The following is a 72,089-nucleotide window of genomic DNA, read 5'->3' on the forward strand; positions in this document are numbered from 1 at the left end:
AGTCCTTTGGAATTATGGTTGGTCATTATACTGCTTAGAGTTCCTAAATCTTTCTAAGATATTTGTCTTTATAATTTCATCATTGTGTAAAGTGTTTTCCTGATTGGTTCATTTCACTCTATATTAGTCTACTTAGATTTTCCAAGGTTTGTCTGAAACTATTCCCTTTACAATTTCTTACAGATAAATAGTATTCAATCACATTTATATTGTTCAATCATTTCAGTCATGTCTGACTATGAATCCATTTGGTTGTGTTTTTTGTTTGTTTGGCAAGGATACTGAAGTGGTTTGCTGTTTCCTTTTCCAGCTCATTTTACATTTGAGTAAAATGAGGCAAATTGGGTCAAGTGACAACTAGTAAGTGTCTGAGGTCAAATTTGAACTCAGGAGGAGGATTCTTCCTGACTCCTGAACCCATACTCTATGCTAATGAACAAAATAATTAATATAAATATTTTGTATACCCTTGAAGTTTATTTTGCTTAATATTGATGTCTCCCTTAATTTATCTTCTTTTGATTTTTCTCTCTCCTTTCTACCTTTTTGCTATTGCTTCTCTGTTTAATGAAATGTATTTCTCTATCCAACTGTGTGTGTAGATGGATGTGTATCTATTCTTCCCTTCTTTAACAATTCAGATGAGAGAGATTTCTACTTGTACACCTTGATTATGTGAAATAATTTTCCACATGCTTAAAGTTCTTTCCCACATTGTTGGTATCTTCTTTCTTTTCTTATTTTAAGATCACCATGATATAATAGAACTACTTCCAGTTAGTTGGGCTCCCTCTATAACTTCTGATGATAATGGAGTTCTGAGGAGACACCTGTATCATCTTCCCATATTAGAATATAAATAGTTTATCCTTGTTTAGTCCCTTCCAATTGGTCATATGCTTACATTGTTTACATGGTTACGTGCTTGCATGACTTGTATCTTCAGGAATGTTTGGAAATCTGCTATTTCATTAAAGGAACATTTCCTCCCTGTAGGATTGTGCTTAGTTTTGCTAAGTAAGTTATTCTTGATTGTAAATATATATTCTTTGCCTTCTAGAATATCATGTTTCAAGATTTCTATTCCTTTATGGTGGTGGATGCTAAATTGGGTGTGATCCTGACTGTGGTTCAATGATATCTTTCTCTCTGTTTACTTAAAATTTTTTTTTCTTTGACCTGGAAATGGATTTTTGGCCATGGTGTTTCTGAGAATTTTCATTTTGGGTTTTCTTCCAGGATGTGATTAATGGATTCTTTTTATTTCCTCTTTGCTCTCTGGTCCTAAGAGAGCTGAATAGTTTTCTTTTGTGATTTCTTGAAATATGATGTCTAGATTCTTTTTTGGTCAAACTTTGCAGGTTGTCCAATATGTCTTAAATTCTCTCTCCTTGATCCGTTTGCTATTATTTTATCTTACATTTACATAAAATATACTTACATATCTTATATTTTCTTCTATTCTTTTTTTTTTTTTTTTCTTTTCTGAGGCTGGGATTAAGTGACTTGCCCAGGGTCACACAGCTAGGAAGTGTTAAGTGTCTAAGAGCACATTTGAACTCGGGTCCTCCTGAATTCAAGGCTGATGCTCTACTGCGCCACCTAGCTGCCCCTTTTTTCTTCTATATTTATAATCTTTTGTCTATTTTAACCTTTCTTGGTGTCTCATGAAGCTATAAGATTGTATTTGGTTGATTCTAATTTTCAAGGAGTATATTGATTGGGTAAGATTTGCACTTCTTTTGCCAACCTGTTAATTTCTTTTCCAATTTTTTCTTCCATAGTTTTCATTTCTTTCCCATTTTCCCCTTCAGTTATTTCATCTACAAAAAAAAAAAAAAATTCTAAAGCTGAAAAAACAAAACAAAACCCAAAACTCTTGCTTCATATCTTCCAGGAATTCTAGTTGAACTTGTGCTCAAACTATATTTTTCTTTGAGGCTTTGCTTACAGATATTTTGGAGTCATTCTCTTATTCTGTGTTTATGCCTTAAGCATCCTTTTCACCATAAAAGCTTTTTAATGATAGGATTCTTTCAACCCACTTCTAATTTTGAATTTGGTGTTAAAGCTGAGTTTTGTGCATTTCTATATGGAATGTCTGGGCTGGTCCTGTTGCTTCTTTCTTGAGGGTATTGTTATGTTATTTCATGACATCAAGAAAACTCAGACTGGGGACCTGCAAGCTTTCAGTGCTCCTAAAATGGTCTGATCCAGGACAAAATCTTATTTTTGCCCTTGCTCTGAGCTGCATAAGTTCCTGATATGAATTTGGGTAAAAGCCATACATCTGTGGACTGCTATGATTGGAGTTCCAGAAGATTATTTCTGGACTCAGTCACTATCAATTGGTTGGTTCAAAGTGGCAGATCTGCAGGCTTCCTCTTGGTTTGAGATCCCTTCCCTGATTATTCCTCTGCAGACTTCAGATTAATCTGGAAACAAAGTGCTATCCTGCTTTCTGTTGCTGGAATCTGAGCCACACAGCTGCTGCTTGCTTTTGAATTTTATCTTTGGTTAGCACATAGTCTAGGGCCTGCAATTGCTCTTTACTCTGGAATGCCAATCTTAGCTCAACGTCTTTTCCTTAGTTCATTCTCGATCTGTGTTCTGAAATAGGTAGTAATCAAAGAAGCTTTAAGTTTGCTTCTATCCTCAATTATCCTTGCAGAAGTTTAGCCTCTTTATGCTAAACCAGGAACTATCCTCTGTTATGATATATTAGAATACTCTACCTAGCACGCTCCTGAACAGACCTTGTCCCTAAAGTTCACACATGTCTCTGTTATTTTCCCTAGGCTGGGAAAATGACTCACTCAGATTTTTTTTTTAGGTTTTCCAATCAGAATTCAATATGGTGTGTTTTCCATATATGTTTCAAGGAATTATCTAATTTTTTTATTATTTCTTTAAGCAGATAAAACATTTAGTGCTTACTATTTACCAGGTACTGTGCTAATCACTAGATATTGCAAATATAAAAATAATTAGACTGTCCCTACTTTCAAGGAGCTTATTTTTTGTAAATGGGAGGAGAAAACACATGAAGAGGAGATGGAAAAGTGGGGGAGAAATCCATAGACTAGATCAAGCTGAAAGTGAAGGGGGCATAGTTAGAAACCCTTAAGAAATGGTGGTCTGGGCTAAGTAGCCACTAATCAGGACAGTGAGTCTCAGAGCAGAGGAAGTCAGTTGGTGAGAAAGCAGAAGTGTCCTGAGATGCAAGAGAAGTCTTGCACAGGGATGAGCCTATAGTAGATGCTCAATAAATACCGTGGGCAAATTACTTCACTTCTCTGGACCTCAAATTCCTGACATCTGTCCTGCTGACTTCACAAGCTGTTGTGAGGATCAGGTGAGATCATAAATGAGAAATTGTTTTGAATGTTCAGTATAAAACTCTACATACATATGAAAGACTATTATTAGCTGTCAGTCTGAAGAGCACATTTCATTCCTCTAGGATGTTAACGTCAACAAATGGTTCTGCATAAATAGAATTTCAGCTTGCAAAATGTTTTGCCAACGCTCCTAGCTTCACCTTTGCAGAGCTCCCACAGCTCTATTCACCAATACTACATGGACTGAACCTGTGGTCATAATGTTTACAACTTGGGATGGGGGTCTTTCAGCCATTGACATCCATTCTAACTACATAGGTCCAGTCTCTCTAATGAGATCATAAACAAGCTGAAGACAAAAACACCCCCCTCCTTATCTACTGATGAATCTCAGAAACTCAGCAGGGTCAACATTTACTATTCTCTTCGTATCCTCTGGAGTCCTTCAGATCAACTTGGTTATTGTTGAAGAATCTTGAACAGTTAGTTTGTTGATGTTGAAGAAAATATGGAATTTATTTTATGCAAACAGAAATAATATTTAGAAAATGTTTTTAGAGGTTTTTACATGTCAATATATCCTCATACTCTATGAGGTACCTGATACAGGTGTTTTTCTTCCCATTTTATAGAAGAGAAAACTGAGTCAAGTTTACTAAGCCAAAAGTAAAACCTAAATTTCCTAACTCAAATCAATTTTTCCATTACTTTCCTGGATTTTCTCTTTTGGTTGTAAGATATGGGGAATTGGGTTTGGTTGGAGATGTGTCTATGATTGGACATTTACGAGGATTTGATATTTCAGGCTTCCTTAGCCCCATGCTACTTTTTCCCTCCCTCTAGGATCCAGCCCTCAGTTCTAGTTTCAGTATTGTGTCAACTGAGCTCAAAAGTATAGTGCTGAACTGTATGGTACTTAAAATATAATTGAACTTCTGGCCCCAAGGCAGGCTAACTTCTCTCCACTGAGTTTCAAAACACAGCTTGGCTTTCTTTGTAGAAGAAAAAGTAAAGGCACTTAGAATACCTGACCACTCCTCCAGTTATCTAGAAGGAAGTGCTCCTAAAAACAATAACAACAACAAAAAAACCACTAAATGCCCTCCTCCCTCCCTCCTTCCCCTCAAAAACCCAACTACCCATCCCCGACAGTATAAATCTTCAAGGTAAAAAAGAAGAAAAGGGAAGTTATGGAACAGAGAGTCCTGGTATCAAGAAGTTAGATGGAGACCAAGAAGAATGAAGGGAAAGAAAAGAAGAAGGATCCCTGGAGATATTGAACTGTAATTATAGTAGATTTTTTTTTTCTGAAGAGGAAACATCTATTGCTCTCCTAGGAACAATGAAATGGATCTATAGATGCGAATAGTAAATCATAGTAGGATTAAGGAAGAAGTCACTAGTCATGGTGGCTGGTGACTTTCTGCTGAAGAGTAATTAGACAACTCTTTGAAGATTGATTGGTAGAGAAATCTTCCTGCCTTACTTATTCAAGGTGAGATCCAAAATTCCCAAGCTTGGTCAAATCCTGTGATTTCTACCACATTTGATAATTCACAATTGAGCTGAAGTTAAAAAAAATTAATTTTGGCTTCATAACAAGAGTCATGTTCTAAGAGTTAGAGCTGTCCCATGTGCATGATTTTCAATGCTTCTTCCTACTAGAATGTTGGAATATGAAAGCACTGCTAAAAATTCTGAAATCTAGGGCAAGAGGACAGAGACCTTAGGACCACAGTTCATATTTTCATCCTTGTTGCTGCTATGAGAGTTGTATGCAATCGGATAACCATAATGACTAAAATAGTAAGGAAAAAAAAAACTGAAGCTGAATGCTGTATAATTATAATGACTAAGATGGGTTTCAAGAAATGGAAAAATGTGTTTCTCTTCCATCTTTGCTGATGTGGAGAACTATGGATATAGATATGGGACATTGCAAACAGACTTGGTTGATGGATTGATTAGTTTCATTAAAGTGTTCCTCAAACCCCTTTTTCTTTTATTCTTTTTTTTTTTAATAAGAAATGTTTTTTAGACTAGGGAAGGGAACAGAGTATATTTGGAAATTAAGATGACATAAAAAAGATATTAATATATTTTTAATTTTAAAAAGAAGAGATGACAAAGATTTAGATTTCTGGACCATAAATTAAAAAATAGAAATGAAAACCTGACCAGAGTTTGGATTTACTCAACAAGGGCTTTTGTACATCTAATCAAAAGGATTTTGAACTGCCAAGAAAAGGAGAAGAAATTTCCTGTGAATATCTATCAAGTAAATTGCCACAGAAATTAGCTTCAATGTAGAGAGAAGAATAGAACCTAAAAGTTTCTAAAATACAAATTGTGAAATGTCACAAAATATGGATAACAAACAATTAATTCAAGGAGAAAAACTGAGCTTATAATATCATTGAGACTTGGTAGGATGAAGTTCATGACTAGAATAGAACTAGAAGTTCTATAAGATTCTTTATAAAACAGAGACTGAGATGTGCAGACTGCTGATTGGCTGACTGGAAGAGATGAGAGATTGTAGACTAGCTGACTGACTGAGACTACTGGCACAGACTGGGAGACTGAAGGAGACAATAAAGACTTGGACTTTATTCCTGACTATTCTCGTGGTGATTATTCTGCTGAAACCAAGGCCCAGTTCGGAAGACCCTCCAGAAAGCTAGCCAGAACTTTACCCTCCTCTATTTGAAAAAGAAAAGAAAAATTAGCCCTTTGCAACAAATATGCAAGCATATCAAGCAAAACAATTAGTATTGACCACAACCAAAAATGTATCTCAATCTACATTCTAAGTCAACCACTTTTCTTTTAGGATATAGGCAGCATTTTTCATAATGGGTCTTTTGAAACCCTGAGTAGTTATTGTACTTATCAGATTTATGAGTATTTCTGGTTCTGCTCACTTCACTCTATATTATTAGTTCATAAAATTCTCTCTAGGTTTTTGTAACCCCATCCTTTTGTGTTTTCTTCAAGCACAAAAGTATTCTATTATAATCATATGCTATGATTTGTTCAGCCATTATCTTGTTGGCGGGCATACCTTCAGTTTTTTGTTCTTTTTTTATCATAAAAAGAATAGTTATAATTTTTTTTTTTACATAGAGTCCCTTTTCTTTTATCTTTAGGAGTATAGATCAGCTAGTTCTATTGCTAAATCAAAGGGTATGCACATTTCAAAGGATATGTACAGTTTAATAACTTTGGGGGTATGGTTTTAATTGTTCTCCAGAATAGTAAGACCAAATCATATTTCCATATTAGTGCAGTGGATGTGCCTGTTTTTTCACAGCTCTACTAGTATATCATTTTTTTGGTAGCTTTGCCAATAAGGTGGAATCTCCAGAGTTGTCTTAATTTTCCTTTCTCTAATAATTAATGATTGTGGAATTGTTTTTCATATGGCTATTGATAACTTGGATTTCTTCATTTGAAAAAATTGTTCTTATTCTTTGATCATTTGTTAATTGGGGAATGACTCATTATTATAAATTTGAATCTATTTCTTATACGTTTTTAAATGAAACTCATCAAAGAAACTTGATACAAATATTTCCCTTCTTTCCTTTCAAGTAATTTGTTTTCTTCTAATTTTAGTTGATTTTATTTGTGCAAAATATTGTTTTAAATTTTATGTAATTGAAGTTGTCCATTTTACCTTTTGTGATTTATAGCCTGTGTTTAATCATAGATCTGAAAGATAATTTCTTCTTTCATCTTTAACTTGTTTCTAATGTCTTCCCTTATAACTAAATCATGTATCCATTTGAAGCTTATCTTGGTATAAGGTGTGAGAGATTGATCACTCTAGTTTTTGCTAAGCTTTCTGATTTTTCTAGCAGTTTTTTGTTAAATAGTGGATTTTTACCTCAGTAACTGCAGTCTTTGAATTTATCAAACATGAGGCTACTGTGTTTATTTACTTCTGTATATTATATACCTATTCTGCTCCATTGATTGATTTCTCCATTAATCATTTTAATTACTGAGTTGTAGTATATATTGAGATCTGCTACTCCTAGGCCTCCTTTCTTTTCGTTTTTTTGTCATTATTCTCCTGAAGATTCCTAACCTTTTGCTCCCACAAATGAAGTTTGTTTAGGTTTTTTTTCCTGGATCTACAAAATACATCTTTAGTACTTTGATTGGTATGACTGAATAAGAAAATCAATTTAGGTATTAACATTTCTATTATATTGACTCAGTCTCTCCATGAGTAATTAATATTTCCCAAGTTATTTAAATTTATCTTCACTTGTGTAAAGAGTGTTTTGCAGTTGAATGTACTTAATTTCTTTGTGTATCTTGACAGGTAGCTTCCCAAGGATTTTATACATTTTGTTGTCATTTTTAATGCAATTTCTTTTTTATCTCCTCATCACAGGTTTTGCTGCTAACATACAGAAATATTGATCATTTTTGTGGATTTATTTTACATCCTACAATTGTTGAAATTATTTCATTGAAGTTTTTAGTTGACTTTCTAGGATCCTTTAAGTAAACTAGCAAATAATCTATTAAAAATTTTGTTTCTTTTCTGTCTGTGCTTATTCCCTCAACAATTTTTTTCTAATTGTTATAGCTAACATTTTGAATACTATATTTAAAAAGAAGCAGTGAAGATAATGGCTATCTTTGGTTTAATCCTGATTTTATTGAAAAATCTTCTAGGTTACCTCCGTTGTATAAGTATGCTGGCTCTTGGCTTTGGATATATGCTTCTTATTTAAGAAAAAGTACATTTTTAATCTATGTTTTCTATCATTTAAAAAAGGAATGTTATATCTTGTCAAAGACCTCTTCTGCATTTATTGAAATAATAATTTTATTTTTGTTGTATCTGTTATTAAACATTATATTGATAATTTCCCTAATTTGAACCAAACTTGCATTCCTGGTATAAATCCAATCTGATCATAATGGATAATTTTTGTGAAGTTTTGGGATAGCCTTCTTGCTAATTTTATTTTATTCATATGTATCACTATCCATTAGGAATATTGGTCTGTAGTTTTCTTTCACTATTTTGATCCTCTTTGGTTTAGGCATCAAGATTATATTTGTATTATAGAAGGAATTTGATAGGATATCTTCTTTTGCTATTTTTCAAAAAAATTTATGTAATATTGAAATTACATAATATTGAGATTACATTTTCTTTAAAATTTTGATAAAATTTGCTTGCAAATCCATCTGGTTCTTGGTTTTGTCCTTTGGAGAAAACTCACTTAAAACTTTTTCAGTTTCTTTTTATTTTATTTTTTTTCCTGAGGCTGGGGTTAAGTGACTTGTCCAGGGTCACACAGCTAGGAAGTGTTAAGTGTCTGAGACCAAATTTGAACTCAGGTCCTCCTGAATTCAGGGCTGGTGCTCTATCCACTGCCCCACCTAGCTGCCCCAGTTTCTTTTTTTAGATTGTATTATTTAAGTTCTCTATTTCTTGTTCAGTGAATCTGAACATTTTATACTTTTATAAATATTCATCCATTTTATTTGGGTTTTCAGTTATTGGCAGATAATTGAGCAAAATGTTTTCTAATAATTTCATTTATTACTTAATTTATTGTAAATTTTCCTTTTGTATTTTTGATACAAGTAATTTGGTCTTCCTTTTTCTTAAAAAATCAAATTAGTTAATATTTTGTCTATTTTATTGTTTTTAAACATCTCTTTTTTATTATTTCAATAGCACTTAAAATTTTTTTATCAGTCTCTTCTCTGGTTTCTCAGAATTTCTATTTTAGCATTTAATCAGGGTTTTAAAATTTTTAGATTTTCTAATTTTGTTAGTTGAATCCTCAATTTATTTATCTGCCCTTTCTTTCTTTCTTTTTTGATTGAAATGTAGGGATATAAAATTTCTCCAAAATATTGCTTTAAATATATCCCCCAAATTTTGACATATTGTTAATTGTTACCATTAAGTTGGATGAAATCATATATGGTTTCCACGATTTGTTTTTTGATTCACCCATTCTTTAGAATTAAGTTATTTAGTCTCCAATTAATTTTAATCATTTTTTCAGCAGCCCTTTATTGAATGTAGGTTTGTTTTTTTAATTACATTTGGTCTATGGGATGTTTTTAAACTTTTGCTTTGCTTTTCTTCATTTGTTTGTGACATTTTCATTTTTAATAAGTTTTTTAATGAATTCTGAATAGTCTTGGGAAGCCCTCCCCCACTTTTGCCACAGTCTTTATTGTTTAGTTTATCAGGTTCTGCATACTACCTCCTGACTGGATGTTTACTCCAAACCCCAATCCCTATTCTTACCAGAAATAACCCAGATCCTAGCTCTACCCCAACCTTTGGGACCTCTAATCCTTTCCCCCAACAGTTTGGATGAGCAAAGACTCACCAACTACAATCCACTATCTGATAAGATAGTGGACCACTGTATTCTCTGGATTTCTGTGTTTTGTAGACCACTATGCTACTATACTCTAATGACCAGTGGGTCTTTCTATTTATATATGATATCTAAAACCTCCTATATATGATGTCTTCTCTAATTAGAGATTCTTGAGAGCAGATATGTGCTGCTTTTCTCTTTGTATCTCCAGTGCTTAGCATAGTGCTTGGTATATAAAAAAACAATCATTTTTTCTTTCATTATTTCAAGATATAGTTCATCTGGGCCAAGTGACTTGAATTCACCAAGCATAACTTGATGCTTTCTTATGATTTCTTTACCTGATATCACTTCTCTGCCACCCATTTTTGTGCTATCACTTCCAGTGCAAAGGTAATTGTCCTTTGCAGAAAAACAGAAGCAAGATAAATCAAACAATCCTGCTTTTACTATTGTTAATTAATGATCTTTGTCTCCAAACCAAGCAGTGGTCCTCTCCCTGATTTGATTTTCTACTTTTCTTCAATATAACTGTCAATTTGAGCATACTTTTGTTTCTCTTAGATGTGCATGTCAGGCTCAATTAATTCTTAGTTATTTTTACAGGATGATGCCACATTCTTATTTTCATTTTCTGTTAACCTTCCATTATCCCATCTTCTCTACTAATCTTAAAAAAAAAAAAAACAACAAACAAACTTTTAATTGATGAGTTCCCTGTGTGCCTACACCCATCCCTTCATACAACTCACATTTTTTTTCTCCTTATTAGAGTTGTTTCCTTTTTTTCCCCCCCAAGTTTTATGTTTCAAAGATTCCCAACTATCCCACCTGGGCTGACTTTATCTATAGAATTTTAGACCATGAAATCCACCTTATCTTCCCTCTGTACATTTTAAGATTTGCTTTCCCAAAATCAGGATGCATGCCAGACTATGCTCAGTTTTCTTCTTCTCTATCACAAAATTAAGGGAGTGAATTGCTTTGCTGATAATTTTCCTAATCATCCTAATGGACAGTCATTTTCCCCTCACTCCCTTAATCCAAATCAAATCTAGAATTCAGTTTCCTTTTGTTTTCTCAACATTTTGCCAAATCAAGTAAAGCAATTATTAGCTGCTATTTTTGGGGCAGGACTAAGGTAAGGAGAGGGAGAGGAAACAGAGACACAGAGATAAAGATATACACAGAGACAAACACAAATAGGAGGGAGAGGAGAGATAGAGACAGAGACAGAGAGAAAAGAGAGACAGAGACAGAAAGAAAAGAGAGACAGAGAGAGACAGAGAGACAGAGATAAAGATATACACAGAGACAAACACAAATAGGAGGGAGAGGAGAGATAGAGACAGAGACAGAGAGAAAAGAGAGACAGAGACAGAAAGAAAAGAGAGACAGAGAGACAGAGATAAAGATATACATAGTGACAGACACAAACAGGAGGGAGGAAGGAGAGGAAGAGAGGAGAGAGAGAGAGGAGAGAGAGATGAGAGAGAGGAGAGAGAGAGAGAGAGGAGAGAGAGAGAGAGAGGGAGGAGAGAGAGAGAGAAGAGAGGAAAGAGGAGAGAGACAGAGGAGAGAAGAGAGAAAAAGACAGAGGAGAGAGAAGAGAGAGAGAGAGAGAGAGAGAGAGAGAGAGAGAGAGAGAGAGAGAGAGAGAGAGAGAAGAGAGAGGAAAGAGGAGAGAGAAGACAGAAGAAAGAGGAGAGAGGAGAGAGAAAGAGGAGAGAGAGAGAGGGGAGGAGAAGAGAGAGAGAGAGAGAGAGAGAGAGAGAAGAGAGAGAGAGACAGAGAGAGAGAGAGATAGAAGACACAGAGAAACAGGGGACACACACACAGACAGACAAAGAGAGATAGAGATAATGACAGAGACAAAAAGAAACAGATAGAGATGGAGAGAGAAACAAGCAGAGACAGAGACAGAGAGAGAGACAAAAAGAGACAAAGACAGAGACAATGACAGAGACAAGAGAGACAGAGAGATCCAAAAAAATGTTTGGATAATTGAAGTTTAGCGTTCATATAGCCTGCCTTTGGAACAAACTTTTAATCTGTTCCTGAACTCATTTCTTCTGCCTGTCCCAGTGGTCTATAACATATTTTGATGACAAAAATTGCTTTGTTCTTCTTTTATTGATCTCAATCCCAATATTCTTTACCATATTTTTCTCCTCAGGTTTCTGTATTTTCTCACAAGAATATATTGTTGTTATTGTTGTCCATCCTTGGTTTTTGAAGAGTTCCAATGACATCACAGGTGATGTCCTAATTTACCCTTGAATTGGATTTAAGTGAAGCAAAATTGCAAGAAGTCATTAAAGATGTCGGCCTTACTCTCTCTTCCAAAGTCATTGAAGTCCAGTGACAAGACAAAAGTCAAAATGTTGACTGGTGACTCCTGGGCTTCAGTGGATGCCTTCAATATCTGACCAAATTCTAAGCATTTCATGGTACCTACTTCAACTGCTTTCATGGTTGGAACAGATGATTCTCATTCTACCAGGAGAATGCTTTACATGCTTGTGGTAGACATCTCCCTAACTCACCAGTAGGTTTGAGGTCAGTCAGTTGTTCTCAACCTGATTTAGCTGGTCTGCCGAGGCTTGAGCATATCTTCTTTTTTTCAAAAAAAAAAAAAAAAGTATTTTATTTTTCTTCCAATTACATCAAGACAATTTTAAGCATTCACTCTTTTTTCTTTTTAAAGTTTTTTATTTTCAAAACATATACATAAGATAGTTTTCAATATTCACCCTTGTAAAAATTTGTGTTCCAAATCTTTTTCCTCCCTCCCTTCCCACCCACTCCTTTCCCTAGATAGCAAGTAATCCAATATATGTTAAACATGTACATATTTCCACAATTATGCTGCACAAGAAAAATCAGATCAAAAAGAAAAAAAATGAGAAAAAACGAAATGCAAGCAAACAACAAAAAAGTAAAAATACAATGTTGGGATCCACAATCAATCCTCACAGTCCTCTCTCTGGATACAGATGGCTCTCTCCCTCATGAGACCATTAGAACTGGCTTGAATCACTTCAGTGTTGATAACAGCCATGGCCATCAGAATTGATCATTGTATAATCTTGCTGTTAGCATTCATTTTTTTTTTACAAGATTTTGAGTTCTAAATTTTTTTCTCCCTCTTTTACTCTCTCTTTCCTCTTTCTAAACTGGTAGGCAATGATAACAGGTTGAGCATGTGCTATCATGTAAAACACATTTCCATATTAATCACAGTTGTGAAAAAAGAAACAGATCAAAAGGAAAAAAAAAGAATAAAATAAATTTAAAAAGTATGTTTCAATCTGCACTCAGAGACCATCCATTCTTTATCTGAATGAGGATACTGTGTACAATTTTTTTCCTGGTTCTGCTCATTTTACTTTGCATCAGTTTGAAGAAGAGACCCTGAAACTCTAAAAATCTTTGAAGGAGAAAATCTCCTTCAACTCAGCCTCAGTGAGGGACCCTGCCCAAGGGAAATAAGACAGTTTCATTCTGTTACCTAGGTGGGGTTGGTTCAGTCCTGAAACTCATTGAATTCTATTCAAAGTCGAGCCCAAGCTGAACCCCAGCTTGTAGAACTCCACCCACTAGCTCCTTTTCAACTTGTAGCCAAAACTCCTTTTATAAAAGAGCCAATCTAAAATCCTCTCTTTGCAGAGGTTCCAACATGCCAGCTATGCCAAGGGCCTCTGCCCCCTGGAATATTCTTTTCCAATGCCATCCTCTCTTTACCCTCACCTATTTCCCTAATGAGACTTTATGTTTCTCTGTCAGGATTTCTAACCTTACTTCCCAATCCCTATAATAAACCTCTTTTATCAGTCTAGCTTTTTCAGGTTTGTTAAATTCCTTTACAGAGAATCTTTGTGCCACAAGAAGGGGGTTCCCCAAAACTCCCTACCCTTGTGCCAAATCTCAAGGGGGTGCAGGGGAGCCAAACCTCTCCATTTGGTTCCCTGAACCCTAAACCTGCCACTAAATCTTATCATTTAACTTCCTGACCACCAGAAACCCTAATCTCATTTTAGTTTCCTAAATCTAGACCTTATCATTTGGTTCCCTACTAAAGGGAACCCAAAAACCTAAACCTCATCAACCTAAACCTCATCAAGTTCATACAAGTCTTTCCAGGTTTTTCTAAAATCTAAAAATTAAAAAATTCATCATTTTTATTGCACATTAGTATTCAATTATATTCATATACTACAGCTTCTTAGTCATTTCCCAATTGATGGGTGGTACACACAATTTTCAATATTTTGTCATTTACAAAAAGACTGTTACTAATATTTTTGCACATGTAGGTCTTATCCCCTTTTTATGATCACTTTGGGGGACAGACCAATAGTAGTAAAAGGGTATGCATAGTTTGATTGCTCTTTGGGCATAGTTTCAAATTGTTCTCTAGAATGCCTGGATCAGTTTAGCAACAATGCATTAATGTGTCCCAATTTTCCCACTCCTCCCCAACACTTAGAATTTTCCATTTTTTGTCATATTAGCCAATCAGACAGATATGAAGTGGTATCTTTGAATTGTTTTTTTTTTTCATTTCTCTAATCAAAAATGATTCAGAGTAACTTCTTCATATGTCTATAGTTAGCTTTGATTTCTTCATTTGGAATTTATCTGTTCTTATGCTTTGACTATTTATCCATTGGAGAATATATTCTTATAAATTTGACTTAGTTCTCTCTATATATTTGAAAAATGAAGCCTTCATCAAAAAAAAGTTTGCTTATATACTTTAACATGTTTAACATATATGGGACTGCCTGCCATCTGGGGGAGGGGGTGGAGGTAAGGAGGGGAAAAGTTGAAACAGAAGTGTTTGCAAGGGTCAATGTTGAAAAATTATCCATGTATATGTTCTGTGAATAAAAAGCTATAATAAAAAATTACAAAAAGATGCCAAAAAAAAGTTTGCTCCAAAGATTATTTCCCAGTTTTCTGCTTTGCTTTTAATCTTGGTTACCTTAGTTTGTTTGTGCAAAACCTTTTTAATTTAATATAATCAAAATGATCTATTTTACATTTCACAGGGCTTTCTGAAATTTAGTCATAAACCAGTGACTCACTTGACTGTTCCTTTAAGAATTTTGAATGCTCAAAAAAAATAGCAAAGAATTTGGATGTTTTACTACTTTATATATATATATATATATATATATATATATATATATATGTTTAATATTGATATTACTTCATTGTCTATTTTATCTTTTAGCAAGATGTAGCTTCCCTCCTTATCTCTGATTATTTAGACACAAATAGGGTTGGCATCTATCTGTTGGCCTGGGCTGTGCTGAAGTACCAGGATGTCTGACTCCTGAAGGAGGCCTATTTGCCTGGAGCTTTTGAACATATCTTCATAATACATAATGCTATTCTCTTTCTCTGCTCTCATATAAAATTCTAATTGATTAACCAAATTTCCCCATTATTCACCCCATCATACCAGTTTGCATTACCTTCCCATTCATTTCCCCTATCTTTTCTTTCTTGTCTTTCCAATTACATTTACTTTTTCCTTCTCTTTGAATCCTTAATTCTTCTTTTTGAGTCTTAACTTTAAATCCTTAGTCCTCTTTAATATTCCTTAATTTTGGTTTTTCTCTTTAAACTTTTTCTTGAAGAAATCAGAAATATAATCTGGACCTGAAATTATTCTTCAGTTAAAAACAAATTAATTTCTCCTTAAGTTTCTCCTCAAATTTAATCCTTAGCTTTATTCACAAGTCTGTATAATGTCCTTTTGCTTCTTATTCAGCACACATTCTTCCCGCTGCTGCTCTATCCTTTACAACATTTTTTATCCGGTTAGTTAAAAAAAAAAAAAAAAAAAAAAAAAAAAAAAAAGCTAAAACCCTGATCTCTAGCAACAAATCTCTTAACATTCTCTTTGTACCATAGTTGCCAGAAGCAAAAGCTATCTCAGAATCTCTGACTGGTATCTTCTTTCCCCATAGCTTTTGGGTGGTTTTAGGAGCCTTTGCACCCTGGAGCTGGAGTGGGGAGTGACAGTTTTCCTTTGTTTGAATGGTTATGAGTGGGTTCAGATGGGAAGTTTGGTCTGCATACAAGCAAATTCAATTCCTTCTATGGCATCACTGGTCTCTTCATCATTCCCAGAGAAAGGGGTCAGCATCTTCCTGGGGCCACATTCCCCATCTTTTTCTTCTGATAATTTCTTGGTCCCCATTCTGTGAGTACTGGGTCCTGCATATGGGCACCCCCTGGTGGTTGTTCCCAAAACAGACAGGATCTCCTTATCCATCTGGAGAAGAGAGAAGGAGAAAGGAATGTAGGGAGTAATGGTATGAATAGATAGATTAGAGGAAAGAGGCATTTAAAGGTGTTTGGAGGCTGAAACTTAAGATCCCTGAGCTGTTCAAAATGAATAGGTTCTGTCTTCCTTTTAAATTCTCCAACTATCCATATCTTCCCCATACCTCATCTCTGACCCATCTGGAGCAAGACTCATTGCCCATGACCTTTAGTGCCTGAGATTTTTTTAGAACAGAGGGGACAACACTGAAGTCTTCTGGGTAGAAGTGGCTCTTCACTTATTGTTCATGTGCTTTCTAGCTTTTGCTTTATTTGCAAATTCATTGTGATGAGGTGTGAGAATTGGAGTATGAGAGCCTCTCTGGTTGTTAGAATTCACAAACCCAGAAATCTGCGTGGCAAAAAGGAATTTATTTGATCTAAGACGAAAGCTTTCTTAGTGGGCAAAACTCTTGATTAGGAATTTGGCAAAGGTGGGTTAACAGACCCTTGATTATATCAGGTAAATCTTGGCCTGGGAGCTGGGAAGCAGTTTGAGCCACTCAATAGAAGACTATTGACTATGCCTCAGGCAGAGATCTCCAATTGAATGAGACCACTTAGCTTAAGGGTGTTGTCTGGGAAAGGTGTGCTTTTCCTAGGGTTTGTGAGTCCTCTTTGGGGGGATACAGTTTACATCATTTTTCCCAAAAAGATCTCAGTTTACATCATTCCCTCTCAAGCAGTCTACCCAAATTCATTTGGGGTAACAGATGAAGGTCTCATCTTCAGTAGCTGCTTTAAGCTGACAAGGGTCAAAGAGCTGTCCCTACTTTCACTGGGAGTTCAGCCCAGGAGGGGAAGATCTGAAGACAACAGCAGCAGCATCTAAGGGATGTTGTGTGTCCCAGTCAGTTATCCCATGATTTCCAGGCTGCAGGAGCAGTTGAAAATTCGTAGCTTGAAGCCTGAAGGAAACAAATCTCATGAGAAGATTAAAAATGCAGGGGCCAAATATGAGTAAAAAAAATAATAATTAGAAATGGAATATAACCAGGAACCCCATATAGAGAAAGACTGGATGTACTGACTAGGGGACAGACACCTCCACTTAAGGGAAGGAAATAATCCAAGGCCATTTGGTTATCTAAAACCATGCCCTCCCCCCATTACCTGCAGAGTTCCCTAGTCTGACTAGGAAGTTATCTCCCCACTGGCAAGGGCTCAAAGAGTAACACCAAGAAAGCTGGAGAGAGAGTATTAGGAGTAAAGTTCTCATGGTGAGGAAGGAAGGAAGGAGATTATAGTGAGAGAAAGACAGACAATTTCACTCTTCTTTCTCCAGAGTTTTTCTCAGAGTTCTTTGGAAGAGAAATTTCAGGTCTTCCATGGGTTCACAGGAATATTCTGAAATATCTGAAGGAAAAATAATAGAAGCAGCATTTTTAATCCTAGAAATAAGAATCAAGCTGGGGAACCCTTCCAGTTTGACTTACAATGGAGTAGTCAGAATGACCTTATATGGTCTTTTTCATTTTATACCTGGGGGTAATCACCTTGAAGCTTCTAAGATTTCAAGTACACCATGTCCCCTGGATTTATAGGGAATGCAGTCTGGGTATGAGATTCTGTAGGTTAAAGGAAATGCTCATTTGCATATTCAGAAAGGGCCTTCTGCAGTGCCTCAAGCTGTGGCAAACTGAGTGGCCAGATGCTGTTCTGGATCTACAAGAATGTCAGTGGTTAGGAAAGGCCTCCCAAACAGAAGTTCAAAGGGACTCAGCTTAATATTCTCCCAAGGCGCAATATAGACTCTAAGAAGTCTTAATGGGAGATTCTTCACCCAATCCTCTTGAGTCTCTAAGCACAGTTTAGTAAGCACTCGCTTGAAGGTGTGATTCATTTTCTCCACCTTCTCAGAAGCCTGAGGATGCCAGGCAGAGTGGAGGTGACAGGTGATTTCGAACTCTTTGGCTACATTTTGGATTACTGGGAAGTGAAGACTGGGCTTGGTAGGCCAAAGAAAGGTATGATTTCTTTTAGCAAGGACTTTGATACCTCCTAAGCTTTCTCAGTCCTGCAGGGAAAAGCTTCTGCCCAGTTAGTAAAGTTGTCAACGAAAACCAGAGGCAACTTGAAACCTCTACGGGGGATATATGTATAAAGTCTATTTGCCAATCTTCCCGTGGGTATGTGTCCCTTCTCTGAATAGGCTTCAGGAGAGGAGGAGGTTTAACAGCTCCTTCAGGATTCACTTGGGCACAATTTGGGCAGGCCTGGCAGATCTGCCTGATTGTTTCTCCAAGCCTGTGACCAGTAAAAATGTGTTTCACCAGGGATTGAAGAGCATTTCTTCCTAGGTGTGGCCTGATGAAGACCAAAGATAAGTTTTCACTGACTTGCCTCTGGGATTGATAATTGGTATGAGGGTGTTTGAAACCAACCAGAAGGAGAAAGGATGTATTCCCTTTCTTCTGCAAGGTTTTTTTTCCTGTGAAGTATAGGAAAGGATATAAGAATCAGGGAGCTGGGGGATTAAAGGTGCCATGGTCAGGAGTGAATGGTCATCAGCTTTAGCAGTTGAATCTGCAAACCTATTCCCCTTGTCCTGAAGTGAATCTCCCTTCTGTTATCCTTTAGAAAATATGACTGAAACCTCTCTGGATTCCAGAACAGCTTGCAATAGGTACAGAATTTCTCCTGCATATTTAATAGGAGAATTCTTTGCTGCCAAAAGTCCTCTTTCTTTCCATATAGCCCCACGAGCATACAAAATATGAAAAGCATATTTGGAGTCAGTATAGATGTTCACTCTCATTCCCTTCCCCAGTTCCAAATCTCTGGTTAGGGCAATGAGGTCAGCTTTCTGGGCAGAAGTTCCAGGGGGCAATGTCTTAGCTTCTAGGGTGTCTTTGGGAGTCACCACAGAATATCTTGCCCTTCTTTCTCCATTTTCAAGAAAGCTCGACCCATCTGTAAGCCATTCCCTTAAATCAGGTTGGCTGGAGTAGACAGAATCTAAAGCTTCCTCACAATTTTCTCCTGACTGAGGGTTGTCAGAGAGCAGAGTGGCAGGGTTAAGAGTGACCCAGAGACACTCAGTGTGACAATCAGGTCAGGGGATTTCTAGTAGGAGAGTGTGATATCTAGTAAGCCCCCCACCAGCAAGCCTCCAATGCCCTTTGGCTTCTAAAATGCTCGGAACCTGGTGGGGGTTAAAACCTCTAACGGCTGTCCCAAGTTTTGAGGCCATGGCAGCCACCGCTCTAAGGCAGGAGGGCTATCCTACGGAAACTGAGTCCAGTTTCTTTGAGAAATAGGCCACCAGTCTGGGGTCAGGTCCCAGAGCCTGAATTAAGACCCCCAAAGCCTGACCTTTAATTTCATCTACATACAGAGGGAAAGGCTTCTCTAACTTAGGTAGGGCCAGGGCAGGGGTGGAGGTCAATTTGGCCTTCAGAATTTTAAAAGCCTTGACCTGATCAGGTTCCCATTCAAGGGGAAGATTATCAGAGCCTTGAATAGAATAGTAGAGAGGTTTGGCAATAATCCCAAAATTAGGTATCCAAATTCTGCAGAAACCAGCTATGCCCAGGAAAGTGTGTAGCTGTTTCTTTGAGGCAGGGTCTGGAAGGCCTAAAATGGTCTGTTTCCTCTCCTTCATTAGAGAACGAGAAGTGGGGATGAGATTATGGCCCAAATATTTGACAGACTGGCAGGCAATGTGGGCTTTGGTAAGGAGACCCTGTAGCCCCTCAAGGCTAGAAAATTTAGGGTTTTCATGGCAACATTTAGGAACTCCTCTCTGGTGGGACTGCAGATTAAAATAGCATCCACATTCAGGATGAGACTGCTGTCAAGCAGCTACAATTCCCTTAAATCTTTAGCCAGTGCTATCTGAATAAAAGTGGGGGCTGACTTGGAAGCCTTGGGTCTAAGCTGTTCTAATCTAGTTCAGGAGACGAGGGGGATCTGGTATTGTGGGACCCAAGGCCCTGTTTTTGATAAGGAGGGGTTTTGGAAGGGATTGCAGGCCTTTTGATAAGGACTACAATGGGAAACAGAAATAGGATCTTGTGCCCCTAAAGGAGTGAAAAGGAGGGAGTCATCTAGAAGATCTTCTATCTACCTTCAATTCCCTTGCAGTAAATGTTACCAGCAGCATTCTGCAGTGCTGTCTTAATTCAGGATCTTGAGAGAAGACCATAAAGGCTTGGACATAAGAAACTTCAGTCCACTTGTCTTGCTTTCAGCAAAACAAATCAAACTGCTAGATAGTGCTGTAGTTAACTAAGCCATTAGTGGGCCATTTTTCCTGGTTCTTCAAGATATATTGAGGCCAAGCAGTACTGCAAAAGTAAATGAGTTTCTTGGTCTTGAGATCTTTCAAGTCAAATTTGTCTCTTTTTTAAAGAGACAACCTAAAGGAGAATCTTTAGGAATGGAGATGGACTGCCTCATTTTGCCACAAGCCCCAGATTTCCTGATTCTATAGCTCCTTGTTCTCCTAGGCACCCTAGAGAGAGAGGGAGATGACAAAAACACTCCCTGATTAAGGGAAATTTTTGTCAGGGTGCAGGAATTCCAGTCTGCATGTCCCCAGACAGAGAACTCTGCTGAGCATGAAGCTCCAAACAACCCAATTTTCCTGGGAATTTGGGTTGTCCTAGCTATAGAATAGACAACAAGAAAAGGCCAGATTCTCGGAGATCCTGTAGGGGCCACCAAATGATGAGGTGTGAGAATTAGAGTATGAGATCCCCTCTGGTTGGTGCCTCAGGTCCCTTACAAAAGAATTGAAGAACCCTAAATCTGCTTGGCAAAAGGGAATTTATTTACATTAAGAAGAAAGCTTTCTTAGAGGGCAAAACTCCTGACTAGGAATTTGGCAAAGGTGGGTTAACAGACCCTTGATTACATTGGGTAAATCTTGGCCTGGGGGCTGGGGAGCAGTTTGAGCCACTCAATAGAGGACTATTGACTATGCCTCAGGCTGAGATCTCCAATTGAATGAGACCATTTCACTTAAGGGTGTTGTCTGGGAAAGGAATTTTCTTGACTCCAAACCTGACACTCTATCCACTGTACCATTCTCTTATGTCTTCCATTTTCCCCACTATCCCAACTCCCCTGCCCAATATTTGCTTGAGTGGAATATTTACACTCCTTCGTAGAAGGAGATTTTCCCCACAGTTTGAACCTGGGAAATTTCTACTTCTAGGTACTTGAAAAAATAGTGAACATGACAAGCAGAAGTGTATTCAGAAGAGCTCTAGACTTGAAGAGTCAGGAGATCTGGGTTCCAAATCCTTTTCAGTCTGAGGGAACAGAACTAGAAATGGTGTGTTGGAGTACAGGGAGAGTCTAACAAACAAATTTGGCAATCAATTCATCAATTCACAAGTATTTATTAAGCACTTAGCACAAAAACAAAAAATGAGACATTCCTTGTCTTTAAGGACTCTTGTGTGTGTGTGTACTTGATATATACAAAATAAATAAATGGCATTTTTTTTTTAGTGGGAGAAAGATAGCAGTAATTGAGTAGAAATTTTAGTAGGCAGTAAGGAAAATTTAACTAATATCACCTTGCCTTTCTCTTTGGGGCTTTAATTGTGGGCTAATTTGGAGAGACAAATCAAGGGAGGTCATTGACACATATAGAAAAGACAAGGCTTTAAGTTGGGGTGGAAGTTGGGGACCATGGACTAGGCACCCAAGTAGTGACAGACAATATGGTGGTAATCACTGGGGGAGGTTATTGTTCATATGATTTACTGGGTTGACTGGAACAGATGCCAAATAAACCTGATGTGCAGCATTAAGAAAGTAGCATATGTAGCATGGACAAGTTAAAGTTCTTTGTTCTGCTACTTCAGATGATCCAGTGACTACCAAAATGACTTCAAAAGAATTCTTGCCACCTAGCAAAGATTGCTCCAATCTAGGTTGTATTCAAGTGGCCAGACTGGGCACTGGAATGAGAATGGAGCCCTCTACCATGATGGAAACTTTTTTTAAATCTTCTACATTATAATTTTGGTTTTGGTTGTGGACTTAGGAAGGCTATATGAAAGTCTCTTGTTAATATAGCATAAGGGGATTGTTAGCTGGGATGGAATGACTGAGTTTTTGATACCTCAAAAAGGTTCTGAGCTGCTGGCTGACTGCTTCAGGGAGAAGCTAAAGGTGATTTTCTGGCCTGGGAATCATATCCATTCCTGAGGCTGGGAGAAGATCTCAATTGAGGCAGCAGTAATAGTGAGGAATCAAGATTTTGGGGTTTCTGATCAGGGAACCAAATGATGAGGTATAGTTTTAGGGTGGTCAGGGAACCAAAGAAGAGATTTGGCCTCTCCTAAATCCCCTGGGTAGGGAGTTTTGGGAACCCCCTTCTGGCATCACAGAGATCCTTTGTAAAGGAATTTATGAACCCAAAAAGCTAGACTGATAAAAAGAAGTTTATTATAGGCACTGGGAAGTCAGCCTTTGCTATGCATGGATAGAAAGGCTGAATTCCTTACTGGCAAAATCCCAACAGAAAGAAAGATGTAAAGTAAGGTCCCAACAGAAAGAGATAAAGTCTCATTAGGGAAATAGGTGAACATAAAGAGAGGGTAACGCGGGAATAGAATATCATCCCGGCGGGCAGAGTTTTCTAATATGCCAGGAAGAGAGTTTCCTTGGCATGGCATATTAGCTCCTCTGCGAGAATTGGGTTTAAAATTGCTGTTTTTAAAATAGAAGCCTTTGACTACAAGCCAAGGCCTACTCCTTCTCCCAATAAGGTTGCTGGGTGGAGTTTGAGCTGGAATTGAATAGAAAATCTTAGAATTGAATGGGTGTTTCTCCAAAATTGAGGTTTGATATCTCCAACTCTGGACTCAGCTAGCCCCACCTAGATTACATAATGAAGCTGTTTATTCTCGGGTGGGGTCTTTACAGTGGTAGGATTCAAAGAGAATTTGTCCTTTAAGGAGTTTTAAGAGTTTCAGGGCTCCCTTTGTCAATAGCAGCAGGAGACCAATTACTATTTTTCCTGTGGTGCCTAAAGAGCTGTAGGAATTTTCACCTTGGTCATTAAAACTCAAAGCTAGACAAATGATATGCAAATTATCAGGTTCCTTTTTGAGTTACGAGGATGATTATATTTAGAAATTATACTTATTCCCCATTCCCCTTATTAGCTAAGGGTATATTATAGGATGGGGAAAACTGTTTCTCTTCTCTTCCACATCAGGACTAGAGAAAATGAATGGAAGTGGCCACAGAAAATATTTATTGGGTATCTATCAAACATGGTGCTGGACATGGGGGTTATGTATGTCATTTTACAGAAATGTTTGAAATTCCTTTCTCCTAAGTCTCTCCTCCAAAGATTTTATAACACTTTCCTTTTTTTCAAACTCCATCATCAAAATTTGCCCTAGATACCAAGCAGTACTGGTGTGGATTATTTGTAATAAATAACTTCTTGTTTCTTGTTTTTCTAGATAGAGTCTTATCTCTGTAGCCATTGCTTGAGGGTTGCCTTTTTCCTTTTGTCTTATTTCTCCTACACAATACTGGGCATAGTGAAGATTAAATGGCATTATAGATGTGAAAATGCTTTGGGAAATTAAAGTACTAACCAGAGTGACAAATACCTGCTATGTACAATTAATCTTCACATAAGCTTTATTGTCTTTTAACCCCAGCAATGGGTAAACTCTGTGTCCCTTTAGACTATGAACTCCTTGAGGGCAGGTTCCTTTTCAGGTCCCTTTCAGTCTCTATTTCCCATAAAAAACGCCAACAGTATTTGTTCCCTGAAGGCCAGGGTTAGGTATATTCTTTCTTTAACTGCTTCTTAATGGAGGCAAGTCATTTCATCAGACACTCAGTTTTCTCACTCTTTTATTCTTTCATTCATTTATCTGTGTAATGAAGATAATTTGTGAAACTTAAGTTCAATAGAAATGTAGATTATTGCCTATAGTGAATGCTTAATTTAACAGTCATGGAGTTTCTTGTCAGTCTGGCTAGGAAGTTAGGCTGGAAATTCAGGATCATTAATCAAACAATAAGATTTATTAATCCTAGGTGTCAAGCACTATGTCAAGTGCCAAGGTTACAAAGACAAATATGACCATCCTCTTATTTTTTACCTATTTCCAGGATAGAGGGACTATAAGTATATGGGTGATTTTATTTAATTTTTTTATTAATTTTATAATTATAATTTTTGACAGTACATATGCATGAGTAATTTTTTTTTATAACATTATCCCTTGTATTCATTTTCCCAGATTTTCCCCTCCCTCCCTCCCTCCACTCCCTCCCCCCGATGACAGGCAATCCCATACATTTTACATGTGTTACAATATAACCTAGATACAATATATGTGTGTAAATCCAATTTTCTTGTTGCACGTTAAGTATTGGATTCAGAAGGTATAAGTAAGCTGGGTAGATAGATAGTAGTGCTAATATTTTACATTCACTTCCCAGTGTTCCTTCTCTGGGTGTAGTTGTTTCTGTCCATCATTGATAAGCTAGAAGTGAGTTGGATCTTCTCTATGTCGAAGATTTCCACTTCCATCAGAATACATCCTCATATAGTATTGTTGTTGATAGTGTATAATGATCTCCTGTTTCTGTTCATTTCACTCAGCATCAGTTGATGTAAGTCTCTCCAAGCCTCTCTGTATTCCTCCTGCTGGTCATTTCTTACAGAGCAATACTATTCCATAACATTCATATACCATAATTTACCCAACCATTCTCCAACTGATGGACATCCATTCAACTTCCAGTTTCTAGCTACAACAAAAAGAGCTGCCACAAACATTTTGGCACATACAGGTCTATATGGGTGATTTTAAAAGATAATTAAGGAATTTTATTTTCCCCCAAAGGGGAAACTTAGGAAAGATTGGTCACTGAGCAATATTAATTTTGTATCTGATATGGCTGTTGGCTTATAATGACTATCTGCACTGACACAGAGAGTCTAAAGAAATGAGACTATATAAAAAAAAGTTATGATTTAAAACTTTTAATAAAAACCCAATTCTTCGACATGATCCATAGCTTCTTACCCTTCTATTCCTTTCCTCTTTCTCTGTAATTTATTTCAATCCAACCAATATTTATTAGGCATTTACTGTATGAGAAATATTGTATTCTGCTTTTTTCTGATAGGCCCTCCTCCTAATCCCTGAAATATATTTCTCTTTTTTCATAGTAATTTTCTATTGGTTTCTTCTTTGATTCTCATAAGAATTTGTGTCTAGATGCAGGTGTCAGTATCTGTGGCCTAGAGCTCTGAGTGGTGTGGTTGAGGAGGAGGTGGGGGGACACACAATGCTTGAGGCTGTGGGAGGCACTGTAGTCCCAGAGATATAACTGCAGAGTGGATTCCCAGGCATTGGTCACCAAATGTCAGTCACGAGGTGCCAACTAGACAGGTTTGAGCTCAGCTTTCTGTGGCTCTCACATAACTGTTTGGTATAGGGAACAGAAAATAATGTCTCTGAATTCACCTGGACATTTGCGGGGCTCAGCTCAGGTCATTCTCTGGGAGATACCAAGACTCTCTGTAGAGAGGTGGAATTCTCTTTGTTGATGAGAAGATCTTTTTCACCAAGGCAGACTCTCTAAGGGTAAACTGATTCCTGTTGTTAAAGGACTTACTGTCAAATAGTGAATACTCATCCCAGAAGCTGGGGTCTTTGGGTTTATCAAATACTAGATTACTATAGTCATTGATTATTGTGTCTTGTGAGCCTAACCTATTCCACTGATCCACTGCTCTGTTTCTTATCAAGTAGTTTTGATGACTACTGTTTTATAATATAGCTTTAGGTCTGGTACATCTAGACCACCATCCTTTGCATTTTTTTTTCATATTCCAAAGGCTTATTGTTTAACAAAATAGACAAATTGAGGTGTCGATTGAAATATTGCATAGAATAAAAAAAAATTGAATATAACAGACTTTCCAAAGGGTTGATTGACCACAAAACCCCTTGTTTTTTAGTTTGGGAATAGAGGAAGTTAACTTGAGATCAGCCATTTTCTGGGATAGAAGGTGGGGTGGAAGGAAGAAATTTTCATGAACAGCTATGGTGAAAAATTTCAAGACTTTCAAGGAGAATGCAGAAGATTGGCAGCTAATATCTGAGAGAGGAAGGACAGGCCCTGCCCTGCCTTGCCCTAGCTTTATTTCTGTTTGTGTTTTCTTAAATTTATTTCCTTAATGAATGCATGTGCTGGATTTAATAATTTTTCTTAGAAACACCCCCACCCCCATATGTTGCTGGTTTTCCCTTTGTTTGTGGCATGAGGTCACAATGGGAATCTTTCCTAGCACAGGGTGGAGAATTCAACCTCTAGTCATTGTTAGAGTTGTCTTCTTTTAATTGAGGGCTTAGGTACAAGACATTTTGTAACTACTTATCTAAATGCAGAATCACCATGAATTCAGTATCTATTTTATAAATTTATTTCATAGATGAAAGTCAAGGTGATGAGGTTTGAATCCCCTCAGTTCCTGGTAGTGATGAGGTTAGTGGCAATAAGAGAGTTGTTAAAAATCCTCTTTCAATCAATTGGTGGTAGGTTTAAAGTGAAAGAATTTGGTTATTCCCGAATTATTAATTGCAAAATGAAAATTTATTGTTGAATAGAAACCGGTTTGCTAAGCGACTGACTGCCATAGTGACCAAGTCCTATTAGGGAAATGGAATCTTGTCTTGAGAGAATGCTTTCTCCTAGAAGCTGAGCAAGCTACTTTAGGTCTTCTGTGAGGAATAAGTTTAAGGGAACCTGTTACATGGATCTTGGTGGGGCCTGGGACACCAGGATTTCTCAATTGAATGAGAGCTCAAGAATTAAAAAAAAAATCAATGGGAGTTGATTTACCTCTAAATAATGTTACTTCTCTCATCCTGGGAGGATGGGCCCTCTCTAGACACCTTGGAGCCTGGGAGGTCCTGATCTCTGAGGTCAGAAAAGGGAACACAATCTCAGAGTGATAGTTTTAAAGGAAAAGGGAATAGTTTCCCTCTTGCTTCAAAGGTTTCATAGGAAAAGACAGATCTCTGTAGCTAAGAAACAGGTGACTAAGTGAGTGGTAAGAGTCAGTAAATGTTGTGTGTTCAATAAGAGCTTCCTAGACAGATAAATATAGACCTAGAAGATGACAAAAAGCCTATGGCAAAAAGCAGGGGATTCATACTTCTTTTTACTTGCTCCAAATTGAATGTCTTGTCTTCTCAAGTCATCTCTACTCATATGAGAAGGTGCTCTAAATCACTATTGATCAGATAAATTGAGACAACTCTGAGATATCACTACACACCTTTCAGAGTGGCTAAGTTGACAGGAAAAGATAATAATGAATGTTGGAGAGGATATGAGAAAACTGGGACACTGATACATTGTTGGTGGAATTGTGAACAAATCCAACCATTCTAGAGAGCAATTTGGAACTATACTCAAAAAGCTATCAAACTGTGTCTCAAAACTGAGTTTGTGTCTCAAAGAGATCTTAAAGGACATGTGCAAAAATGTGGCAGCCCTCTTTGTAGGGGCAAGAAACTGGAAACTGAGTGAATAGCTATCAGTTGGAGAATGGCTGAATAAATTATGGTATATGAATGTTATGGAATATTATTGTTCTACAAGAAATAATCACCAGGATGATTTCAGAGAAGCCTGGAGAGATTTACATGAACTATTAATGCTAAGTGAAATGATCAGAATCAGGAGATCATTGTACATGGCAATAACAAGATTATTCTGTGATCAATTCTGATAGACTTGTCTTTTCTCAACAATGAGGTGATTCAGGCCAGTTCTAGTCATCTTGTGATAGGAAGAGTCATCTGCAACCAGAAAGAGGACTGTGGGAACTGAGTGTGAATCATAATATAACATTTTTACTTCTTTTGTTGTTATTTGTTTGAATTTTACTTTCTTATTTTTTTCCTTTTTTGATCTGATTTTTCTTGTGCAGCAAGATAATTGTAAAAATATGTATGCCTAAAAAAAACCAAAACAGGCTTTGTTGTTGTTACTGTGTCATATCACTGTTATTGTTATTGTCATTCTTGCTTCCTTGTTTGTTTTAAAGACCTTTCTGTGATAATTCTTCAAATCTAGTTCATCTCATGATTCCTTGGACTCTTCCTGGCCATTTGTGGGTGAATGTTTCACAGGCAGTTCTCAAATAGAAAGAAATGTACATGATACAGGGTTTTTTAAATTTTATATTAAACAAGCAATACTTCTAAACATATTTCCATATTCATTATACTGTGCAAGAAAATTAATCCCCAGATTAAAAGGGAAAAATGAGAAAGAAAAAACATACATCAAAAAGTGAAAATACTATGCTTTGATACACATTCAGTTTCCATAGTTCTTTCTCTGGATATGGATGATACTTTCCATCTAACGTCTACTGGAATTCCCTTGAATCACCTCCTTATTGAAAAGAGCCAAGTCTATCAGATTGATTTTCACATAATTTTGTTGTTACTATGTTCAGTGTTCTTCTGGTTCTGCTTGCTTCCCTCAGCATGAGTTCATGTAAGTCTTTCTAGGCTTTTCTGGGAAAAAAAAAAAAAAAGCTGCTTATCACTTTAATAGAAAATAATATTTTTTTGGGGGCGGAGCCAAGATGGCGGAGAAGATACACGCCACTGTGTAAGCTCCTTTCTTCCCTCACAACCAACTAGATTTAATCAGCCTCAGAAATAGCGTTGGACTGATAGAATACACAAGGACTGGAAGCACGACTTACCAGTTGAAGAGAATCTGGAGTTTCAGCAGGAAAGGTCAGCTCCCAGGGGAGGAAGAAGAGAGGCCAGCCCAGATGGTGGGGTAGTGGCACACTGCGCTGGTCGCGCTAGTGAGGGCTCTGGGATCAGAGAATCCACTGACATAAAAGAATCTGGCACAGGCTGTTAACTCTTCTCTGCTTATAAAACAGCAGTTCAGAGGAGAAATATAAGCCACTTTAAAATTTAAAACTAGATTGGATCTTCCGGGATCCCGGGGGTGACTCAGCAGATCTCGGCACTTGGGGGTGTGGCCGACATAGGCAATCCAGGCTTTCACCTGGGGGTAGTTAAGAGATTGAAAAGTGGGCGGGGCGGTAACTCATAGTGCCTGGCTCAGCTGGCTGGAGGCTGTGGAACGGAAGTCCCAGAGAAGTGGAACCTTTGAACTAGGGACCGTGGTTTCTGGCAGACACTTCCAGTTTGAGCGCAGGGGCTTTTCACGTCACCTGCTGCAGACATCCACGCCCCACCGGGACGCATAGGCTAGGCTTTGAGTCGCCTTTACTGTTCAGTCTCAACCTCAGGGAAGCCGCTAAAACACAGTGCCCTCAGGGCACAGCAGTGCTGATCACCTCTGAGGCACTTCCAGGGAGGGGGTGGGGAACTCTCTCCCAGAGCTCTCTCTTATCTCAGGCGCAGGAGCCGCTGCATCCATCCAGTCTGGGAGGAAGCTGGTAAATAAATAAATAAATAATTTCCTACCCCAGGGTAGGATTTTTTAAGTATGAGCAAGAAGCCCAAAAAAACCATAGATTCCTTCTACACAGAGAAAGAACGGGTATCCAACCCCAAGGAAGTTAACAGCAGAGAGTCAGCAGATAACAACCTAAAGGGGAACGATTCCTGCCCCCCATCACATAACTCTCTCCTATGAAGAGACTATTAAAAAGTTAAGAGAGTTTGAAGAAAAATGGGGAAAGGAAAGAGAAGCTATGATAGAGAAAAACAACATTCTGAAATTGGAGTTGGAAAAAATAAAGAATTCACAGGAGATGCAGGGAAACAAAATTGGTGAATTAGAAAAGGTAAAAAAATCACAGGAAAGTAGGATTTCTGAATTGGAGAAGATAAAAAAGTCCCAAGAAAATAGGATTTCTGAATTGGAAAAAGAAAATAATTCTCAAAAAAAAAAAAACATTAGGGAAATGGGAAAAAATTCAATAGAGCAAAATAACTCATTTAAAAATGAAATTGGGCATTTACAAAAAGAACTAAAAACTGTGAATGAAGAAAATAACTCCTTAAAAGTCAGGATGGAACAAATAGAAATGAATGATTCATTGAGAACCCAAGAATCAGTCAAACAAAACAAAAAAAATGAAAAGCTGAAGAACAACATCAAATACTTACTGGGAAAATCTATAGACCTGGAAAATAGATCTAGGAGAGATAATCTGCGGATCATTGGACTTCCCGAAAACTATGACCAAAAAAAGAGCCTAGATTCTATTTTACAGGAAATTATCAAAGAGAACTGTCCAGAGATAATAGAAACAGAGGGGAAAGTAGATGTTGAAAGAATTCATCAAACTCCTGCTGAAATAAACCCTAAAAAAAGAACACCACGGAATATTGTGGCTAAGCTGCAGAATTACCACACAAAGGAGAAAATCCTGCAAGCAGCTAGAAAAAAAACAATTTAAATACCAAGGTGCCACAATAAGGGTCACACAAGATCTGGCTGCCTCCACATTAAAAGATAGAAGGACCTGGAACCTGATATTCCGAAAGGCAAAAGATCAAGGATTGCAACCAAGAATAAACTACCCAGCTAAGTTTAGCATCTTTTTCCATGGAAGAAGATGGTCATTCAATGAAATAGAGGAATTCCATATGTTTCTAAGAAAAAAACCAGACTTAAACAAAAAATTTGATCTACATCCACAAGACTGAAGAGAAACAGAAAAAGGTACACAGAACCCTTGAGAACTATATCTCTGTTGTGGGTATATAGAAAGTACGCATGGATAATTTGATTTTACTGATATAAAAGAAAAAAAAAAGGAGGGGGTGTAGTAAAGGGAAGCAGGTAGTATCAGAAAAAGGGGAGGGAGTGATAAAAGAGGGAAACTACATCCCAGGAAGAGGCATAGAAAATACACCATATCTGAGGGAATTTAGAGAGGGGGAGAATCATTGTGTAAATCTTACTCTCATCAGAAGTGGCTCAAAGAGTAAATAATTGTCATATTTGTTTTTCAGAGAATTCTCTTTCACCTCATTAAAAGGGGGGAGAGGAAAAGGGAAAAGGAAAAGGAGAATAAGGGAAGGGACGTGGAGGGAGGGGGAGGGATACTAAAAAAAAAAGGGGGGGGGAGAGGAAAAGGGAAAAGGAAAAGGAGAATAAGGGAAGAGATTTGGAGGGAGGGGGAAGGATACTAAAAAAAGGGGGGCTGCGCGTCACAAGGGGGGTCTATAAATTAAATATTGGGGAAGGGGTTCAGGGGGGTCAAGGGAAAAAGCATAATCTGGGGATAATATGATGGCAGGAAATACAGAATTAGTAATTTTAACTGTAAATGTGAATGGGATGAACGTTCCCATCAAACGGAGACGGATAGCAGACTGGATCAAAAATCAGAACCCTACAATATGTTGTTTACAGGAAACACACTTAAAGCAGGGAGATACATATAGAGTAAAGGTAAAAGGTTGGAGCAGAATCTATTATGCTTCAGGTAAAGCCAAAAAAGCAGGGGTAGCTATCCTTATCTCAGATCAAGCAAAAGCAGAAGTTGATCTAATTAAAAGAGATAAGGAAGGAAACTATATCCTGCTGAAAGGTAGCATAAATAATGAAGCCATATCGATACTAAACATATATGCACCAAGTGGTATAGCATCTAACTTCCTAAAGGAAAAGTTAAGAGATTTGCAAGAAGAAATAGACAGTAAAACTATAATAGTGGGAGATCTCAACCTTGCACTCTCAGATTTAGACAAATCAAACCACAAAACAAACAAGAAAGAAATTAAAAAAGTAAATAGAACATTAGAAAAACTAGGTATGATAGACCTTTGGAGAAAACTGAATGGCAATAGAAAGGAATATACTTTCTTCTCAGCAGTTCATGGATCCTATACAAAAATTGACCATATATTAGGACATAAAGATCTCAAAATTAAATGTAGGAAGGCAGAAATAATAAATGCCTTCTTCTCAGACCACAATGCAATAAAAGCTACATTCAGTAAAAAGTTATGGATAAATAGACCAAAAAGTAATTGGAAACTGAATAATCTCATCTTAAAGAATGACTGGGTGAAAGAGCAAATTATAGAAACAATTAATAATTTCACCCAAGATAATGACAATGATGAGACATCATACCAAAATCTGTGGGATGCAGCTAAAGTAGTAATAAGGGGAAATTTTATATCTTTAGATGCTTATTTGAAGAAAATAGAGAAAGAGAAGATTAACAAATTGGGCTTGCAACTTAAAAGGCTAGAAAAAGACCAAATTAAAAACCCCCAACCAAAAATTAAACTTGAAATACAAAAATTAAAAGGAGAAATCAATAATATTTAAAGTAAAAAAACTATTGAATTAATAAATAAAACCAAGAGTTGGTTTTATGAAAAAGCCAATAAAATAGATAAACCTTTGGTAAATCTGATCAGAAAAAAGAAAGAGGAAAATCAAATTGTTAGTCTTACAAATGAAAAGGGGGATCTTTCCACCAATGAAGAGGAAATTAGAGAAATAATAAGCGAGTTACTTTGCCCAACTTTATGCCAATAAATTTGATAACTTAAGTGAAATGGATGACTTCCTCCAAAAATATAGGCTTCCTAGATTAACAGAGGAGGAAATAAATTGCTTAAATAGTCCCATTTCAGAAAAAGAAATAGAACAAGCTATTAATCAACTCCCCAGGAAAAAATCCCCTGGACCAGATGGATTTACATGTGAATTCTACCAAACATTTAAAGAACAATTATCCCCAATGCTATATAAACTATTTGAAAAAATAGGGAATGAAGGAGTCCTACCAAACTCCTTTTATGACACAGACATGGTACTGATACCTAAACCAGGTCGATCGAAAACTGAGAAAGAAAATTATAGACCAATTTCCTTAATGAATATTGATGCTAAAATCTCAAATAAGATATTAGCAAAAAGACTTCAGAAAATCATCCCCAGGATAATACACTATGATCAAGTAGGATTCATACCAGGAATGCAGGGCTGGTTTAATATTAGGAAAACTATTAGTATAATTGACCATATTAATAATCAAATTAATAAAAACCATATGATCATCTCAATAGATGCAAAAAAAGCATTTGACAAAATCCAACATCCATTCCTACTAAAAACTCTTGAGAGTATAGGAATAAATGGATTATTCCTTAGAATAATCAGGAGCATATATTTAAGACCTTCAGTAAGCATAATATGCAATAGAAATAAACTGCAACCTTTCCCAGTAAGATCAGGAGTGAAACAACGTTGCCCACTATCACCATTACTATTCAATATAGTACTAGAAACGCTAGCCTCGGCAATAAGAGCCGAGAGATTCAAGGAATTAGAGTAGGAAATGAGGAAATCAAACTATCACTCTTTGCAGATGACATGATGGTACACTTAGAGAACCCCAAAGACTCTGCTAAAAAGCTATTAGAAATAATTCAGAATTTTAGCAAAGTGGCAGGATACAAAATAAATCCACATAAATCCTCAGCATTCTTATATATCACCAACAAAATGCAACAGCAAGAGATACAAAGAGAAATTCCATTCCAAACAAATGTTGAGAGTATAAAGTATTTGGGAATCCATCTACCAAAGAATATTCAGGAATTATATGAGAAAAATTACAAAACACTTGCCACAAAAATAAAGTCAGATTTAAATAATTGGAAAGACATTCAGTGCTCTTGGATAGGCCGAGCAAATATAATAAAGATGACAATACTCCCCAAACTAATCTATTTATTTAGTGCTATACCAATCAGACTCCCAAGAAACTATTTTAATGACCTAGAAAAAATAACAACAAAATTCATATGGAAGTATAAAAGGTCGAGAATTGCAAGGGAACTAATGAAAAAAAAGTCAGAGGAAGGTGGTCTAAGTGTACCTGATCTAAAACTATATTATATAGCAGCAGTCACCAAAACCATTTGGTACTGGCTAAGAAATAGAACGGTAGATCAATGGAACAGATTAGATACAAAGGACAAAAAAGGGTACATCTATAGCAATCTAATCTTTGATAAACCCAAAGATACCAACATTAGGGACAAAAATTCATTATTCAGAAGAAACTGTTGGGAAAACTGGAAATTAGTATGGCAGAAATTAGATATGGACCCACACTTAATACCATATACCAAGATAAGATCAAAATGGGTCCATGATTTAGGCATAAAGAATGAGATAATAAATAGATTATAGGAACAGAGAATAGTCTACCTCTCAGACTTGTGGAGGAGGAAGGAATTTATGACCAGAGGAGAACTAGAGATCATTATTGATCACAAAATAGAAGATTTTTATTACATCAAACTAAAAAGTTTCTGTACAAACAATACTAATGCAAACAAGATTAGAAGGGAAGTAACAAATTGGGAAAATATTTTTAAAAGTAAAGGTTCTGACAAAGGTCTCATTTCCAAAATATATAGAGAACTGACCTTAATTTATAGGAAACCAAACCATTCTCCAATTGATAAATGGTCAAGGGATATGAACAGACAATTCTCAGATGATGAAATTGAAATTATTTCCACTCATATGAAAGAGTGTTCCAAATCACTACTGATCAGAGAAATGCAAATTAAGACCACTCTGAGATACCACTACACACCTGTCAGATTGGCTAAGATGACAGGAACAAATAATGATGAATGTTGGAGGGGATGTGGGAAAACTGGGACACTGATACATTGTTGGTGGAGTTGTGAAAGAATCCAGCATTCTGGAGAGCAATTTGGAACTATGCCCAAAAAGTTGTCAAACTGTGCATATCCTTTTGAGCAATTTGGAACTATGCCCAAAAAGTTGTCAAACTGTGCATATCCTTTGACCCAGCATTGCTGTTATTGGGATTATATCCCAAAGAAATACTAAAGAGTGGAAAGTGACCTGCATGTGCCAAAATGTTTGTGGCAGCTCTTTTTGTTGTAGCTAGAAACTGGAAGTTGAATGGATGTCCATCAATTGGAGAATGGTTGGGTAAATTGTGGTATATGAAGGTTATGGAATATTATTGCTCTGTAAGAAATGACCAGCAGGAGGAATACAGAGAGGCTTGGAGAGATGTACATCAACTGATGCTGAGTGAAATGAGCAGAACCAGAAGATCATTATACACTTCAACAACAATACTGTATGAGGATGTATTCTGATGGAAGTGGAAATCTTCAACGTAAAGAAGATCCAACTCACTTCCAGTTGATCAGTGATGGACAGAAATAACTATACCCAGAGAAGGAACACTGGGAAATGAATGTAAATTGTTAGCACTACTGTCTATTTACCCAGGTTACTTATACCTTCGGAAGCTAATAATTAATGTGCAACAAGAAAATGGTATTTACACACATATATTGTATCTAGGTTATATTGTAACACATGTAAAATGTATGGGATTACCTGCCATCGGGGGGAGGGAGTGGAGGGAGGGAGGGGATAATTTGGAAAAATGAATAAAAAAAATTAAAAAAAAAAAGAAAATAATATTCTGTTACATTAATATACCTTAATTTATTCAGCCATTCTCCAACTAGTGGGCATTCACTCCATTTCAATTCCTTGCCATTACAGAAAGCGCTGCTATAAACATTTTTGCACATATGGGTTCTTTCCTCTCTTTTATGATCTCTTTTCAATACAGACCCAGTAGAGACAGTTCTAGATCAAAGGATATTCATAGTTTGATAGCCCTTCATGACATAGTTTTAAGTTAATTATTAATATTTTCTCTATACATTTTGTATGTCTAGACAGTTAACAAAACAATAAATCAAACCTTCATCTTTGCTGATTTTGATTTTCTAAAGTACTGAAATTTTAACAAGTAGTCTGACTTTAGCACTTCTCTGTCTCCCAATCCATCTCACATCTTCATCTACAATCACCTTCTTGTTAAAAGAAAACTTTGTCTGATTTGGGTTTATTGCCACCATTTACTTGAGATTGAAAGTCACATCACTAGTTAGAGCATCTAGAATTTAGCTGAAAAAACAAACTTTAGCCCTAATATCTAACTGGTTAATAATAAGAGAATTTCTGGCTTAGCATTATTACCTCTGTTTACTTAAGATGAACATATCAGTAAATAGTTCTAGTGCTAAAGGTTAGTTTGCAAATTCCAGCTATATCCCCAGTGTTTAATGACCAGTTTATAATTTTATTCAGTGAACATTTTCCTCTTAGGGTCTCTGTTCTATATTGTGTAAAATATTCACCCTCTTTTTTAACCCTCTGTAAAATTGCATTATATTCTTCTTATATAATAAACCTTTATAAACATAGGGTCTTTTTTGAAAGATCCTTCATATCAGAATCTTAAATTGTACTTTATGTAATATGAATACTACTTCTTATTCTAGGAGATTCATTATTGCTAACCTTTTCCTCTGACAGAAATGGCATTATTTCTATAAAGGAGTAGTAGGAAAGCCACAATGTTTTGGGATTTTTTTTCCTTTCTGGGGAGAATGAGGAAAAAGAAATCAAAGAATTAAGAATGATTTTTTCTAATCAGCGGGATGATTTCAGAGAAACCTGGAGAGTATTACATGAATTGATGCTAAGTGAAGTGAGTAGCACCAGGAGAACATTGTACGCAGTAACAGCAAGATTACATGTTGATCAATTCTGATACATGAGGTGATTTTTTTTTTTTTTTAGCAGTGAGGTGATTCAGCCAGTTCCAGTAGTCTAGATAAAGAGAGCCATCTGTACCCAAAGAAAGGATTGAGGGGATAGTGAAAAAACATTTTTTTGCTTTTTTGGTTATCCTTTGCTTGCATTTTGTTTTCTTTATTTTTTGATCTGATTTTTTTGTGTAGCATGATAATTCTGGAGATATGTATAGAAGAATCACACATGTTAACATATATTGGGTTATTTTTCATCCAAGGGAGAGGGTTGAGGGGAAGGAGGGAAAATTTTTGGAACACAGGTTTGCAAGGGTGAGTGTTTAAAATGCATGTTTTGAAAATTAAAAAAAAAAAGCTTTAATAAAAAAAATAAAATAAACCTTTATAAGGCTGCAAAAACTGCCTCTTAGGACTCACTGGTTTTTGTATACTATAGGTCCATACTCTTAGCATATAATAAACTGGCTTTTAAAGTGTTCCTGCATGTTGATAGAGCTGATTGGCAGAGTAACTATCAATGGATCCCTGGATAATATTTAATGGCATTCTGATTAATGAATTCATCCCCAAACCTCCATTTGAGGAAGCACACATGCCAACTGTGCTTTCTCCAAACTAACTTCAACCAATGACTTCTTAGACCTTCCTCCATTGTGGAGGAAGATCTTTGTTTTTTAAGTTCTGTTTTATCTGTTTATTAGAAAGTAAGCTCTTTGCAATTTGGAACTATGCTCAAAGGGCTATCAAACTGTGCATAATCTTTGATCCAACAGTGTCTCTACTGTGCCTGTATTCCAAAGAGATCATATAAAAAGGGGAAAGAACTCACATGTGCAAAAAGGTTTGTAGCAATCCTTTTTTGTAGTGCCAAGGAACAAGAAACTGAGTGGAGTCCTATTAGTTGGAGAATGACTGAATAAGTTATGGTATATGAATGTTATAAAATATTATTGTTTTATAAGAAATGATCAGCAGAATGATTTCAGAAAGACCTGGAGAGACTTACATGAACTGATGCTGTGAAGTGAGTAGAGCCAAGAGACCATTGGACACAGCAACAAGATAATATGATGATCATCTACAATGGACATGGCTCTTTTCAGCAATGAGGTGATTCAAGGAAATTCCAATAGACTTGTGATGGAGATAGACAAAAGACTATGGGGAGTGAATATGGATCATAGCATAGTAATTTTACCTTTGTTGTTGTTGTGTGCTTGCTTGTCTTTTTTCCCCCTCTCATTTTTTCCCTTTTTGATAATGATAAATGTGGAAATATGTATAGAATAATTGCACATGTTTAATCTATATTGGATTACTTGTTGTCTAGGTGGAGAGAGAGGGAGAAAAATATGCAACACAAAGTTTTACAAGAGTGAATGTTGTCAAAGGATATGAACAGACAATTTTCAGATGATGAAATTAAAACTATTTCCACTCATATGAAAGAGTGTTCCAAATCACTATTGATCAGAGAAATGCAAATTAAGACAACTCTGAGGTATCATTACACACCTGTCAGATTGGCTAAGATGACAGGAACAAATAACGATGAATGTTGGAGGGGCTGTGGGAAAACTGGGACACTGATGCATTGTTGGTGGAGTTGTGAAAGAATCCAACCATTCTGGAGAGCAATCTGGAATTATGCCCAAAAAGTTATCAAAATGTGCATACCCTTTGACCCAGCCATACTACTACTGGGCTTATACCCCAAGGAACTACTAGAGAAGGGAAAGGGTCCTGTATGTGCCAAAATGTTTGTGGCAGCCCTTTTCATAGTGGCTAGAAGCTGGAAGATGAATGGATGTCCATCAATTGGAGAATGGTTGGGTAAACTATGGTATATGAATGTTATGGAATATTATTGTTCTATAAGAAATGACCAACAGGAGAAATACAGAGAGGCTTGGAGAGACTTACATCAACTGATGCTGAGTGAAACGAGCAGAACCAGAAGATCATTATACACTTCAACAATGATACTGTACGAGGATGTATGCTGATGGAAGTGGATTTCTTCAACATAGAGAAGAACTAATCCAATTCCAATTGATTAATGATGGACAGAACCAGCTACATCCAGAAAAGGAACACTGGGAAATGAATGTAAACTGTTATTTTTACCTTCTGAATCCAATTCTTCCTGTGCAACAAAAAATTCGGTTCTACACACATATATTGTATCTAAATTATACTGTAATATATTTAACATATATAAGACTGCTTGCCATCTGGGGGAGGGGGTTGGGGGAGGAAGGGAAAAAATCTGAATAGAAGTAAGTGCAAGGGATAATGTTGTAAAAAATTACCCATGCATATGTACTGTCAAAAAATGTTATAATTATAAAATAAAATAAAAAAATAAAAAAATAAAAAATAAAAAAAGAGTGAATGTTGAAAACTATCTTTGCATATATTTTGAAAAATAAAAAGGTGTTATAAAAAAAGAATGTATCAGTACAATTTAATACAGTGCCTGATGAATAATTAATGCCCTCTCTGACTAGTTCAAATAGTGAAAAAAGACCACCTTTTAGGTGTTAACAAGGTGGTGGAAAACATTCAAGAGATCCATTCTTTTTCTTCTCTCAGAGACTCAGATATCCTATTTCAAAGGGAAATACTTGTTTTGGGGGTGACAGTATGGTGTAGCAGAAAGACATTAGACCTATATTTCAATGTCTTGCCCCTATCTCACTGGAGTTCCAGATTGTAGAAAATTAGTTGTGGTGGGTTTAAGTTACTCAGGAAGACTGGTTTATTTTCTTACATCTTTGGGGCAAAAACATAGCTCCTGGCCTCTCTAGACACTTGCTTCTTCTTTGTCTTCTTTCCCACTAGAAAAACATGGGAGGAACAAATACAAAGACTCAAAATTTAAATGTGTGACCAATTGTCTTTTTGAGCTTAGCACATCAAATTATATATATCAATGGTGTGTAGATGCAAAGGCCGTTTGTCTATTATTACTCCCATTTCACAAATGAAAAAATAGGCTGAAAAAACTGGTGTCTTAATTATATACTTAAATGTGAAGAAAGATTTGAACTCAAATCTTCCTGATTCTAAATTCAGCATTCTACATACTATATCCATTTTGTCCATATCAATTTCCCTTGCTAGAAGAGAATACTGGAAAGGTTCTAATCTTGAACAGTATTGTGTGAGGACCTTTGGGAATGAAATTACTCTAAGTTTTGAGGACTTGGGAGAAAATATCTGTACCTATTTAATTTTGGTTTAATGTAATTGAATTTAACAAACACTTTTAAAGTATCAACTAAATCCTAGGGTTGGAGATAAGAAAGAGAAAAATAAAATTCCTTAAGCAATTTACATTCTATAGAAAGGATAAAACAGGCACTGGATTAGTTATACCCATAAATATTTACAACATATTCATTAAAATAAAATACATTAAAAAATAAAAAAACCCAAAATTCACTTAAAAGTGTTATTTAATTTAGTTTTTTCTTATGTAATTTCTCAGTAAATTTTTGATTTACTGAGGAATAAGTGAAATTTTTGATATTGTCAGTCACTAGTGTCTTGACAAATAATTTGATTGGATGTTTAAAGACCCTAAGGAGTTTTATCAAAAATTTCCATTATTACTTTGGATACTTCATTTCTTAAGTCTCATTTTTCTTCTCTGGGAAATGAAGTATAGGACTAGATAATTTTAAAGATTCCTAACAATCTTAAAAGGGATAGTTAGATGGCTCAGTGGATAGAGCAGGAGTCTAGAAAATCTAAGTTCAACTCTTACCTCAGACACTTACTAGCCATGACTCTTAGCCTTTGCTTTGATCCACTGGAAAAGGCAATGACAAACCATTCCAGTATTTTTGTCAAGAAAACTCGATGGACAGTACAATTCATGGATTTGTGAAGAGTTGGACACAACTGAATAATAACAATATGATTCTATGACACATTAACTATAGTTAAGTATATTAATGCATATTAACTATAGTGATTTTATAATCAATATGTAGGGGTTGGAATACCAAAATCTAACCTTTCAAGAAAGTTATTTGATTGGTTGAAAGGAAGCCATGGAAAATAGATTCATGATTGATCCAACTATTCTGGAAAACAATTTGTAAATATGCAAAAAAAAAAGACTAAGATTTCCATGCTCTTTCATTTATTTTTAACATATTTCTACATGATGACATACACAGCCCATTGCTCTTAAGAATATCAAAGATGGAAAGGTTTCACATATACCACAATATTTAATAGCAGCCTTTTTTGTGGTAATAAAGAACTGGAAACAAAGTAGATATCTGTACATTAAGGAGTGGCCAAATAAAGTCTGACATGAATGTAATAGAAATATTGCTGTGCCATAAGACATAACATATAAAAATTTTAAAAAGCATGGGAAAATATGTGAATGGATACAGAGTGAAGCAAGCAGAAATAAGAAATCAATATAGGAAATGATGTAAATGGAAAGAACAATAAACTGGAACTGAATATTATGTAAATATAATAATTAAGTTTGGCCTTGGAGAATAGAAAGGAAAATACCATTTCCTTTACTGCAGAAGTAGTGGTCTATAAGTCTGGAAGACTGCAGTCAGCCACAGTTGTTGTGTGGGTTGGTTTTGCTGAAGAGTTTTTTCTTTTTTAAATCTTTTTCTTTCTTTCTTTCTTTTTAAAGAAGGAAAATCTCTTTGGCATGAAGGGGGGAAAGATATATTTGGAATGTGATGAGTAACAGATAAATAAGTTTAATTCAAGGAGGGAGCTGGCAAGTCTGCAGATCTACCAGAAGTGTTCGAGGGCAGAAATTACCATTCTTGTCTGGAGGTGATGACAAAATCTCCTAGCCTCAAGTCACTAAAGAGAGGCAGATCTCTGAACCCATGAAATGCAGGGGCCAAGATGATTGGAAAGTTCAGTACTTCTTGCTGGAGATCATATATGATAAAAGGCTTAACAAGTAGGGAAGTCATCAGGGGAAGAGATACCCACAAAAAGTTTTGAGTTTGAGTGAGACCTAAGATTCAAGACTGTATCTATTACTTTGTTTTTTAATCATTTCAGTTATGTTCAACTCTTTGTAACCTCACTTTCAGCTCATTTTACAGAAGGAGAAACTAAAATAAACAGAGTTGGGTGACTTGTCCAAGGTCTCACAATTAGTAAGTAGCTGAGCCATAAATGAACTTAGGAGGAGGAGGCTTCCTGACTCCAGGTCTGATACTTTATACTACAACACCTAGCTGCCCTTATATCTACTAAAAAGGCTTAAAAAAACCCTTCACCCCTGACTGAAATCTGACTAAAATCTATATATAACCTGAGAGAGAGCTAGAAAAAGGATATAATGAGGTAGGAAGAGAATACAGAAACAAGACAAACTTTCTGTCTCTCTACTACTCCACAAATTTCCCTCCAGTCCGAGGGGGTTTATTTGCTTTAGACTTTTGCCTGTAAAAGGAGAATCCAATTTTTGCTTTCAAGACATTTGCCAATAACCAAGATGGCAACTTCTTGACCCATGGTATAGGAACATAATCAAAATCTAAATTGTTTTTACAAGAAAAAGAATAACAACAAAAAGAAATTTAAAGTCTCTTTTGGTCTGAACTTATGCACCCATGGCTGCTGTGCACCCCCTTCCCCAATAAGTACACCAAACATATCCTCTCCAGATCCATCCATCTGCCCCAAGCTCGGAGGAGCTGAGGCAACACACAAACAGCCAACAAAGTCCATGCATCTGTTCTGCCTCAAGTATGGAGTTAAGAATGGATTGTCTGGTTGGTTTATAATGAACTGGCTATTTTGATATGCTTGTGCACAACCAGTGGGGAAAAAATGCATCTTTTCCCCTTCATCATCTGAAGATTTATTTGAAAGATTTGTTTTGTGGCTATTCTGGGTAAAACTCCTGATGATCTGACTTAAAAAGTAATTTATTTCTCTTTGCAAGAGTTCAGCTGGTTGCCATAGGAATATATTAGCTGCAGAGCAAGGAATAATTAGCCTGATTGGTTCTTTTGTGTTCCTTAATTTTTTCCATTCTGGGAATTTAACATATAATTATGGGGATTATTTTCCTTTGACTTTTTTTTTAAAATTAATTTCAAAACCAAATTCTGATGGCAAATAATGATCATATTTGTTAATCAATACAACCTGGTTTTTCCTTTCAAATAAAACCAGAGGATTGTTGTCTGAAAGTTGGAAATAGAATGATTGAGCTCTTGGCCATTCTTGTTGATCACAACAATATTAATGGTTCCTTTCAATCAGCACTAATGACAGTTGTTCTTTATTTATTAGGGCTGCAATATGCTGGAGTAACAAATGAGATAAAGCTGTCTGTTGATGGTGAAGTGAATCTATTTCACATTTGGAATGAGGAACACTGCCGCTTGTTTGTCCAAACTATTGGGGTTAGCTTAGAGAAGATTTCACATGGGGTACCTAATCCTTGCTCAAAATAGCATTCAAATCCTTCACAAACAATTCAAAGTGCCATTTTTTTTAATTGTTGTTCAGTTGTTTCAATTGTGTTCAACTCTTCATGACCCTATTTGGGGTTTTCTTGGCAAGGATACTAGAGTGGTTTGCTGTTTCCTTCTCCAACTTACAGAGGAAACTGAGGTAAATAGGGGTAAGTGTTTTGCCCAGGGTCACATAGCTAGTAAGTGTGTCTGAGGTCATATTTGAACTCAGGTCTTCCTGATTCTGGACCAGATGCTCTGGTCCAGATGCTCCCTAAATGCTACCCTATGTATATTTATATAGCATTTTAAATTTTGCAACCTACTTAATATATGTGATGTGATCTGAAGCAGTACAGTGGAAGCAGACCTGGATTTGAAGTTAGAGAATCTGGACTTGAATTTGCCATCTCCTTATGTTACCATGGACAAATCATTTAACTTCTCCAAGATTCAAGAACCTCTTCTGAAAAATGAATTTAGAGTAGATAACTTCGGCAGTCTTTTCCAGCTCTAACTTTGGTTTTAATTTCTCTTTTGAAGAATTAAATAAAACTTTTGAAAATGGTGTTATTAGAGACATGTATGATTGAAAACAGATGACATGTAATGAGAAAGGAGGGAAATCAGAATAGATAGTTTATTTCTATCTATTCAATGTCAAGAGAATGAGGGGAAGGGCTACTGTATGTCTGTGGGAAATTTCTAGAAAGATGGGGACAAAAGTTGCATGTGTAGATGGATGGCAACCATTGTACCATTGGAGTTTCTATACTATTTTTTTATCCAAATTTGTTTTATTTGAACTTCCAGAATAAGAAAAAAGAAAAACAGAAAAGCAATACAAAACAAAATGAAACCTAAAAAAAGAGAACATTATCATGTGTCTGGCAGAACATCAGGGAGGATTCAAAATATATAACAATAAATACCAATTTAAGAAAGTATATATATTAGTGAAAGAAATTATATTCATAAGTGTCTTTTTTTTACTTCCTTATAAATTGCTCTTTTGCTCTCTGCTACACATCTTTTTTACTTTATTTTTTCCCTCACCACCCCAAGCAAGCTATAATTAAAAAAAAGATATATTTAATATACATCTGTAGATATATACAAACACATAAATACATACATATCTCCCTTTCATCCCACCACCATTCTCAAAAAGCTACAGTTAAGAAAAGATATATTTATCTATACATATATACACTTACACATTTACTCCACATATACACATGGCTGTCTTATCCCTGCTGACTCTTTCATTAAATTCTGTTCCATAATTTGGCTTATTATTATTTAAACTCCCTCCACCCAAGAATCCTTCCCTTGTCTTCTCTCACGCTTTGCTTCCCCTTCCACCTACCTTTATTTCTTTGAAGATTTTATACCTTATATAGATACATAGAAAGATAGATAGATGTTATACCTTTCATGGTATGTATGTGGTATTGTCTATTGAACCTATTTGTGATATGAGTAGGTTTTCAGAACTACAAGCCCTCCTTCTCCCTTGTTTCTATTCTTCTGCACCTCATTTGTATAACATGACTACAATTTTTACTTTTACTCTGCCCAGTCTTTGTTTTAAGCTTACCCTATTGTTGATGTAAATCTTAAACATAAAGTATACATTTTCCATGTTAAAAAACATAAACAATTTTGTCCATATTTAAACAGTTTGTTCATGTTGAGTTCCTTAAAATTGCTCTTTGATATTGTCTCTTATATGTTAACTTTTCTGTTAAGTTAGGGTTTGGTTGATAGAAAGCCCTTAAAATCTGCAAGTTATTGAATGTCCATTTTTTTCTCGTTCAAAATTATAGATAATTTTGCTGGGTATGATATTTTTGGCCACAGGCCTAGTTATTTTGCTTATCTATAGATATAATTCCAAGACCTATGGTCTTTTATTGTAGCTGCTGATAAATCATGTACAATTCTAATCATAGCTTTAACATTTTTTAATTTTTTTTTGTTTGTTTCTTGCAAAAATTTCTCTTTGATCTGGGGGTTTTGAAATTTGGCAATAATATTCCTATGTGTTCTCCACAAAGGATCTCTTTGAGATGATCAGTGGATTTTTTTTTCTATTTCTACTTTTCCCTCATGTCCTATCATTCCAGGACAATTTTCTTGGATTATTTCTTGCATTATTGTGTCAAGGTTCTTTTTTTGGTTACAATTTTCTAGTAGTCCAATTATTCTTATATTTTCTCTTCTTGATCTGTTCTCCAGATCTTTGGGGTTTTTTTCTATGAGATGTTTCACATTCTGTTCTATTTTCTCATTCTTTATAATATGTTTTGTTATTTCTTGGTCTCTCATAGCTTCACTGGCTTCCCCTTGCCTTACTCTATTTTTCAAGGAGTTATTTTCATCTTTGAGACTCTGAACTGTCTTTTCTAATTGATTACCTTTTTTTTTTTTTCATAATCTTGTTCTTCTTGGATGGTTTAAATTTTTTCCTTTAGTTTTTCCTCAATGTGTTTCATTTGATTTTTGAATTCTTTTTTGAGTTCTTCTATAAATTTCCTCTGGGCAGGGAAACATTTCACATTATTCTTTGGGGTAGAAGCTTTTTTTTTTTTTTAATACTAAAGTAGCCTCCTCTGAAAATGAACCCCTAGTCTTCCCTGTTCCCATAATATGTTTCAGTGGTGGGGTTCTTTCTTCTTTGCTGGCTCATTTTTTAAATATGTGGTATTAGTGTAAACACCTCAAATTATGGGGTGAGGGGATGGTGCCTCAAGCTTTCCTTCAGTTCTCACTCTGACCAGGAACCCCAAACCAAGAGCTCCACCCTCCTACAAGTGCCTACAGCCAGCAGTGCCCTGCCCCACTGCTTCTGCACTCTCCAGGTTGCTGGTTCCTTCTTGTCCAGGCCTGTATTTCAGCAGCCCAGTTGGAAGTTAGCAATCAGCCAAGTTCACTCTGTCTTCCAGGACTCACTCCCCAACTCTGTGTGGTTCCTGCTGAGATTCCAGTCACAACCAGATAGCCCAAGGGTTCCCCACTTGATGTTTCTGAGGAGCTAGCCTGGAGGTATTTTCACTTCAGACAGTGTATCCCAGGGTCTTTTTTCAGATCTTGTCTATCAGGAGGACCCCTGTTCTGCCCCAAGTCTTCTTGTTTTTCACTAGTTTATGTTCACTCTGACATGCAAATTTGTTCTATTTGTGGGGGAAATCAGGAGAGCTTGAAATTTACCAACCTACTTCACATTATTCTCCCAGTTTTATATATATATATATATATATATAATAGCAGATACACAGGAGAATTGAACTATAATTTCCATGCAAATTATCACATTCCAGACTAAGCTAAGGAACAAAAAGTTCAAATGATTTGCTCAAGTCACATAGTTACTAGAGAGCTAAATGGGAGTGTGATGGTAGATGTTTAACAACTAGTTCTTCCTCCCAAAAAATGTATGCAGAACACATTTTAAATTTAATCTGGATTATTAACATTTTCTCCATCACTTTCTCAAGTCAACAAATCAATAAAGCAATAAATAAACCCTTGATTTGTAATGTTGCCTGATTTTCAAGGTATAAAGGCTCACACTGAAAATTTAACCAGCTCTGGATTGTTCTTGGAAGCCAGTAAAAGCTGGTTCTAGCACACCATTGGAGATAGGTTTCTGACTCCGTCTCATACTTATTCTACTATAGTTTCTTGTAATATTCTCTCTAAAATGTAATGTTCTCTCTTGAGGTTTTCTTGGGGTCTCTGGAAGCAGCCTTTGTTTCAGTTCAGTAATCACAAGACTACAGTCAGGGATAAAGTCCAAATTTTTTATTGTCTCTTTCCAAGTCTTGTCTCCTTTCCTGTGGCCCGGTTAGCTTTCTTATAGCCCAGATCCTTTATTATCTCCTTTCTGGGGCTGGGCAGCTTTCTGGAGAGCCTTTCAGTCTGGCCTTGGTTCCGAGAGCTTGAGCTCCCGCCTGCCTTCTCTGACTTCTGAATCTCCTCGACTGAAACTTGGCTGAGGCTCCTAGCTTATATATGGTCTCTTATCAAAGGTGTGAATCTTGTAGAACTATAGTAAGTACTAAGTACATGTACTGAACTAGAGAACTGTTAAGCACCATGCTAAATAACCATTGTCTCTATCAATTCTACTGACTTAGCACCTTGTTTCAAGTTCTGGCCCATAGCAGTTTCTATTTCTAATAATAAAGGTCTTTAACTTAAGAATCCACCACAATTCCAGAGGATTAGATATAGAGGACATTTCACATCTCCCAAAAGAGAAATGATAAACACAAGACATAATGAGATATATATATTTTATGCATAGACAATAGTAAATTTATTGTGCTTGATTATGCATATTTATTATAAAGATTTTCTTTTTTCTTTCTTTTTTTTTTTTCCATCCTCAATAGGAAAAGGCAAAGTAGGAGAGAGATGGTTGTTCAGGTAATGAGTTAGACTGGATGATCTCTGAGGTTTTTTCCTACTTCAAGGGTCTATAACTGCAATTCTGAAAGTAGGAAATTATAGTTGTGGTTTCACGAATCCTGCCTTCCAACTCTTCTATACCTGGATCTATCATAATACTGTATTACCCAGAGACTTAGCATGGCCAAGGTAGTGAAAGTTCAGAGACTGGCCTTCCATTTCCTTGAAACAAACTGTAGTTCAAGATACAAGTCACAGCTAGAGAGACGAAGGAAAGAAAATGCCATGTGAATCTAAAGAGATACAGAAATAAGCATTTCCAACCTTTGTCTTCTAAAGGAAAATCATTCCTATCCTTAATACATACTATTATCTCCTAAATTTATGCACAAAAATAATGAGCCTAACCCATTCCATTCTATAATGAAGAGAAGTTTTCAAAATTTTCTTTCATTATCCTTACATACTCTGAGTTCCTAAGTCATCTTCTGCCTCTAAGTCCTTTATGGAGTTTATTTGCTGCCATCGAAAAGATCAGAGACTGGAAAAATCTAGGAATGCTTTTATCACTTCCTGGCTCTACTCTCCACAACTATTTTCAAGATGATACTAAAGGGTTTCACAAGTTTTCCTCTAATTTTTACAGTTACTTTAAAAAAAAGTTTTGAATATACATTCCTTCATTTTTCTGGCTTGGTTCAGGATAGGACTCCAGATGCACATTAAAAGGCCATGAGCTTCAGAATTTTTCTAAGACAATTCAATTCAAATGGAAGTGACTGAGTACTCATACATGGCAAGGGCTAACATGGTGGTCAGAAAAACGATACAAGGACAATCTCAAGGTCTTTCTTAAGAACTTTAGAATTGATTGCATGATATGGAAGATACTGGCACAGGACCACCCAGCATGGTGTGCCCTCATCAGAGAAGGTGCTGTGCTCTATGAGCAAAGCAGAATTGAATTAGCTCAGAAGAAATGTGAGATGTGCAAAATTAGAAAATCTGTCCCAAATGTTCATGGGGACCACTCCTATCTGATCTGTGGTAGAGCATTCTGAGTTCATATTGGTCTGATCGGCCACAGTCCAATATACTAACTTGACTGAATGTAGTGATGTCATTTTGGTCCTTCGAGAAGAAAGGACAACAACCAACCAACCAACCAAAGGCTAAATTGCCAAAAAAAAAAAAAAAAAAAAAAGGTACTCTGAGTTACTACCTATACTTATCATATTGACTAATAAGCTAGAAAAGGAAAATAATAAATGTTGGAGGGGATGTGGAAAAAAAAGGAACATTAATACATGTTGGTGGACTGATTCTGTCATTCTGGAGAACAAATTAGAACTATGCCCAAAGGACTATTAAACTACATACCCTTTGGCCCAGCAATGCCTACTACTAGATCTGTATCCCAAAGAAATGAAAAACAAACAGGAAATAACTCATGGACAAAAAATATTTATGGCAATTCTTTTTATGGTGGCAAAGCATTGGAAATTGAGAGGGTGTCCATCAATTGGGGAATAGCTTAACAATTTTCAGTATATGACTATGATGAAACACTTTTGTGCTATACAAAAGTATGAGCAGGATGCATTCAGAAAAACCTGCAAAGACTTACATGAACTAATGCAAAGTGAAATGAGAAAAGCCAGGAGAACATTGTATATCATAACAGCAGCAACATAATGATCATTTGTAAATAACTTGTTATCCTCAATAATACAATGTTCCAAAATAGTTCTGAAAGACTTATAATGAAAAATGTTATACACTTCCAGAAAAAGAACTCATGGCATATGAATTCAAAGTGAAGCATACTTTTTTTGACTTTCTTTATTATTCTTGGTTGGTTGTTTTTTTTTTTAATCTGTATTTTCTTTTGCAACATGGCTAATATGGAAATTTTTGGCATGACTACACATATCAAATTATTTGCCTTCTTAGTGAGGGAGGAGGGGAAAGAGAAAGGGAGAAAATTTAGAACTAATTTTTTTTAATGTTAAAAACTTTTGTTTACATGTAATCAAGAAAAAAATTAATTAAAAATATCAAGTGAAAGGGCTCAGGCTTCTCCCTCAGGGTACTTGTCATCCTGATAAGTTTTCCTTTTTCTACCCAACCCCAAAAGCCACAACATATAAACCCCAAACCATGGAGTCAATGCCAATGCAGTCAGTCAGGAGGATGTCTTAGGAAGGAAACAGAATGGCTCCTACCAATCTTTTTAACGTGGGTGGAAGTGTGATCTTGTGGTGACTAGTAGAAAGGGAGGACATCATCCCATTAATTCTGGCTAAGCCTTTTTCCCTAGGTATCTCAAGATCCCTACCTCTGGAGAGTATTCATTGTAAATCCAGGGCTTTATATGTGGCATATGCAAAGTACATTAGGCTGTTTTGTTTTGTTTTGTTTTGTTTTCCAGGCAATTGGGGTTAAGTGATTTTCCCATGGTCACATAGCTAGTAAATTTAAGTATCTGAAGCTGAATTTGAACTCAGATCCTCCTGACTCCGGGACTGGTGTTCTATCTACTGCGCCACCTAGCTGCCCCTCTGTTTCCCATGTGATCTTGAACAAGTCATATTCTTTAGGTTTCAATTTTTTTAATATTTCCATATTTGTCATGTTATGCAAGAAAAATCAGACCAAAAGGGAAAAACAATGAGAAAGTAAACAAGCAAAAAAGGTGAAAATACTATGCTTTGATCCATATTCAGCTTCCTTACTTCTTTACATTTAGATGACATTTTCCATTCCAAATTCCAATTCTGTTGCCTTGAATCACCACATTTATGAGTATATTTTAAATGATTATACATGTAAAATCTATGTCAGATTGCTTGCTGTATTGGGCAGGGAGGGAGAGAGAAAAGAAAATTTAGAACTCAAAATCTTACAAAAATGAATGTTGAAAATTATCTTTACATTTGGGAAAATAAAATACTTATGAAAATTAAGAAAAATAAAATACTTATGAAAATTAAAACACACACAACTTACTTCCTGCCATGTACTCTGCAATCCTGTGATGCTGACTTCCTTGCTATTTTCATACAAAATACTTATCTCCTGACTTCATGCATTTTCACTGGCTGTCCATCTTGCTGGGAATACACTCTCTCCTCATCTCTGCCTCTGGTTTTCTTCAGGTGCCAGCTAATATCCCATTTTCTTTATAATCTACTTTATTTCCCAGTCTACTTTAATGCTAGTACCTTCCCCTTTATGATTATATCTAACTTATCCTATATGTATCTTGTTTGTACATGCTCTGAGCATGGTTTCATGGGCTTTCAAGTTGTGTGCATTCTGTCTCCCCCATTATTCTGTGAGCTCTTTGAGAATGGGCTGGGGCAGAAAAAGATTCTTTGCCTTTCATTGTATCCCCAATGCTTAGCCCAATGCCTAGCACTGAGTTGGTGCTTAATAAATGCTTGTTGAGTTAATCTGTTGGTTTTTTTTTAAATTTGGAATACTATTTTCCTTGTCCAGCCTTGGGGGCCTTTCTCTTATTCTCCAGAAAGATAAGCAACTGTGGCTTAGCAATCACATCTTCCAGTTCTTTCAATACCCTGAGCCTGATATCTTGAGTTCATTAAGATCAGCTAGAAATAAATTTCCTATCTTCCCATTGATCTTGTTTCAGCAACCTATCTTTTCTTTTGTCCTTTCTAATCCAGATTCCTTTCCTTGGCTGAGAAAACAGAAGCAAAATGAGCTGAGTAATTTTACCTTCTCTTCTTTTCTGTTACCAACTTTCTATCCTCTAAGCAACTTTCTTATCCGTTCTTTAATTCTTGTATTTTCTCCAACTTTGCTACAAAAAAACTACTGCTCCCTTTTTGACCATTCTTACTATTAACAACCAGCTTTCAAATCATTCTAAACTTTAGTACTCCAGACTCCTAAAACTTTTTCTACCTTTTAACTCTATCCATTATTTCCCTTTCCTTCTATTTCCTATACCTATTTTTTTGAGATCAAAATTTGTCATTGAGTTTCCTATGTGTCACTGGAAACAGTACCTTTTTCTTCACCATTAGAATTATTTCTCTCTGTGGCTTTAGAATTTCATTCCTGTAATTTCTCTTCTCTCTTAAACCAATTTTTCCCCTATAAAATCTTAGTTTATCTTAGTGAGTCTATATATCCGTTCCCTGAGCCCTTTGACATTTGATTTTTTTTTTTTTTTTTGAGGCTGGGGTTAAGTGATTTGCATAGGGTCACACAGCTAGGAAGTGTTAAGTGTCTGAGATCAGATTTTTATTTTTATTTTTTTTTTTTTTAAGGCTGGGCTTAAGTGACTTGCCCAGGGTCACACAGCTAGGAAGTGTTAAGTGTCTGAGACCAGATTTGAATTCAAGGCTAGTGTTCTCTCCACTTCGCCACCTAGCTGCCCAGACATTTGCTTTTTAAAAATCTTGGGTGCATGTCAGATTATGCCTAGATTTCCTCTTCTTTATCTCACATTTTAATTAAGATGAAGTTATCTCTCTACCCCAAAGTTCTTATCATTTCTACTCAAGCAATCAGATTCTCTTTGGTGAGAATTAAAAAGTAGTTTCTCCTCATTGCATTCTCCATCTTATATAAGATAAGATTAATATAGGGCAGCTAGATGCCACAGTGGCTAGAGTATGAACCCTGAAGTCAGGAGGGCCTAAGATCAAATCTGATCTCAGACACTTAACATTTAACCAGCTATATGACCCTGGGCAAGTCACTTAATTCTAGTTGCCCACCCTCCCCCAAATTAATATTAAGATAAACCAAGAATTCATCATTTAGAGAGAGAATGGTAGTGAGGGTTAACTGGAGAGATTTGCTGGGGGTTACATTTGTTTAGACTAAAGGAAGGGATGTTGGGACTTTTTCTCACAGGATTTCCCCATTTGCTTTGAATCCATTTATTCTGATCAAGGAACTTACATTTCCCCTCTAGACCTTGCTTTGTATCTTCTCACTATGTCCAAACCTGTTTTTCTCTTTCTGAGATTCAAGTGCCCCCTGTACAAGCACTTAAAAAAACCTGATGTGAAGCTGATCCAACTGTCCCTTACATTTGCTTGAGACTCAATAAATGCTTCAGAAAACTTTCCATGAGTCTCAACCCATAATTCTCAATTAGAGCATTTGTGAATTAGTCCTCTGCTGGAAATGAGTGGTCTATGTGACTTCAGAGGTTCCCTACAGCTCTAAATGTCCATGATTTCATGAAACATTCTATAAATAGGTTGCCTGGAGTCACATAGGGAGTTTAATGACAAATCCTGGAGTTTTGAACATCATTCCTTCCAACCTCCACATTGTTCAAATGAAACCCATGCTCTTTGTTCCTATCTGCCTCCTCTGCTATATACCTTCTTCAGATCCTTCTCATTGAGGGAAAGTTTGGGGAGTGATGAGGTCAAGTGCTCCTAAGTATATTCCTGGGACATTTCATTGGGAATAGGCTGGGGAGGGCTACTCTGTGTAGAGAAGTGGGTTCTCAGAGAAGTTTTACCAGACCTTGGAAGTCCCTTGGAAAATAATATCTGGAAGCCACCAGCCTTGGAATGTGATCTGGGACCTGGTTGGTCAGTGGCTTGGTCCCCGAGCCTGCTCTTCTGGCCACCCACCCATCCGTCCGGGAGTGCCATCATAGCAGAGGTGGCCAGTCAGGTGTTGCTTGGCTTGAGACTCACCATCCTCTTGCAGCTGCTTATGTATGTGAAAGTGCTCATACAAGTGGGATATGAGCTTCATCCTCCAAATATGGGAAGAAGCATTTTTGGGCAGCAAGTCTATCAACTGCCTGGTCTCTTTTGTTATGCTCAACATATTATGAATATGGATGGAAAAAGTGGGCTCTTTAAAGGCTTAGCTCCCAGACTCTGTTCTGGAGCCATTGAAACTGTGGTCCACAGTAAAGTTTTGCAAGGATCTCCAACTCTGCAAAAAGATGGCCCATCCAGCTTTGACAAGGTTATCAAGGAGATTACTTGAGAGATGATGGCTTGTTCTGCTGCTATCCTCGTTACACATCCCTATAGTACAATTCATTGGAAGAGAGACAAATGCCGTGGACTGTGTGACTTCATAATAACCATTTACTGAGAGGAAGGCTTCTTAGGATTCTTTGCAGGTCTTATTTCTCTCCTTTTGGGGGACATCATTTCCTTGTGGCTCTGTAATTCTTTGGCCTACCTTATCAATATAACCCCATTGGAGAGTGGGGTTTCCACTGTGAATAAAATGAAGAGTTATCCCCAATCTGTCACCAGATTCTTTGCCAATATGCTGATCTATCCCTTTTATCTTAAACCTGATGGCTATCAACCCTAAATGCTGGTGGATGCCCTCCTTATGCCCCATTTTATACTTCCTGTTTAGACTGTTGGTGCATGCTGCAAAAGAGGGAAACATGAGTCACAGAAATAGATTGTTTTTCCAGAAGGTCTCATTTGGGAAGACTTATTATTGTGACCTGAGGATGTTGATTTGAAGGGGTAGGAGCAATGACATTGCTGTAGTCCCAGATGCACAGAATTATGGGAGAGAATGTTGATTTCTATACAGTGTGGTGCACTTTTTAAAATAATCATTTAATCTTGGAAAATGGAGGTATTTGGTGTCTGCCTTTTTTGTTCATTTCCCAGTGCAAGCTGCTTTACTGTTGAGAGTTCTCAGTGATTGTTTTTACTGAAATGGGCAGTTTTTGCTTTGGGTTTAAATATGATTTACATAAAGCAAAATTGCCCTTTTCTAGAGGAATGGGCAGATTATTGTGGTGTTTAATCCTCAATCTTAAACTTTTTAGGAATGAAAAATCATTAAATTCCAAACAGGAATAAAAACAACTTATGAAACTTTGGAAAAATTAATAAAGCAACTTTCTAGGAGATAAATAATTACTCTTCTCTTGTGGACTCTGTCTAAGGAGACAGTAGGATCCCCACAGAGCCTATTTCCTGGTATAGGGAATAAATAAATAACTATGTTTCTCTGGCCCCATCCCTTATTCTGCACAACTCAATGGAAATAAAAGTGAGTTTTGAGAGAGGCATGTTAACAATAGCAAAGATTATTTTAAAATTCATTTAACCAAAAAAAAAATTGCATTTAACCAAAATGAAGTACAAGAAAGTTGACTTGGTAATGAAGTCATGACTTCAACCTTCCTTCCCTATAAAGCTCCACAACAAACTTTGTAAAGTAAAAAACACAAATTAGAAAAAGACTAAGGTCCCGTCCTTGATCTTCTCTATGAGTGTCCTTGCCATAACAGTGAATTATAATTTGAACTGTACATGATTTTTAGAATTTTTCTTCTACTCCCTTCCCCCATTTTGTTTAAAGGAGGGAGGGAGTGGTTTCGTTTTAATTCCTCATGATACTCTTAAAAAGGATTTTTGTAATAATGGGTCTGATAATGTAAATTTCGTTCTCTACCACCAATATTTTTTTAGCCAAAGCATAGATAACCTGGCATGATATGACCCACATTTAAGTGTGTTACAGGAATTTACAGAGCAAAAAAACATTTTGGAAGGAAACAGAAAAATAAAATTCTAAAAAACTTTAAAAAAAAAAAGAAAGAAAATAATATCTGAGGAGGAAGAGATAAATATGCATATCTTTGCCTCTTTTCTCCAGTCACTTAAATCCTCCTTCTGTCTGAGGCTCCAGACTCCGTGGGAAGTCAACCCTCCATCTCCTTTTTCATACAGATTCTCTGTGGGAGCTCCTTGCATTTCTTAGCCCAGACCTCAGGGACGGAGAAGCATTTATATGTAACGAAAGAGAATCAGCTTTCCTTTGTCTCTTCTGTTTTGATCTCCAAGGATAGTATAGGCTAATGGCTCTACCAACTGACATGTAGCCAACCTGAAAACTTTTAACTAATCTTCACAGTCCCTTGGGGATGGGGGTCTCTTAAGGTTATTACACCTCTTCAGGACTTGGAAGTGTCCTTTTAGGTCATCTAGTCAATGACCCATCTGTCTTGTCTGGAGAGGGCAAATATTCTTTAAAAAAGGACAAGGAATGAATGTTTCTGTATTTTTTTTTCATATTCCTGATGCTTTGCATAGTGCCTGGAATATTTAATAAGTCCTTCTATACAAGTGGGGATTAAGCAGCAGTGATCAGCAAAATAGTATACCTATGTGGGGATATGTTCTTTGTATATCTCTGCAAAAAGTCTTCAGATGATCCTGCATATTTTTACCATCAGGAGAGTTTGACATCTGCACAGAAATAAATTTTCTGGGGAAGAATTTATTTCGAGGGGGATGGATTGTTCTGGTATACAATTTTCTTCTGAAAAACAGAATGAACACAATCCAAGTGGTAGAAAGGGCTCAAGACCCTTCCCTAGGTATGTATATGTAGGAGCAGAAGTGGAAGGAAGGTTGTAGTTGGCTTTGTAAGTAAGTTAGGGCAAAGATAGCAGACAGGGATTGAGGAATCTGGCATAGATAAAATGAATATGAAGATTCTTTTCACGAAATGAGATATGTCATTAGAAATCATGAATTTGAAGAAATACTTGGAAAGATTTATATGAACTGAAGCAGAATAAAATAAGAAGAAACAGAACAATTTAAGTTCCACAATAATGTAAAATAAAACAACATTGAAAGACTTCAGAATTCAAAATATTGTAATGACCAATAATGATTTCCAAAGATCACTGGCAAATCTTATATTCTGCTTCTTGAAAGATGGTGAACAATAAGTTTCAGATACAGCCATATATAGTAGTTGTTTTATTTAGCTGTATTTTGTAGTAAGGAAGAGATCTATTGGAATAAAAGGTGTAGGTTAGAAGTCAATAGGTGTAATGTCCAGACTAGCTTTCTGGAGCGCCTTCGGACAGGCTTTGGTCTCAGCAGGATAGTCACCACAAGAATGGGGAATAGAGTCTAGAGTCTTTATTGTCTCCTTCACAGTCTGTGTCTGTCACAGTCTGACCCAGTCTTGATCTTAATGGAGGAGTATAGGAGGCAGGAGAGCCACCAGGAGAAAGGTCAAAAATGGAATGTCTCATTTCCAGTCCTTCTCAGCCCTTAAATACCTTGGTATGATTATATCATTACAGCACACTATGTATGTGTGAACTAGAAAATCATTACATCACCATGCTAAATACTAAGATGTAAACTAAAGAACCATCATCTCATCAGTTCCACTGAGTTAACATCTTGTTGTAAGTATCCTTGTTTCAAGTATACTTTTCCAAAGTTCTGGCCCTCTACAAATAGGCTATGATAGCTATATTTCTAAAAAATTATTAAACATGTTTAAAATCATCAATAAAAGTATTCCTCCTTGAAAAACATTATTTCCCAGAAAATACAGTAATATGTAGACGTGTCAGTCTCCTGTTGGTGCAAAGTATGAAGGATTATCTAATATCTTTTTTGCAGCCATACACAAAAAACATTTCTCCTCGGAGTTGTTTTACTGACTTTGTTGCTCACTATTATAAAATCCCTACTTGGAGGAGTTAATTCAAAGCAAGGCAAATAAATCGATGGGCACTTGCAGGCACTATGAAGAGTGCTAGGGGTACAAAGAAAGGCAAAAATCAGTTTCTGTTTTTTCTTACAGAATATCTGTCCTCCTCAGACAAAGTAAGATGAGTGACTGAACTCCATGACCTTAAACTTCCCCTCCAATTCTAAGATTCTGTGATTCTGTATAAGGACAAAAATTCAGACATTGTCTATCTCAATTTCCTTACCACTTGCTGGGGTTTTGCAGTCAGGTGAGTGGAGTCAGGTGAGTACAAGACATTGAAAAGAAAATGTTTGAAAGAAAAGAAGATAATAATATTGAAAACATAACAAATGTGGTTTATATAAAGAGATTTGGAAAAGAGCCTTTGACAGAGTATAATGCTAATTTATGCTAAAAAACCTTATGAAGCATAGATATACAAGGACATTTTAAAAATTATTTATTTAAACCCAAAAGTAACATTATTTTCCATTTGGGAAAATACTAGAAGCATTATAAATAAATTATCTATAACTCAAGGTATGTCCTTTCTCTACTATTATTTAACATCATTTTAGAAAAGCAATTAGAAAAGAAAAAACTTAATCAGAGTACAGAAGACAAAATTATTCCCTCTTGCTGATGTGGTGGATTATTTGGAAAAGCCCAAGGAATCAGCATAGAAACTGGTTGAGGCAATGAATAGTTTCAGTAAAATAGTAGGATAAAAAAGAAATCCTGAAAAATCAATTGCATTATATAGATAGCAGTGACAAAATCCAAGAGGCTATTGTAGTGAGCTGAATCCTTTAAAAAATAACTTCAAGATGCATAAAATATATGGGAGTTAGTCTGTCAAAGCATATTCAAGACATAAATACAAATAAAAACACTTTTTAATGAAATAAAACTTAAATATTTGGAGGGATATTCATTGTGCATATTGAGCCATGCCAAGAAAATATCTATGAGGATATTTCTTAAATTAATTTACAGATTTATTGTTGTATCAAATTGCTAAGGATATGCTTTATAGATATAAACACATTTTTTAAATTCATCTGGAGAAACAAAAGGAATAGAATATCGAGGGAGGGATGAATGAATAAAAAGTAGAATTGAAGGTGGAATAGCACACCCATATGACAAATTATATTATAAAATAGTAATTATAAAATCTATTTGGCACTGTTGAAAAATAGAGCAATAGATCAGTGGAACGGATTGCATAAGGAAGAATCAGAGATGATAATCCTAGGGATAGTGCTCAGTGCTCAGAATATGTTGGAAAGATGATGTAATTGATAGAATACTCGACCTGGAGTTAGGAAGACCTGAGTTCAAATATAATTTTAGTCACTTACTAACAGTGTGACCTTGGGTAAGACATTTAACTTCTATTTGCTTCAACTGTAATGAAAATGATAATAGGATCTACTTCACAATGTTGTGAGGATCATATAAAATAATATTTGGAAAGTGCTACTACATATATCAGTGCCTGATATATAGTAGGTGCTTAATCTTTCCTTCCTTCCTTCCTTCCTTCCTTTCTTCCTTTCTTCTTTCTTTCTTTTCTTTCTTCCTTCCTTCCTTCCTTCCTTCCTTCCTTCCTTCCTTCCTTCCTTCCTTCCTTCCTTCCTTCCTTCCTTCCTTCCTTCCTTCCTTCCTTCCTTCCTTCCTTCCTTTCTTCCTTCCTTTCTTCATTCCTTCCCTTCCTCCTTCCTCCCTTTCTTCCCTTTTTTCCTTTCTTTTTTTTTTTAACCTTATTAAAGACAAAAGAATTGGATCCAAATTCTAGGTCTAAAATTAGCTATGTGACTATGAGTCATTCCACCACTCAGATTCAAGGTCCTTATTTTTATTTAAATTTTATTTGGTTGTATTGTACTTGACAGTCAACATCATCAAACATGAACATTTCAGTATGCACAGAAGAAGAGAAAATGAAGATGGCATATGAAACAACAAAACTACTATGGATAGCTTGTAGAAGGAAATATTTGCCTCTAGAGCATTGTGGCAAACCAAATGCCTTGCAAACCTCAAACGTTTATACATAATTAAAATAATTTTCCAATGAAAAATTGTCAGTGTCGGGGCAGCAGGAAGAATTAGTTTTAAAAATCTTATTTGGAGAGGAATGTATTGGTTTATTCTCTTATTATTTCAGGTCTTCAGAACAGGATATGTTTGTGAGGATATATAAGATGTTTCCGAAAACCATGGATAGGAACTGGCTAGCTCCTGAGGAAGGAAGAGAGCTCAAGAGACCAGTTCTCTCTGCTCAAACCTTATCTATTCCAATCATTCCAGAGGATGTTCCAAACCTTTCAAATATCTGACAGTATATTTTCCTCCAATATTCTTGGCTTGCTTCATACTTCACTGAGAAAATTGTGGCTATACATCCTTTATTGCATCAACTCTGGACTTCCCTAGCAGATTGCTCTCATTAAAATCCCCCAACTCTTATTCAGTCTTTCATTTTCTCATTTCCTCCCTATTACCTAAAAACATATCCTAAATTCCCCCATCCTTAACAAAATCTTCGCTAGACCCTATCATTTTTGCTGGCCATTTTCCTATATCTTTCCACTTTCAATCAAATCTAGAAAAAAAAAAGTATCTATCCTTGTTGCTTCCACTTTGCCACCTCTGACTCTTCTGAAACCTCTAATCTGGCTTCTGACCTCATCATTCAACTGAAACCACTCTTTCCAAAGTTACCAATTTATCTTTTTAAAAAAAGTTTTTACTGATATTTTCTGTTTCGCATATTATCAAAATAGTCCATATATATCCTTTCCCCTCCCAAAAGCAAATATAGCAAATAATATTTTTAAAGAGGAAAAAAGTTATATATTGATATTTAATATATTGACGAAGTCCAAAAAGAGGTGCAATGTTTAGTACCTGTGGACCTCCCACTTCCCTGAAGAAATGGATTAGTAGTATTTTCTCATATCTTTTTATTTCAGTCACCAAATGATCTTTGTAACTTGTCACATTTATTTTGACTTTTTGGTATATGCTGTTATTGCATATATTGTTTTTTTTGCTCTACCTAACTTTATTTTGCACCAATTGATTTAGATCTTTCTATACTTCTTTGTACTTATAATGCACATAATTTTTTTCAGCACAGTAATAATTCATTATATTCATTCAGTACAACAATTTGTTTAGTTGGGAAATAATTTGTTTCCTGAATTGATGGGCACCTACTTTATTTCCAGTTCTTAGTGATAACAAAAAAGGTTTCTATAAATATTTTGGAGTAAGTAAATTTTATCTTATCAGTGGTTTCCTTCCAGTATAATCTAGTAATGGACTATCTAGATCAAAGGGTATTACTATTTCTGGGAGGGGAAAGGATATATTTGGGATACTATGATAATACTTTCCAAAATGTTTGTACCATCTCACAGTTCCACAAACCATGCATTAATATGTACATCTTTCCACAGCCCCTCCAACACTGACTATTGACATTTTTGATGATTTGAAGTATATGAGTTAAAATCTTAGTGTTGTTTTATTTTTCTTATTCATTATTTGGAGAATTTTATGAACAATTTATAGTTCTTTTGAGAAGTTTGTTCATATTCTTTGACCATTTATCTATTGGATAATGGCTTATATATATGTATAATTTTATACATATATGTATATATATTTATGTATTATATAATTTTATATATATTTATTAATTGTTGAGAACTCTTGGATGCCAAATCCTTATCAGAGAAATTTGATACAAATATTTTTCCTATTTAACTTATCCTACATGCATTAATATTTTCTTTGCAGGAGCTCTCCCAGTGGCTAGCACTTTTCTTTCCCAAAATCAATTTCTTAATTGCCTTTTGGCTGCTCCCTCTTCATTATTAGGGATAGTTTTATCACTTGGGAATTTCCTAGACCAATGGAATCACAGATCTCATCTCTATTCTTATACTAGAAATATAAACAGGATTCTATTTATTATTGTTCCTCTGCATGTTAGACACTAGCTCATGTTTAGTCTTTAGTTGTGAAATGGATATAAATCAGCAAGTATTTATTAAGTACCTACTATGTTCTAGGTATTGAATATACAACTACAAAGAGGAAAAAGTACCCTCTTTGAAAGGAATTAATAGAGGAAAAAACAAGTACATATAAAAATACAGACAGCATAGTTATGAATATGTACAAAATAGTTTAATCCAAGTTTGTTTGGAAGGCAAAGAAGGAAGCATTAGCAATTAGGAGGATCAGGAAAGGTTTCACCCAGAAGTTGGTGCTTGAACTGAACCTTTTTAAAGGGAAGAGGAGAAATCTCTCAGGCAGGAGTCATACCTATTTCATGAATTGATATGACTCCATGCAAAGGCACAGCAATGGAAGATGAAGTGTCATGTGTGAACAATACAGAGGAGGACACTTTGTCTGGATTACAGAATGCAGAAGCCTGGAAAGATAAATTATTTCTAGGTTGTGAAGGACTTTAAAGATTAAACAGACTCTCCTCCCTTCCTCATTGTGGTCCTTTGGTGAGCCAATTCAACTCTACACTGATCTCTTCTTTAATTTCTTGCCCTCCTATCATAAGGGACAGATAGATAGATAAGTAAATTGAATGTCAGGAAAATCTGAATTTAAATTTGGTCTTAGATACTTACTAGCTATAACCTTGAGAAGTCACTTAATCCCCCTCTTTTGTAAAATGTGGATAAGCTGGAGAAGCAAATAACAAATCATTCCAATATCTTTGCTAAGAGAACTCCATGAACAAAATTCGTGGGGTCACATAGAGTCAGACATGACCACTGACCAAAAACTCCCTCTTCCATCTTTTTCCTCATCCCACATCACCCAGATTTCTTCTGCCCCTATTTCCTTTGTCACTTGTTTCAAAGGAAGAAGTCACCCTTCTTCTTATTAAGGCTTCTAAATGCACAAGAGATTCCATTCCCTTCTTTTCCCCCAGTAGATTGTTACCATAATGATCTCTCATTTATTTTCAATCTCTTCTTGTCTATTAGCAATTCCCTTTTTAAAAAATTTTAATTTTTATTATAGCTTTTTATATACAAAACATATACATGGGTAATTTTTCAACATTGACCCTTGCAAAAATTTCTGTTCCAACTTTTCCCCTCTTTCCCCCCACTCTCTCCCCAGATGGCAGGTATTCCCATACATGTTAAATATGTTAAAGTATATGTTAAATACAATATATGTATACATATTTATATAGTTATCTTGTTGCACAGGAAAGATTGGATTTAGAAAGAAGGTAAAAATAACGTGAGAAGAAAAAAATAGAAATGTAAGCAAACAGTGACAGAAAGAGTGGAAATGTTATGTTGTGGTCCACACGCATTTCCCAGTATTCTTTCTCTGGGTGTAGCTGAGCAATTCCCTTTTTGACTGAACCACATAACTGAAGAGAGATTATAATCTGTAAATAAGCGTTTACTGAATATTTCTTGTCTATGTAGTTCTGGGCTAGGTTCTGTGAAAAATACAGAACACACCCTGGGAACTCACTGTTATTTGTCCTTCATTCTTCCAAGATGATCCATGACATTGGGATATCTTGATATATGAATGATTTGGATTTAAGTAAGGTGGGGCTGTGCAAAAATATCACTCTTATTCTCTCCTCCAATCATCAGAATCCAGTGGCAAGACATAAGTCAAGGTGCTTGGTAATGGCTCCTTGAAGAACTCATATTGTAGGGTAAGACATAAGCCATGCAAAAACAAGGAGGCAATCGAGTGGGGTAGAATGACCTCTGGATTTGAGTCAAGAGATCTTATCTCTTCCACTAACTAGTTGTGGGACCCTGAGCTTTTGGAGCCTCAATTTTCTCATATGTATAAATTGAGGAATGAGGGATTATATTAGATAAGATTTCAAGTTTGTTTAGTTCTTCAATTTAACTCTAGTTATAGGATCATGGGATCATAAGTTTAGATCTGGAAGGGATCTAGAAGCTACTGAGTCCAACTTCCTTCTCTTACAGATTCTAGGAAACTGAGGGCAAGAGAAATTAAATACCTTCCCTAGGTTTATTTACATAACAAGTGTCTGCAGTGGGATGTCCTATCTACCACATACATGTAACTTGCTATCTCTAAAGCTATTTGGTCTTGAAAAACTTTATGGATTAAATAAATTAACCTGGGATCTAAAATAAAAATCAATGTTCAAATGTATAAGTTCACAGATAAACAGAAGAAGAAATGGAAAAATTAAATAATCTATAGATTATTGGATAAGAACACCTTAGTTTAAAAGAAAGGAATGAATAGAGCAAAGGCATATTGGCAGGATTAAATCAGGCAGAAGCTGCACATAACTGACACATCGGAAAATCAGTCTTCAATATCAAGCATTTTAGTTCATGGTATTTAAGAAAACCGTGTTCTAATTTCCTTTAAGGTTTCCTTTTAAAAATGGATCTATGAGATGAGTTGTTTACTAACTTTGAGAAGTGACCAACTCTCTCTATATCTCTCTTCCTCCCTCTTTTCCCTTTTCTCTTTCTCTCCTTCTTTCTTATTCTTCCCCAACCACACACTCTCTCACCCCAAAGAACTGTCTTGTTCTTTATAATCACTGCTGCATTCACTTTCTGTTTATGCAACAATACTGAGAAGCAAATTTGGTGTTGAGAACTATAATTTATATAGTTTTTCATATTGGTTGTATGTTCCACAGGAGCATAGTCTCCAGAAAATCAAAACCATATTGACACTGGAAAAAAAAAGAGGCAATTAGAAGGATGTACTTTCAGGAAATTGGTTCCCTTTAAAGTAGCCTGTGTTTTATTTTAGGTCATCCTTGACTGACTATCTTGTTCTTGCCCTCACTGATTTTCAAAGCTTGGGGTCAGAGAAGTCATGAATTATAATAATCCTTTTGATAAAAATATAACACCTGCAAAATCTGGGGAATTGGTAGGTTGGGGGTCTCAAACTAATGTATAAATTTATTCATTCATGTGTTCATGTAACATGCACTGAATGCCAATTTCATTCATTCAACCATTATTAATGAAGTAAATATTAAATATGAAGTAAATCCAGGGCTGGGTTTGCATTGAGGGGAAAAAAAAGAAGAAAATCTTTATAATAAGATACAGAAAGAGCTACAATACGAGGCATGATGTGTACAGAGGCAATTACAAACCAAATGCAGTCTGGATTTAGGAGATGGTAAGATTTCTCTGGGTGAATATGACCAAGAGATCAAGGATAGTTGCTTGGAGGGATATCAACACTGGAATGGGCTCAAGTTAATGTATGTTTCCTTCAGACATTGTTTCAAATGTTTATGATTTTTAGCATTTTTATTAAATATTTATTAAATAAATTTTATCTATAAATTTAGTCCTTTAGGACTAAAAGAGATAAACTTTGTGTTTCTGGCCTGGAAAGCTTTTATTCTTCCTCTTCTAAATCCTTCTAAGGCCTCAGCTCAGGTTCACAGCTGAAATTCCACCTCTGTCAGGAAGCCTCCCTTGATTATTCCAACCTATAGAGACTTTTCATTGCCTTCACTTGTACTTTCTTTTTTTTTTTTTCTTAGCAAGCAGAGACTTTACCTGTTTTATGGGTGTGAGTCATGTGATTTCAGGGAGATTGTGAGTTCCCTGAAGACAGAGACTGTATATTCTCTTTTCCTGGTCCTCCAGACAATTTTGCTGAGTACAGAGCTCAATAAATCCTTGTTGAATTGAACCAACTTTGTGGAGTCAATAATAGTGTCTCAATTCCTAAATGGCAGGAATACCCTCATTGTCAGAGACTAATTTGTTTCTATGAAATCAGAGCATAGGACCTTAGGGCATTAGGGTTTGAAAATGATTGGGTCTCTTTATGCCCCCCCATATTGTTATTCTTAAAGAACAGGTCTGACTATGTCACTTTTTGTCAACTTCCCCCCCTCCCCAAGAAGATTCAGCAGCTCCTTACTGCCTATGGGATAAAATAAAAATCTCTTGTTTAGCATTTAAAGTTCTTCATAGTCTGGCTCCAGCCAGTCTTTTCTAGACAGATTTCATCTCATGCCCCCTTACCTGCTCTGTTCCAGCCAACTGATCTGCTTGCTTCTCCCTCTCAACATGACTATCCAGTTCTTACTTCTGTGCCTCTGAATATGTTGCAGCCCATTCCCCTCCCTGCCTAGAATGCATTCTCTCCTCATCTCCTCTTCTTCTATTCTCTGGTTCCCTTCAACATCCCTGAGTTCAAGTCACCCCCTACATAAGTCTTTCTCTTATCTCCCCCTATTGTTAGCACTGTTACTCTCTCCTTTGAAATTACTTTGAATATGTTGTTCAGTTGTTTTTCAATTATGTCCAATTCTTTGTGCTCCCATTTGGGGTTTTCTTGGCAAAGACACTGGAGTGATTTACCATTTCTTTCTCTAGTTTATTTTGCAGGTGAAGAAACTGATGCAAACAGGGTTAAATGACTTGCCCAGGATCACAGAATTAGTAAGTGCATTTAAACTTAGGAGATCAGTCTTCCTGATTCCAGGCCCAATGTTCTACTCACTGTCACTTAGCTACCCCAACTTTCAATATATTTTATATTAATTTATCTATATTAATATCTTATCTCCCTAATAGAATGTAAATTCATTGAGGACAGGGATTATTTTATTGTTTTGTCTTGGTATTCTTAGCAACCAACATAACACAGAGAAAGCTTTTACCAAATGATAATTGAATTAAACTGAATTTCATTACTGGGGATATATTGGATTTTAATTTCTGGAATTCCAGGAAAAATATATATATTTTGGCAATGCAATATATTAGGCATAAAGGAAGGAACAGTGATCCCATGGAATCTTGGCTTTGAGATGTTTTGGTCTTAACTGAAGACTTTAGTTAAAATGATTATCAAGAATTATCAAATAAATTGTCTCAAATATAAATTTTTTTAAAAGAAAAAATTGGGAATATATTTCTTTTATTTAATGAAGGTCTTCAATCTTCCTTACTCTGAGATGTTCACCTCTCAAACCCCAGGTCACCTTGACTAAGGTAGAAGACTCCATGGCAGGCAGCTTCTGGGTCATTATCTGTTTTTTCTCGAAGAACTCTAGATGCTGCTTGATTTGGATAAACAAAGTTATATCAGGGGCCTTCAAAATAGTTAGCACTTGAGCCTCATATTTTGGAACTCTACTACCCTATTCCTATAGCTCTGTTACCTATGAGTACTGCTAGTAAAGGTGTAGTTTGCTTACAATCTGCTACCTTCTTTGTATGTCTTTCTCTCATGTTCCCACCTGTGTCTGCACATTGATTCCCTACATTGGGTCTAGAACCTTTATTCATTCCATAAGCTATTGCCTAAGGCTCAATATAGTCTGGGCATTTTCTCTGGCCGTCTTCAAACCTGGAATGTTTTCTCTTCACCACACTGAAGTACTGAATTCTAGGCTTCTTTTAGGTTCCAACTGAAATCTCACCTTCTCCAGGAAGCCTTTCCCATTCCCTCTTAATTCCAATTACTTCCTTCTATTATTTCCTGTTTATGAAGCATGTAATTTGCTTTGTATATATTTGTTTACAGGCTGTTTTCCCCGTTAGATTATCAGCTATCTGAAGATCAGAGACCGTCTTTTTGCCTTTCTTGAATCTCTAGTACTTAGCATAGTGCTTGGTACATAGAAATTACTTAACAAAGTTTATTGATTTATTTAATAGTCAGAGAAAGCAGAGAACAAGCACTGGGAAAGTAATAGTCTTTAAACTGTGTATTAAACTGTATATCAGATCTGACATATAGATCTGGGACTAGGAGCTCACCCATAAGCAGTAAAGAAAAGGGTACAATTGGATACAATTATCTGTGAGGTATTAATGATAAATGTAAACTCACTCATCTTCCTTTATCACGTAAAAAGAATTTACCCAGTAATTCAATTTTGAAATCTAAGTAGTGATCAGCATTAAATCCTAGACTGAGGACCACATGGAGAATTATACCATTTATTTAATAAATGACTGGTCTTGGGTGGAGTTTATGAGAATTTTTTTTGCCCCTTACGGAAGTGTCAAAGACTATTTATTTTGGATTAATCTTTCCAGAGGCTCCTCAGAATTTTGGAGTAAAGAAATTTCCAATGTTATCTTGTTATAGCCCACTTATGCACCCATCTACCCTTTATGAAATGTTTATTATGTACAAGCTCTTGGTCATGGGACTTAGCTCCCATTATATGGCTTTATGAAAATGCCTGATACAAGAGAAATTACTTAATAAATGTTTGTGGAATTGGATCATTGAATTGAACCTAACCTAGTATCCCCAGACCTCAAAGGCTGCTTTGTGAGCATATCCTCTGCAATCTTAGGTAAAATAAAATTGCTAATAATTTCCATATTATGTTTATTTTCAACTCTTCAGAGTTGAAAGCCTTTTCAGGCTTCAGAGGAACTGAGGATGGGAATAGTTAATGGAATGACTTGAAAAGCAGTGGCCATTCTGTTAGAGCCTGCCTTTCAGCAGTATAATCTAGGCGTTTCAATATGGAAACATTATCAAAGTGTATTTTGATGTCTTTAGATAACCAAGCCACATGACTACAAAGGCCTCCTGACAGCCTGTGCTCATTGTTTATTCCGAAGTACGTCACAAAGAAGAATCGATAGTTTAAATTTATGAGAAATCAGAGGGCAAAATGTGCTGAATCTGCTCAAATTGCTTCCCAGGCATGGGACTTTTGATTTCATGACAAATGAGACCAGATCTCATAAATGAAGCTTTAGGTGAGCTTCTTTGTTATCAAAAAGCCTAAATGGTGCTGCCCACAGAAACACATAAAATAATGATAAATGTTAAAAGAAACAATTTACCTCTTCTCTAATTAATCTTAATTCTAGTCCCTTCCAACTGTTTATCGTTTCCTATTCATCTTCTTTAAAGCTTATTTGTATATGCTTGTTTGCAAGTTGTCTGCCATGGTAGATTGTGAACCTGAAGGTCGGGATCTTTGTATACCCCAAACCTAGCACTGTGCCTCACTGATAGTTGGCATTATATGTTTACTGAATGACTGAATAAGTACTGGTCTTCTTTCTCTAGGCAAAAAGAATTAGGAACCAGGTGAATCAATTATTCCATGCTAAGTTTCAGAAAATCTCAGATTTGGAAGAATTGGCTCATATTTGATGTCAAATGTCCAAGCATATCAATCAAATATGGGCTCTCTTCATTTAACTTTTCTCCATTAAGTGGGTAGAATAAAATGGATATCAGATTGCTGTTTCTGGTATGGTTGTTCCTTGATATCAAAATTCACAGGTTAGAAATAATACCTAAATATTTTAATGGCTCTATAGATCCTTGTGAATGGATGCCTCCAGGGAGGCAAATCACAATCTATTCATTTTGCCCATTCCATGTGACTCTTGTCTAAATCCTTTCATGAAGGAGGGTATACTGTGCTGGGGGCTTCCTTCAGTTCTTTTTGCCATCACAAGGATATCGTGTTCATAAAGAACACAAGTCATCCAATTATTATATCTTGCTCTTGCAATATAATCAGCCCATCTTCAACTTTTACTATTATTGTTCAGTCATTTCAGTTATGTTCAACTCTTTATGACCTTATTTGGGTTTTTTTGGCAAAGATACTTGAATGGTTTTACATTTCTTTTACCAGCTCATTTTATAGATAAGGAAACTGAATTAAATAACTTATCCAGGATCACACAGCTAGTGTCTGAGATCAGATTTGAACTCAGGAAGATAGTCTTCCTGACTCTAGACTCAGCACTCTATGCATTGTCACCTGGCTGCCTTATTTTTTGATCTTACAAATCTTTGATAACATCCTTGTTCAGGAAAATAGTTGATTTGCTGGACTAGACCACCTCCCCTGGAGCTAGACAGACATGCACTCTGACTCCAAATATGTCTTGAAGAATACTGCAATCTTATATAAATGAGGGACTATCTGATAACTCTTGGTACACTCTGATTCTTCCTCATAGAATTAACAATAACAATAAAACACCTTCTGTATAGAGTTTTATGGCTTACAAAACCTTTTTATATCCATAATCTTATTTGGTTCTTGTGAGGAAGGCAAATCAAGGGCTATTGTCATATTTTTCATCACCTGAAAGCGATGAATATTTGAGGGATGTGATTTGCTCAAGACCACACTGTGAATTGTTAGAACCAGGATTGGAACACAGATCTTTTAAGCCCCATACTTGATCTAATGCTCTTTTCACAGTACCATATATTCAGCATTTGTGTATTATTTTATATGTGTGTATGCATATATAAATGTACATATAAATATAGACACATGTATATAATCATATACAAATATGTGCAATATCTTATATGTATCTATATGTATATAATTCCCTCCTTATTCTTACCTTTTTTCATTATTTCCTCAGTATTTTTTGTTTCTCTGAATGAATTTTGGTATTTTGTCAAATTCCATAAAGCATCTCTTTGATGGACTTGACTGGCATAACATTAAAACTATAAATTAACACATTTAGTATTATATAAGCTGTTGGGATAGAGTCAGGAAGATCTGAGTTCAAATCCAGACTCAGAGACTTACTGGCTATGTGATCCTGGCCAAGTCACTTAACCTTCAGTTTTCTCACCTATACAGCTGGAGAAGGAAATGACTAACCACTTCAGTATCTTTGTCAAGTAAACCCCAAATGTGATCATGAAGAGTTAGACAAAACTGAATCAATCAAACAACAAAAATGTCTCCTCTGCCCATCTTTCCCCCCTTCCTCATAAGAACCTTCTCACTCAGGAGATACCTAGAGTCCACTCTCATATTCTCTGACTGCTGTCCTGGAAAACAATTTGAGGAGGAGTCCCAGTCATGAATCATTTTATCCACAACTCAACTTTGGACTTCTTGCCTTCCTTTTTGATAGCTGTCTTGCTGCAATATGGGTACCCTCAGTTCCACATAGTTCTCTTTTATATGTTTTCCACAATAGAATGTAAATACCTTGAGGTTAGAAACTGTTTTCCATTCTTGTATTTTTAACCCTAATGCGCAGTGTACCCTTTGGTATATAAGTGAAACAACAATCTTTTGTTTCCTTCAAAGCTCAGTTCAAACATTAATTTTTGTTTAGAACCTTTATTTTCCTCTCCAACCCCTATTTGCCTTTCCTCCTCCCTCTCGAAATTATCCTGTATTTGATTTTATTTATTTTCTATGTAAATATATGCATTCATTCTTTTCTTTGATTAAATATAAGCTCCTCAAGAATAACGACACTTTTCCCAGCACTTACATTACCTGAAATATAGTTGATGCTTAACAAATAAGACAGTTTCTGCCATGATAGATCTTATAATTTTGTATAGAATTCATAGTTCAGGGAAGAGATACATGTTCTAGAACAATCCTAAGTAAGAGATCAGTATTTGTTGGTATTGATCAGCTGATGGATTATTTATAATAACTCATTAGTCTAGCATTTAGGCAACTATGGCAAGGAAACTGTTTTTCCTCTTCTTCTGACCATCTCAACTGACAAGAAACTAACTCTCCCTCTTCTGGACTCCAAAAGTATGTGTTCTTCTGGAAGAATGAGGGCTAGATTTCCATCCACATAGATTATATAGGATTGGCTTCATTAGGAAGTTATCCTGCTTTCCCCCTAAAGGTGCTGAGCTCAGGAGAGGAGAGGAGAGGAGAGCTTGGCCATTATTGTTAAAGTAGCTGCTTTCACGTTTGAAAGCAATGACAGCTGCCTTTGTCAGGGACTCAACATGAGCTGGCATTCCCAGTTGTAATGTGAAACCACAGGCGATATGGATCTAACACATGGCATCTTGCAGAATTCTGGGGGTATTTCTCCAAGGAGGGCAACTGGAAATATGGTTTGTGTTAGAGGACCCTTGTAAATTATAGCCCCAATCTTGAGTGTATACAGAAGTACCATAATATTGTGTGTGGGGATGTGGAATGAACTGGGAGTTCAAAAACAAGAAAAGAAAAGAGCATGTTTGGGAGCCTGGAACATCTGGATGGGATTGGGGAAGGGTCTGGGGGTCTGGGAAGAGCTTTTAATGAATAGACTTACTGATTTCATATGGAGACAAGAGTGGGGGCAATTGAGCAATCTAAGTTTAGTTAAAGACAGAAATCAGGAATCCCAGCAAGGACTCCATTTGGTCAGGGCAGCAATACTAGTTCAAGTAGAAGGTAAGTGAGGAATAGAAACTGATCCTCATTTACCTTTTAAAAAATATTTTAAATTTTTACTTTGAACTGAATTAAATAAAATACATATGTTATTAAGTATGTAATAAATCCTCCCCTAAATGGTAGGGTATAAAAATAATTAAGACACAGATTGTCCTTAGAAAGCTTACTGGAAGGAAGGACATATCTTGATGATAGAGAATGACATAACAGAAAGGAGAGAGGTTCAAGCAAAGTTCTAAGAGAAATTAGAGGGAGAGAGAATACTTTCACCTGTAGCCTTGAGTTGAGCCTTCAAAGAAGGAAAAGACTGACAGATTGAGATGCTTCAAAGTTAGGAATGGTGGTAGAGCAAGCCATTCTGTGCATGGAGGATGTTGTAAGCAAAGGCATGGAGATCAAAGAGAGAAGAAACAAGACCACTTTGACTGGGCCATAGAATTTGTGAGTAAAACTAGAAACCTAGGCTGGAATCAAATTGGAAAGTATTGAATGCCAGAGTTCAGAACATTATATTCTCCACTAGGCAATGGAGAACCACTGGAGGTTTTTTTAATGGAGAAGTGATATTCCTTCCCCATGAAATACTTCCTTTCCCATTGTCCCCCAATTTCCCTTGCATTTGCCTTTTCCTATCTTTAAGACTTTTCTTTCTTCTCTGCTGAAATGATCCTTTTCCCTTATTCCACCTACATCTCCTACCTACTAACTCATTTTCCTGCCTCCCCCTACTACTCCTGTAGAACTCAATTCCAGCCTACCAACTACTTGAAACTTTCTCTGACCACAATGATCAAAATGATCTCTACTTTTTCTAAACC

The 72,089-nt window shown here is 36.1% G+C and overlaps 1 pseudogene; it reads left to right on the plus strand.

Moving 5' to 3' along the window:
- The first annotated feature begins 17,924 nt into the window (after positions 1-17,924).
- LOC141552844 (mitochondrial carrier homolog 2-like) lies at positions 17,925-54,045 on the plus strand (annotated as a pseudogene).
- The last annotated feature ends 18,044 nt before the right edge of the window (positions 54,046-72,089 follow it).

This window comes from Sminthopsis crassicaudata, chromosome 2 (genome assembly GCF_048593235.1).
Source record: "Sminthopsis crassicaudata isolate SCR6 chromosome 2, ASM4859323v1, whole genome shotgun sequence".
Classification (NCBI taxonomy): domain Eukaryota; kingdom Metazoa; phylum Chordata; class Mammalia; order Dasyuromorphia; family Dasyuridae; genus Sminthopsis; species Sminthopsis crassicaudata.